This window comes from Cryptomeria japonica, chromosome 4 (assembly GCF_030272615.1).
Source record: "Cryptomeria japonica chromosome 4, Sugi_1.0, whole genome shotgun sequence".
Taxonomy (NCBI): Eukaryota; Viridiplantae; Streptophyta; class Pinopsida; order Cupressales; family Cupressaceae; genus Cryptomeria; species Cryptomeria japonica.
The window spans coordinates 9452243-9524331 of record NC_081408.1 but is presented as its reverse complement, the minus strand read 5'-3'; the positions used below and the strand labels follow the sequence as shown (position 1 = coordinate 9524331).

The following is a 72089-nucleotide window of genomic DNA, read 5'->3' as shown; positions in this document are numbered from 1 at the left end:
ATGGGATCACTTGATGGAGTTATAGAGACCATTAGTTTGAAACAAAAATGACTAAAGTAGTGGTTAATAAATTGACTTTGAATGTACTAATGAGGCTTTAGTTAGTCATGGGAAATTGAAAAACAAAGGTGAAATACTAAAAAGGGAAAAATAAAGAAATGTATATATCTAATTTATATGAGAGATTTAAATCTCTTAAAAATTCTATGCCTAACTATTGGAATTACAATAAGACCAGCAACAGAGGGAAAAAGGAAAAAAGAAAAATGATGGAGATATCTTTTCAATGGCCTTAATGATTCATGTATTGAAAGATGAATGGTTGATAGAATTTGAGGCTTCTTTTGATATGATGTCTCATCAAGGGTGATTTTTAAAATTATGGTGAATATAATGGTAGAAGCTGTATCTCAATAATATTTTTTATTTGAGCATAGTGAGCAATAGAAAATTCTAATTTTGGTTCCATGATGGACAAGTGAAACATGCCAATGGTGTGATAGACATGCATGGTTTGACATAGAACCTATCATTAGTTATCAAATTCAATTATGTATGGATGCAGGTTGTTTTATCTAATGAAATTTGTAATATGGTGCAAAGAGATATAATGTTTTCTAAAGATGTTTGTGTGCACACTCAACTAGAAATTATACTCTAAAGTGTAATGATTATTTTGTTTGTACAGTTTTTAAAGTATGCACCTTGACTATCATAACAAATGAAAAGGATTTATGAAAGGGAGATATAATTTTTGTGAAAGGTCTTTGTGAGCTTACAATATCAACTTGAAAGTGTATTCTCTCAAATAGAAAGCTTATTTTGTTTGTATAGTTTATAAAGTATGGAGCTCCACTATCATAACCAATGACAGGGAAGATTGGTGTCTCTACTTTCAATGGTCATGATTTTTTAAGCACTTAAGTGGGCTCTAATTTTAAAGAGAAAAATATTTATAGAAGAATCCGTTTTTTATGGTACCAACAAATAACTCGTATAAATGAAGATTATCTAAGTATTTTAAAAGAACTTGAAAAAAATTAGTTAAGGGGATAAATGCAATTGTAATATAGAATTTTATTTATGTGAATATTACATATAAAATAAAACTATATTTAGCTTAAATATAGTTATTGTTGATAAAAAAATAGAATACAAACACCGGTCTAGAGAGATAAGGGTGTGATATGTTAACACGGTTCCTGAATATGTAACTAAGGAAAGAGATTATTCTTTGGGATATCATCTAGGGGCTGCATCCCTAATAGGATATATAAGTAAGTAGTTTATAATGAGTAAAAAAGATGATGAGGGGAATAGAAGAATAGTGAATAGAAGATAGAAAGTATAAATGAGATATAAGGAATGTACTCAATAGATTAAGATATTAATATAAGAGATAAAATTATCAAGCCTCATACTATGTATGGTGTTTTATTTTTGTTTTAATGACAAGAATAGATAGTTGGGACATAAAGTGGGAATAGACCACCTTAGCTACTTGCCTACTTTCTCTAATCACACTACCAACCACATTCAACCCCTATCAAATGGCTAGAACATAGGACACTAAGAATTAAAAACAAAAAATTAACTGCTTGTAGGAAAATTGAGAACAAACATATACTTCTAGATTAGGAATTCAATGTTGTCTACCCCTCCGAATGCTTATCTTTTTCAACCCCTATCAAACAAGTATAACATAGAGAAATAAAAATCCAAAATTCAACATCAGCTACCCTTGGGGAAATTGAGAACAAGCATCTACTTCCAATTATAAACTTGACACCATCTATCAGTAAGAATTTTTACCCTTTCCAATAGTTATACCACAGAGAAATAAAGCTCAAATTTCAAATCTAACCACCGATGGAGAGAACAAGAGTTTTCCAACCGATCCCAAATTCTGAATTCAATTCCATCTAACAATGAATTTTCCAAACGATCTATCATAAGATTGACCTATCGATAGATATGATTGAAGATTACTTCTTCAAAGGAATTAATTACCTGAATTTATTTGCCAACAAATGAATTGAGTTTCCAATTTTTAGTAGAGCCCGCCCTCAAGGCATTAATTATTATGGTTAAATACCTTTCTATTTTTGAAATATTTATGTTTAACTCTCTGCAAAGAAGTACCCCTTCCAGTACAGCTTTGAGTTCAGCTATGTTATTTGTGTCATCTTCTAGATGCTTTTCCAACTTAGCTAAAATTGAACCATCATAGGCATGAACTACACAACCATCTATAAAGGTTCCATGATTACCCTGAGAAATAATATCAAAATTCAATTTATCCCAACCTATCTTAGGAGTAGACCAAACATGATTTTCTCTTTTTATTTTACTTATTTGATCCCCATTGCCAACGCAAAGAGGAATCTTCAATCTAAACCATTTCATTCTAATAGAGCGATTCTAATTTGAAAATTAAACTTTCCTTTTCAAATGACCTCCAATTCTAATATTCATCACTTCAACATTAGCAACTTCCACCTTATTGATGAATGACTCCCAAATCATCTTCTTTCCTTGGAAATTTTTTCAATGTCTCTCTTTACATAGTTTCAATAGGATAATGGATGGGAAAATAATTATCAGACATCCATATATACAATTCCTATTTAACTCTGACCAACTTTTAAAAAGGTTAAGGATGTCATTGGGAAGAGAAGTGATTCATCCTGGTTCGGAACACAACCATCTCTAGTATTTTTGGGAAAAGAGACATCCTGAAATGATATGATTGAATTACTCATCATGGTGTTCACATAAAACACACATAGATGGACCTTCAAAGCCTATTCTCCTAAACCATTCAGCAGTTAAAATTCTCCCTTGAAGAGAGGCCCAAGAGAATATTGGTTCTTTTGATAAACATAATCTATTCTAGTATAATTGAATGGGGATAAATTTTAGGAAAACACATTTAGATGGACCTTCAAACGCTATTCTCCTAGACCATTTAGTAGTTAAAATTCTCCCTAGAAGAGTAGCCAAAAAGGATGCCATGATTAAAACAAAAGTCTTGGAATTTCAGATTGACATACTCCTTGTCACTATCTGTGCATATCTTCCTAATAGAAAGACCATAATACTTCTCTACAAATTCTTTATACATCCTAATTAAATTAAAGACATCACTCTTTTACTTTAGAAATTACACCCATGTACGCCTAGAGAATTCATCATTCGATGCAAGCATATATTTGGCCCCCCCAAAAAAAGGAGTGAGAAAGAACATGAAGTCACCATGAACTAGGTCCAATTTACTGTAGCATGGTGGTCTATACTCAAAGTAAAAGAATCCTTGAGATTCTTACCAAGCACACAACCTTGACAAACACCATCAGTGAAAGAAATCAGATCAATATCAAAAGATGTCCCTCTCCATTTTTTGGAGTTGAACTGTTTGAGAATGATTGGAAATGGTTTGCGTAAGTTTACATGTTTTGTAAAAGAACCAATAAATTACACAATTCCCACATGTGATTGAGTTTGTGTAGAGATGGATTTTTCCATGGGCCTTCTAGTTGAAATCTCATTGAAAGTTGGCAAGAGACTCTAGTCGAAATTTGTAGATTATGAAAGGAATTATTTTAAATGTAGGAGGTGTTTTTTTACTTGACTCATCATAAATCATTATGTCAATAGTTAAAATTTTCTATTTAGGTGTCTCACAAGACTCCCATGTGGTGCATTGATGCCAAATCTAACAATTATCTAGTTTACCCTAAGATGGTTTCAAGCTCTTCTAGCTCCCTTTGCCAACTTGTTCACTTGGAACTTCTATTTCTCTCCCCAAATAAACAACATGTGCAAGGTGAAAGGGTTTTTACTTTAGATGCATGTTACACTGTTCTTATATAGATATCCAATCTTTTCTCAAGGAGAAGCAATCACATCCTACCAACATTTTTTGTTACTTGTTTAAAAGAATCACTACTTAATGGGACATTTAGGAAGGGTGATGATCATGTTGATTTAGTTTCTTTAGAGGATATGAGGAGAAATCCCCCTTAAATGACGAGGATCAAAATTAAGTCTTCTCGTCCCAATCCGAGCATACACGGATATAGGTCAAGAGGAAAAGGTCTCCTTCAAGAATACACCAAATTCGACTAATGTCATCTTCCAAAATTGAAAAAAAAGGCCAAAGTTAAATTTTATCCATGAGGAGTTCTTCTTTTGTGCAGAAAAAATTGTTTCTAAAATATTTCTACGATATGTCAGTTATATTTTTGATAGAACACCTTTGTGTTGCCTTTTTGCACCCCTTATGGCTAGGGCATACATTTTATATTTCTTTAGAACTTTATATTATAGAAGCTACCTCTTTGATCTAGATTATGTATGGAAATTTTGTTTAAAAATGTGTCTTTTGTAGTGAATGAAATTTGTGTCAAATTGTTTTGGCCAATCAAAGAGCCATAAAATATTTTTCACAATTTTATAACTTAAGAAATATGAATTTAGACTATAGAAATAATAAGAAATATATAACTATTTTAATTTTTTTCATTGTCTATTCATAATATTCTAAATAAAGTGATAAAATATCGGCTTCGGCCTATTACCCAGCAAAAAAGAAATGTAAATAAAGTGATTCTTTTATATAATATAAAATTTCAACAAATTTTATTTCTGAAAACATAATAAAATTTATTAGCTATTTTATAGGGATTTGGTTCAGACTACGCAAATAAATAATTAAACTATTTCATCAGTCGTTATAAATTTTTTTTTTTTATTACATTAAGATTATGCTTTTAAGAAAAATGTATATTTTTAGTATAATGTTTATATTATATTATAAATAGCATCAAAAGTAAGGGCAATGAATAAAATTGCGTAGAAAACTTTATCCAAGATTAAATTTTTTAGAAGGTAAGAAATTAAATACATATCTCAAGAAAAGAAATAAAAACTAAGCATAGCCAAATATTTTCCTATTTATGCTAACAATAAATGAGCTACTAAGGAATAATTTATATATAAAATCAAATATTAAAAATTATGAAAATTAAATTACACTAGAATACAAACACCGGTCTAGAAGCGATTCATCCTAGTTTGGAACACAACCATCTCTACTATTTTTGGGAAAAGAGACATCCTAAATGGATATGATTGAATTACTCATCATGGTGTTCACAGAAAACACATATAGATGGACCTTCAAAGCCTATTCTGCTAAACCATTCAGTAGTTAAAATTCTCCCTTGAAGAGAAGCCCAAGAGAATGTTGCTTCTTTTGGTAAACATAATCTATTCTAGTATAATTGAATGGGGATCAATTTTAACAAAACACATTTAGAAGGACCTTCAAATGCTATTCTCCTAAACCATTTAGCAAAGTAAATTCTCCCTAGAAGAGTAGCCAAAAAGGATGCCATGATGAAAACAATGTCTTGGAATTTCAGATTGACATACTCCTTTTCACTATTTGTGCATATCTGTCTAATAGAAAGACCATAATAATTCTCTACAAATTCTTTATACATCCTAATTAAATTAAAGATGTCACTCTTTTACTTTAGAAATTACGCCCATGTATGCTAAGAGAATTCATCCTTCGATGTGAGCATACATTAGGGGCCCCCAAAAAATGTAGTGAGAACGAACATGAAGTCACTAAGAACTAGGTCCAATTTACTGTAGCATGGTGGGCTCTACTCAAATTAAAAGAATCCTTGAGATTCTTACCGAGCACACAACCTTGACAAACACCACCAGTGAACGAAATCAGATCAATATCAAAAGATCTCCCTCTCCATTTTTTGGAGTTGAACTGTTTGAGAATGAGTGCAAATGGTTTGGCTAAGTTTACATGTTTATTAAAAGAACCAATAAATTATACAATTACCACATGTGCTCGAGTTTGTGTAGAGATGGATTTGTTCATGGGGCTCCTAGTTGATATCTCATTGAAAGTTGGCAAGAGAGTCTAGTCGAAATATGTAGCTTATGAAAGTAATTATTTTAAATGTAGGAGGTGTTTTTTTACTTGACTCATGATACATCATTATGTAAATAGTTAAAGTTTTTTATTTAGGTGTCTCACAATTCTCCCATGTGGTGCATTGAAGCCAAATCTAACCATTATCTAGTTTACCCTAAGATGGTTTCAAGCTCTTCTAGCTCCCTTTTCCAACTTGTTCACCTGGATCTTCTATTTCTCTCCCCAAATAAACAACATGTGCAAGGTGCAAGGGTTTTTACTTGAGATGCATATTACATTGTTCTTATATAGAGATCCAATCTTTTCTCAAGGATAAGCAATCACATCCTACCAACATTTTTTGTTGCTTGTTTAAAAGAATCACTAGTTAATGGGACATTTAGAAAGGGTGATGATCATGTTGATTTAGTTTGTTTAAAGGATATGAGGAGAAATTCCCACTAAATGAGGTGGATCAAAATTTAGTTTTCTCCTCCCAATCCGAGCATACATGGATATAGGTCAAGAGGAAAAGGTCTCCTTCAGGAATAGACCAAATTCTACTAATGTCATCTTTCAAAAAAGAAAAGAAAAGGCTAAAGTTAAATTTTATCCATGAGGAGTTCTTCTTTTGTGCACAAAAAATTGTTTCTAAATATTTTTTATGATATGTAAGTTATATTTTTTATAGCACATCTTTGTGTTGCCTTGTTGCACCCCTTATGTGTAGGGCATACATTTTATATTTATTTAGATCTTTATATTATAGAAGCTACCTCATTGATCTAGATTATGTATGGAAATTTTGTATAAAAAAGTGACTGTTGCAGTTAATGAAATTTGTGTCAAATTGTTTTGGCCAATCAAATAGCTATAAAATATTTTTCACAATTTTATAACTTGAGAAATGTGAATTTATACTATAGAAATAATAACAAATATATGTATATTTTAATTTTTTTCATTATCTATTCATAATATTATATATAAAGTGATAAAATATCGGCTTCGGCCTATTACCCAGCCAAAAAAAATGTAAATAAAGTGACTCTTTTATATAACATAAAATTTCTACGAATTTTATTTCTGAAAACATAATAAAATTTATTAGCTATTTTATAGGGATTTGATTCACACTACGCAAAGAAATAAGTAAACTATTTCATCTTAAATTTCATCTATTATACTATATTCTATATTATGATTTAGTTGTCAGTTGACTAATAGTTATATGTAAGGGTAACTATTACAAATATTTTTATTAAAAATTATAAACATTGAAGTACACTTTTATTTATTCATAAGAGTAAATATTCTATTGGCTAATGACACCTCATCCATTTCTTTTTGAAATCAAAAAATCCCATGAACATTAAATTTCATCTATTATACTATACTCTATATTATGTTTTAGCTCTCTACAATATATGAACCACAATTAAGATTATATCAAGTGATGCAAAATTGGGGACAAGATGATTCAACTAGTATGTAAGAATTTCGTCAAAATCCAAGTTTAGTATCTTTCTCAATAAATGAAATACCAAATGCTTTGTTTTGCCTCCATGCTCTCATACAAAACCAAGAGAACATAATAAAACTACTTTGCAGATTAAAAAACAAACTCACATTTTATATATTTTATAAAAGAAACCCTACTCTATATCTTGTCAATTATAAGACTTGAGACTAAGCCAGTTCAAACGTCATTAAAGAACTAATTGCCTTCCCCCAAAGTATCATTCTACAAGCCATAGATACGATAACAATGAGAAATACTTAATTTTAATAAACAATAACCACACTAAATAACCTAAATAATTATTAATACTATATTATTAAAATTAGAATTATAATTAATATTTCATAATTAAATATCATTTTCTTCAAATAAAATAGTTATAATTTATAAGACACAAATATAATTAAAATAATATAATTTTCAACTAACAATACTGCAAAATTATAATAAATAATTAGCACAAATATACACTAGCCCTACGTTCTTAAAGATTTTTTTAAAATAAAATAATAAATCCTCTATTACTATATGGTCGGCCAATCCTACCCAACCCAACTGGTGTCCTATGATATCATATAAAGCCCAGTGGAGAATGCTTTAACAAACCAAACCAGGTAACACGCTTACAGGAGCAACAGATTGTTTATTTTACAAAACCCTAGGGTCCAAGGATTCAGTTTTCAATTTTAATCCTTTTTCGGCATTACTTGAACTTTAGCCATGGCGAACAGAGGATTCGAATTCCCCGTATCAGTCGCTGCGGCTGATACACCTACGCCTCTCCCCGGCGTCACTGCGACTTACGCCCCTGGTACCCCCTTCATCGCCACTGCGGGTTACGCGCCTACGCCTTTCTTTGGTGCCACTGCGTCTTACGCGCCTGCACCATCCTTCCCCCGCATTGCGAATTACGCGCCTACGCCTCTCTTCGGCGGCGCTACGGCTTACCCGTCTACGGCTCTCTTCGACGCCCCTGCGGTTTGTCCACCTACGCCATTCTTTGCAATCCCTTCGCAATCTTCTGCTCTGGATGTGGATCTGTCTTTCCGCACTCCGGGCATAGCATTTACTCCACCCACGCCTTCCAACACTCAGGTGGGAAATCCGCCCACTTCCTCAGCAACTCAATCCTCCTCTGTATCGCAACCATCAAATGCGTTTCGAACTGTTGCTTCGTCTTCATCAACCACCAGTGCACCTACAATTACAATTCCTTTATCTGGTGAAGGGACTGCACTAGCACAGACCACTACTTCTGCTGCTGTAACCGTACCAACATCTGGGATGTCATTTTCATCAGGACCAACTTCCACTACCAATTCCGCTGCATATCCCCGTTTTACCTTATCGTCTTCAGAGGCATCTGCAACAAGAACTGCATCTTCAGTAACTGGTAAGTCTCGCTTTCGTAGTTACTGCATTATGGTTTGCCATTTACTGTTTGATAATTAAATTTTCTAGGTTATGGTCAACCTTAAAGGTTTCTTAGTTTTCGGAATGTTGGCAGAGATTATAGGCTGCCTTGAAATGTTCTTTTCTTTTCCTTTCAAATATCTCAGGCAGGATTAGATCACATTTTTTAAGAATTCTAAATGTCACAACTGCTGAATTAACCTGATAGTCATTACACCACAGTCAGACCTGTTAATAATCACATAAATCAAATATGTTTTTGCGCGCGCTGAGTTTTCATAAACATAGATGAGTATGTGTTTAGAAAATAGTTAGAGCTTCTTGTGATTCGAGATACATGGAACTAACATTTTTTGGTTTTTGTGTTTCGCAGCTAACACTCGAGAGTGCGATAGGGCCATGGAAAAAATATATGCTGCTATGGTAGAGATGGATCAACTTTATGAGAGATTAGCAAGGGCAGAGTTTGTGAGAGGTGTGGCCCTAACTGAGAGAGACCAAGCTCAAGCAGAACGGAATAGTCTGCAGATCCAACCTGATCAGGCCCGAGAGAGGGAGAGACAAATGCAGATAGAGCTGCAACAACTATATGCTACGAATTATGCGCTCAAATTAGAGCGAGATCGTGTGCAACAACTATTTGCCGAGAAAAATGCACTCAAAGTAGAGCAACATCCTGTGCAACAACTATGTGCTAAGATAGATGCACTCAAAGTAGAGCAAAATCGTGTGCTAGGAGAGCTCGAGACAATTCATCAGATAGAGATGCAACAACTATGTGCTAAGATAGATGGACTCAAAGAAGAGCAAGATCGTATGCAGCAACTATGTGCTAAGATAGATGGACTCGAAACAGGCCAAGATCGTTTGCGAGGAGAGCTCGAGACACTTCGTCAGATGAGAGTATCAGATATACAAGTACCGTAGAGGATGGATGCATTGACAATGGAGAATGTTAGCTTGAGAGAGGCACAAGGGAGAGCAGAGGAGCATCCAGAGGGATTCGTTTTTTTATAGCCTCCAGCTCCTAGACCACCTTTAAATTTTGATCTCATATTTTGTCATAGTCGTAAGAGAATATGGATAACTGATTATTGCAAGGACATCTTTTATCAATAATTTGATTTCAGTTTGTGTTTATGTGATTATGTGTTTTTGGTATGATGATGATATAGAAATAAAATGATGTGATGTTATGACAATATTTTAGCTTATGTTTGTAATTCTTTAAGAAATAAAGATAAATAATAGATTCAAACTAGTCATGTGTAAATAATTGAATGAAATTTGGATAAGAATGGAACATAATAAAGGAGGAGATCTTGAAAATAAGGAATCCTTATCGAAGGGCACCTTTCGAGGATTGACATTTTCTTCTAGCTCAACATATTCTTTAATGCTCAGTATTGTTTCGGAGCAAAATTTTAGAAAAAGCTCGTCTACCATTTGATATTGAATAACACAATAAGTTTCTTTGTATTGGGATTTTTCTCTTTAAAGGGTTTTCTTTGCACAAATCACTAAGATGTGGTATGGTTTTTGTTTTTATTTTCTTGCAATTATTATTTTTTCACATACCTTTTGTCATAAATTAGTATATTAAGCATATTTTACACTTCTACTTCTTTTAATTTGATATAGAGCTTGATTGATAAGCTCAAATATTAGGTGTCAGGAACAATTTTTTCTTGTTCTAACTTTTATTTGGGTTGCAACTTATAATAAAAACATACAAATAGATAGGTTCATCGAAATAAAGGACACTATTGAAGACTTGTACCATGCTAAACAATTGGTTAACAATTAAGATTGGTGATGGTGTTTTTTTGGCTACAGATTTGGATATGTTCAATATGAATGTGACCACAATACATTGAATTAAAGTAAAAAAAATGGAGTATAAATATGCAATGAGACTACTACTACTTTTTCAGATCATGGGATCACTTGATGGAGTTATAGAGACCATTAGTTTGAAACAAAAATGACTAAAGTAGTGGTTAATAAATTGACTTTGAATGTACTAATGAGGCTTTAGTTAGTCATGGGAAATTGAAAAACAAAGGTGAAATACTAAAAAGGGAAAAATAAAGAAATGTATATATCTAATTTATATGAGAGATTTAAATCTCTTAAAAATTCTATGCCTAACTATTGGAATTACAATAAGACCAGCAACAGAGGGAAAAAGGAAAAAAGAAAAATGATGGAGATATCTTTTCAATGGCCTTAATGATTCATGTATTGAAAGATGAATGGTTGATAGAATTTGAGGCTTCTTTTGATATGATGTCTCATCAAGGGTGATTTTTAAAATTATGGTGAATATAATGGTAGAAGCTGTATCTCAATAATATTTTTTATTTGAGCATAGTGAGCAATAGAAAATTCTAATTTTGGTTCCATGATGGACAAGTGAAACATGCCAATGGTGTGATAGACATGCATGGTTTGACATAGAACCTATCATTAGTTATCAAATTCAATTATGTATGGATGCAGGTTGTTTTATCTAATGAAATTTGTAATATGGTGCAAAGAGATATAATGTTTTCTAAAGATGTTTGTGTGCACACTCAACTAGAAATTATACTCTAAAGTGTAATGATTATTTTGTTTGTACAGTTTTTAAAGTATGCACCTTGACTATCATAACAAATGAAAAGGATTTATGAAAGGGAGATATAATTTTTGTGAAAGGTCTTTGTGAGCTTACAATATCAACTTGAAAGTGTATTCTCTCAAATAGAAAGCTTATTTTGTTTGTATAGTTTATAAAGTATGGAGCTCCACTATCATAACCAATGACAGGGAAGATTGGTGTCTCTACTTTCAATGGTCATGATTTTTTAAGCACTTAAGTGGGCTCTAATTTTAAAGAGAAAAATATTTATAGAAGAATCCGTTTTTTATGGTACCAACAAATAACTCGTATAAATGAAGATTATCTAAGTATTTTAAAAGAACTTGAAAAAAATTAGTTAAGGGGATAAATGCAATTGTAATATAGAATTTTATTTATGTGAATATTACATATAAAATAAAACTATATTTAGCTTAAATATAGTTATTGTTGATAAAAAAATAGAATACAAACACCGGTCTAGAGAGATAAGGGTGTGATATGTTAACACGGTTCCTGAATATGTAACTAAGGAAAGAGATTATTCTTTGGGATATCATCTAGGGGCTGCATCCCTAATAGGATATATAAGTAAGTAGTTTATAATGAGTAAAAAAGATGATGAGGGGAATAGAAGAATAGTGAATAGAAGATAGAAAGTATAAATGAGATATAAGGAATGTACTCAATAGATTAAGATATTAATATAAGAGATAAAATTATCAAGCCTCATACTATGTATGGTGTTTTATTTTTGTTTTAATGACAAGAATAGATAGTTGGGACATAAAGTGGGAATAGACCACCTTAGCTACTTGCCTACTTTCTCTAATCACACTACCAACCACATTCAACCCCTATCAAATGGCTAGAACATAGGACACTAAGAATTAAAAACAAAAAATTAACTGCTTGTAGGAAAATTGAGAACAAACATATACTTCTAGATTAGGAATTCAATGTTGTCTACCCCTCCGAATGCTTATCTTTTTCAACCCCTATCAAACAAGTATAACATAGAGAAATAGAAATCCAAAATTCAACATCAGCTACCCTTGGGGAAATTGAGAACAAGCATCTACTTCCAATTATAAACTTGACACCATCTATCAGTAAGAATTTTTACCCTTTCCAATAGTTATACCACAGAGAAATAAAGCTCAAATTTCAAATCTAACCACCGATGGAGAGAACAAGAGTTTTCCAACCGATCCCAAATTCTGAATTCAATTCCATCTAACAATGAATTTTCCAAACGATCTATCATAAGATTGACCTATCGATAGATATGATTGAAGATTACTTCTTCAAAGGAATTAATTACCTGAATTTATTTGCCAACAAATGAATTGAGTTTCCAATTTTTAGTAGAGCCCGCCCTCAAGGCATTAATTATTATGGTTAAATACCTTTCTATTTTTGAAATATTTATGTTTAACTCTCTGCAAAGAAGTACCCCTTCCAGTACAGCTTTGAGTTCAGCTATGTTATTTGTGTCATCTTCTAGATGCTTTTCCAACTTAGCTAAAATTGAACCATCATAGGCATGAACTACACAACCATCTATAAAGGTTCCATGATTACCCTAAGAAATAATATCAAAATTCAATTTATCCCAACCTATCTTAGGAGTAGACCAAACATGATTTTCTCTTTTTATTTTACTTATTTGATCCCCATTGCCAACGCAAAGAGGAATCTTCAATCTAAACCATTTCATTCTAATAGAGCGATTCTAATTTGAAAATTAAACTTTCCTTTTCAAATGACCTCCAATTCTACTATTCATCACTTCAACATTAGCAACTTCCACCTTATTGATGAATGACTCCCAAATCATCTTCTTTCCTTGGAAATTTTTTCAATGTCTCTCTTTACATAGTTTCAATAGGATAATGGATGGGAAAATAATTATCAGACGTCCATATATACAATTCCTATTTAACTCTGACCAACTTTTAAAAAGGTTAAGGATGTCATTGGGAAGAGAAGTGATTCATCCTGGTTCGGAACACAACCATCTCTACTATTTTTGGGAAAAGAGACATCCTGAAATGATATGATTGAATTACTCATCATGGTGTTCACATAAAACACACATAGATGGACCTTCAAAGCCTATTCTCCTAAACCATTCAGCAGTTAAAATTCTCCCTTGAAGAGAGGCCCAAGAGAATATTGGTTCTTTTGATAAACATAATCTATTCTAGTATAATTGAATGGGGATAAATTTTAGGAAAACACATTTAGATGGACCTTCAAACGCTATTCTCCTAGACCATTTAGTAGTTAAAATTCTCCCTAGAAGAGTAGCCAAAAAGGATGCCATGATTAAAACAAAAGTCTTGGAATTTCAGATTGACATACTCCTTGTCACTATCTGTGCATATCTTCCTAATAGAAAGACCATAATACTTCTCTACAAATTCTTTATACATCCTAATTAAATTAAAGACATCACTCTTTTACTTTAGAAATTACGCCCATGTACGCCTAGAGAATTCATCATTCGATGCAAGCATATATTTGGCCCCCCCAAAAAAAGGAGTGAGAAAGAACATGAATTCACCATGAACTAGGTCCAATTTACTGTAGCATGGTGGTCTATACTCAAAGTAAAAGAATCCTTGAGATTCTTACCAAGCACACAACCTTGACAAACACCATCAGTGAAAGAAATCAGATCAATATCAAAAGATGTCCCTCTCCATTTTTTGGAGTTGAACTGTTTGAGAATGATTGGAAATGGTTTGCGTAAGTTTACATGTTTTGTAAAAGAACCAATAAATTACACAATTCCCACATGTGATTGAGTTTGTGTAGAGATGGATTTTTCCATGGGCCTTCTAGTTGAAATCTCATTGAAAGTTGGCAAGAGACTCTAGTCGAAATTTGTAGATTATGAAAGGAATTATTTTAAATGTAGGAGGTGTTTTTTTACTTGACTCATCATAAATCATTATGTCAATAGTTAAAATTTTCTATTTAGGTGTCTCACAAGACTCCCATGTGGTGCATTGATGCCAAATCTAACAATTATCTAGTTTACCCTAAGATGGTTTCAAGCTCTTCTAGCTCCCTTTGCCAACTTGTTCACTTGGAACTTCTATTTCTCTCCCCAAATAAACAACATGTGCAAGGTGAAAGGGTTTTTACTTTAGATGCATGTTACACTGTTCTTATATAGATATCCAATCTTTTCTCAAGGAGAAGCAATCACATCCTACCAACATTTTTTGTTACTTGTTTAAAAGAATCACTACTTAATGGGACATTTAGGAAGGGTGATGATCATGTTGATTTAGTTTCTTTAGAGGATATGAGGAGAAATCCCCCTTAAATGACGAGGATCAAAATTAAGTCTTCTCGTCCCAATCCGAGCATACACGGATATAGGTCAAGAGGAAAAGGTCTCCTTCAAGAATACACCAAATTCGACTAATTTCATCTTCCAAAATTGAAAAAAAAGGCCAAAGTTAAATTTTATCCATTAAATTTTATCCATGAGGAGTTCTTCTTTTGTGCAGAAAAAATTGTTTCTAAAATATTTCTACGATATGTAAGTTATATTTTTGATAGAACACCTTTGTGTTGCCTTTTTGCACCCCTTATGGCTAGGGCATACATTTTATATTTCTTTAGAACTTTATATTATAGAAGCTACCTCTTTGATCTAGATTATGTATGGAAATTTTGTTTAAAAATGTGTCTTTTGTAGTGAATGAAATTTGTGTCAAATTGTTTTGGCCAATCAAAGAGCCATAAAATATTTTTCACAATTTTATAACTTAAGAAATATGAATTTAGACTATAGAAATAATAAGAAATATATAACTATTTTAATTTTTTTCATTGTCTATTCATAATATTCTAAATAAAGTGATAAAATATCGGCTTCGGCCTATTACCCAGCAAAAAAGAAATGTAAATAAAGTGATTCTTTTATATAATATAAAATTTCAACAAATTTTATTTCTGAAAACATAATAAAATTTATTAGCTATTTTATAGGGATTTGGTTCAGACTACGCAAATAAATAATTAAACTATTTCATCTGTCGTTATAAATTTTTTTTTTTTATTAAATTAAGATTATGCTTTTAAGAAAAATGTATATTTTTAGTATAATGTTTATATTATATTATAAATAGCATCAAAAGTAAGGGCAATGAATAAAATTGCGTAGAAAACTTTATCCAAGATTAAATTTTTTAGAAGGTAAGAAATTAAATACATATCTCAAGAAAAGAAATAAAAACTAAGCATAGCCAAATATTTTCCTATTTATGCTAACAATAAATGAGCTACTAAGGAATAATTTATATATAAAATCAAATATTAAAAATTATGAAAATTAAATTACACTAGAATACAAACACCGGTCTAGAAGCGATTCATCCTAGTTTGGAACACAACCATCTCTACTATTTTTGGGAAAAGAGACATCCTAAATGGATATGATTGAATTACTCATCATGGTGTTCACAGAAAACACATATAGATGGACCTTCAAAGCCTATTCTGCTAAACCATTCAGTAGTTAAAATTCTCCCTTGAAGAGAAGCCCAAGAGAATGTTGCTTCTTTTGGTAAACATAATCTATTCTAGTATAATTGAATGGGGATCAATTTTAACAAAACACATTTAGAAGGACCTTCAAATGCTATTCTCCTAAACCATTTAGCAGAGTAAATTCTCCCTAGAAGAGTAGCCAAAAAGGATGCCATGATGAAAACAATGTCTTGGAATTTCAGATTGACATACTCCTTTTCACTATTTGTGCATATCTGTCTAATAGAAAGACCATAATAATTCTCTACAAATTCTTTATACATCCTAATTAAATTAAAGATGTCACTCTTTTACTTTAGAAATTACGCCCATGTATGCTAAGAGAATTCATCCTTCGATGTGAGCATACATTAGGGGCCCCCAAAAAATGTAGTGAGAACGAACATGAAGTCACTAAGAACTAGGTCCAATTTACTGTAGCATGGTGGGCTCTACTCAAATTAAAAGAATCCTTGAGATTCTTACCGAGCACACAACCTTGACAAACACCACCAGTGAAAGAAATCAGATCAATATCAAAAGATCTCCCTCTCCATTTTTTGGAGTTGAACTGTTTGAGAATGAGTGCAAATGGTTTGGCTAAGTTTACATGTTTTGTAAAAGAACCAATAAATTATACAATTACCACATGTGCTCGAGTTTGTGTAGAGATGGATTTGTTCATGGGGCTCCTAGTTGATATCTCATTGAAAGTTGGCAAGAGAGTCTAGTCGAAATATGTAGCTTATGAAAGTAATTATTTTAAATGTAGGAGGTGTTTTTTTACTTGACTCATGATACATCATTATGTAAATAGTTAAAGTTTTTTATTTAGGTGTCTCACAATTCTCCCATGTGGTGCATTGAAGCCAAATCTAACCATTATCTAGTTTACCCTAAGATGGTTTCAAGCTCTTCTAGCTCCCTTTTCCAACTTGTTCACCTGGATCTTCTATTTCTCTCCCCAAATAAACAACATGTGCAAGGTGCAAGGGTTTTTACTTGAGATGCATATTACATTGTTCTTATATAGAGATCCAATCTTTTCTCAAGGATAAGCAATCACATCCTACCAACATTTTTTGTTGCTTGTTTAAAAGAATCACTAGTTAATGGGACATTTAGAAAGGGTGATGATCATGTTGATTTAGTTTGTTTAAAGGATATGAGGAGAAATTCCCACTAAATGAGGTGGATCAAAATTTAGTTTTCTCCTCCCAATCTGAGCATACATGGATATAGGTCAAGAGGAAAAGGTCTCCTTCAGGAATAGACCAAATTCTACTAATGTCATCTTTCAAAAAAGAAAAGAAAAGGCTAAAGTTAAATTTTATCCATGAGGAGTTCTTCTTTTGTGCACAAAAAATTGTTTCTAAATATTTTTTATGATATGTAAGTTATATTTTTTATAGCACATCTTTGTGTTGCCTTGTTGCACCCCTTATGTGTAGGGCATACATTTTATATTTATTTAGATCTTTATATTATAGAAGCTACCTCATTGATCTAGATTATGTATGGAAATTTTGTATAAAAAAGTGACTGTTGCAGTTAATGAAATTTGTGTCAAATTGTTTTGGCCAATCAAATAGCTATAAAATATTTTTCACAATTTTATAACTTGAGAAATGTGAATTTATACTATAGAAATAATAACAAATATATGTATATTTTAATTTTTTTCATTATCTATTCATAATATTATATATAAAGTGATAAAATATCGGCTTCGGCCTATTACCCAGCCAAAAAAAATGTAAATAAAGTGACTCTTTTATATAACATAAAATTTCTACAAATTTTATTTCTGAAAACATAATAAAATTTATCAGCTATTTTATAGGGATTTGATTCACACTACGCAAAGAAATAAGTAAACTATTTCATCTTAAATTTCATCTATTATACTATATTCTATATTATGATTTAGTTGTCAGTTGACTAATAGTTATATGTAAGGGTAACTATTACAAATATTTTTATTAAAAATTATAAACATTGAAGTACACTTTTATTTATTCATAAGAGTAAATATTCTATTGGCTAATGACACCTCATCCATTTCTTTTTGAAATCAAAAAATCCCATGAACATTAAATTTCATCTATTATACTATACTCTATATTATGTTTTAGCTCTCTACAATATATGAACCACAATTAAGATTATATCAAGTGATGCAAAATTGGGGACAAGATGATTCAACTAGTATGTAAGAATTTCGTCAAAATCCAAGTTTAGTATCTTTCTCAATAAATGAAATACCAAATGCTTTGTTTTGCCTCCATGCTCTCATACAAAACCAAGAGAACATAATAAAACTACTTTGCAGATTAAAAAACAAACTCACATTTTATATATTTTATAAAAGAAACCCTACTCTATATCTTGTCAATTATAAGACTTGAGACTAAGCCAGTTCAAACGTCATTAAAGAACTAATTGCCTTCCCCCAAAGTATCATTCTACAAGCCATAGATACGATAACAATGAGAAATACTTAATTTTAATAAACAATAACCACACTAAATAACCTAAATAATTATTAATACTATATTATTAAAATTAGAATTATAATTAATATTTCATAATTAAATATCATTTTCTTCAAATAAAATAGTTATAATTTATAAGACACAAATATAATTAAAATAATATAATTTTCAACTAACAATACTGCAAAATTATAATAAATAATTAGCACAAATATACACTAGCCCTACGTTCTTAAAGATTTTTTTAAAATAAAATAATAAATCCTCTATTACTATATGGTCGGCCAATCCTACCCAACCCAACTGGTGTCCTATGATATCATATAAAGCCCAGTGGAGAATGCTTTAACAAACCAAACCAGGTAACACGCTTACAGGAGCAACAGATTGTTTATTTTACAAAACCCTAGGGTCCAAGGATTCAGTTTTCAATTTTAATCCTTTTTCGGCATTACTTGAACTTTAGCCATGGCGAACAGAGGATTCGAATTCCCCGTATCAGTCGCTGCGGCTGATACACCTACGCCTCTCCCCGGCGTCACTGCGACTTACGCCCCTGGTACCCCCTTCATCGCCAATGCGGGTTACGCGCCTACGCCTTTCTTTGGTGCCACTGCGTCTTACGCGCCTGCACCATCCTTCCCCCGCATTGCGAATTACGCGCCTACGCCTCTCTTCGGCGGCGCTACGGCTTACCCGTCTACGGCTCTCTTCGACGCCCCTGCGGTTTGTCCACCTACGCCATTCTTTGCAATCCCTTCGCAATCTTCTGCTCTGGATGTGGATCTGTCTTTCCGCACTCCGGGCATAGCATTTACTCCACCCACGCCTTCCAACACTCAGGTGGGAAATCCGCCCACTTCCTCAGCAACTCAATCCTCCTCTGTATCGCAACCATCAAATGCGTTTCGAACTGTTGCTTCGTCTTCATCAACCACCAGTGCACCTACAATTACAATTCCTTTATCTGGTGAAGGGACTGCACTAGCACAGACCACTACTTCTGCTGCTGTAACCGTACCAACATCTGGGATGTCATTTTCATCAGGACCAACTTCCACTACCAATTCCGCTGCATATCCCCGTTTTACCTTATCGTCTTCAGAGGCATCTGCAACAAGAACTGCATCTTCAGTAACTGGTAAGTCTCTCTTTCGTAGTTACTGCATTATGGTTTGCCATTTACTGTTTGATAATTAAATTTTCTAGGTTATGGTCAACCTTAAAGGTTTCTTAGTTTTCGGAATGTTGGCAGAGTTTATAGGCTGCCTTGAAATGTTCTTTTCTTTTCCTTTCAAATATCTCAGGCAGGATTAGATCACATTTTTTAAGAATTCTAAATGTCACAACTGCTGAATTAACCTGATAGTCATTACACCACAGTCAGACCTGTTAATAATCACATAAATCAAATATGTTTTTGCGCGCGCTGAGTTTTCATAAACATAGATGAGTATGTGTTTAGAAAATAGTTAGAGCTTCTTGTGATTCGAGATACATGGAACTAACATTTTTTGGTTTTTGTGTTTCGCAGCTAACACTCGAGAGTGCGATAGGGCCATGGAAAAAATATATGCTGCTATGGTAGAGATGGATCAACTTTATGAGAGATTAGCAAGGGCAGAGTTTGTGAGAGGTGTGGCCCTAACTGAGAGAGACCAAGCTCAAGCAGAACGGAATAGTCTGCAGATCCAACCTGATCAGGCCCGAGAGAGGGAGAGACAAATGCAGATAGAGCTGCAACAACTATATGCTACGAATTATGCGCTCAAATTAGAGCGAGATCGTGTGCAACAACTATTTGCCGAGAAAAATGCACTCAAAGTAGAGCAACATCCTGTGCAACAACTATGTGCTAAGATAGATGCACTCAAAGTAGAGCAAAATCGTGTGCTAGGAGAGCTCGAGACAATTCATCAGATAGAGATGCAACAACTATGTGCTAAGATAGATGGACTCAAAGAAGAGCAAGATCGTATGCAGCAACTATGTGCTAAGATAGATGGACTCGAAACAGGCCAAGATCGTTTGCGAGGAGAGCTCGAGACACTTCGTCAGATGAGAGTATCAGATATACAAGTACCGTAGAGGATGGATGCATTGACAATGGAGAATGTTAGCTTGAGAGAGGCACAAGGGAGAGCAGAGGAGCATCCAGAGGGATTCGTTTTTTTATAGCCTCCAGCTCCTAGACCACCTTTAAATTTTGATCTCATATTTTGTCATAGTCGTAAGAGAATATGGATAACTGATTATTGCAAGGACATCTTTTATCAATAATTTGATTTCAGTTTGTGTTTATGTGATTATGTGTTTTTGGTATGATGATGATATAGAAATAAAATGATGTGATGTTATGACAATATTTTAGCTTATGTTTGTAATTCTTTAAGAAATAAAGATAAATAATAGATTCAAACTAGTCATGTGTAAATAATTGAATGAAATTTGGATAAGAATGGAACATAATAAAGGAGGAGATCTTGAAAATAAGGAATCCTTATCGAAGGGCACCTTTCGAGGATTGACATTTTCTTCTAGCTCAACATATTCTTTAATGCTCAGTATTGTTTCGGAGCAAAATTTTAGAAAAAGCTCGTCTACCATTTGATATTGAATAACACAATAAGTTTCTTTGTATTGGGATTTTTCTCTTTAAAGGGTTTTCTTTGCACAAATCACTAAGATGTGGTATGGTTTTTGTTTTTATTTTCTTGCAATTATTATTTTTTCACATACCTTTTGTCATAAATTAGTATATTGAGCATATTTTACACTTCTACTTCTTTTAATTTGATATAGAGCTTGATTGATAAGCTCAAATATTAGGTGTCAGGAAAATTTTTTTCTTGTTCTAACTTTTATTTGGGTTGCAACTTATAATAAAAACATACAAATAGATAGGTTCATCGAAATAAAGGACACTATTGAAGACTTGTACCATGCTAAACAATTGGTTAACAATTAAGATTGGTGATGGTGTTTTTTTGGCTACAGATTTGGATATGTTCAATATGAATGTGACCACAACACATTGAATTAAAGTAAAAAAAATGGAGTATAAATATGCAATGAGACTACTACTACTTTTTCAGATCATGGGATCACTTGATGGAGTTATAGAGACCATTAGTTTGAAACAAAAATGACTAAAGTAGTGGTTAATAAATTGACTTTGAATGTACTAATGAGGCTTTAGTTAGTCATGGGAAATTGAAAAACAAAGGTGAAATACTAAAAAGGGAAAAATAAAGAAATGTATATATCTAATTTATATGAGAGATTTAAATCTCTTAAAAATTCTATGCCTAACTATTGGAATTACAATAAGACCAGCAACAGAGGGAAAAAGGAAAAAAGAAAAATGATGGAGATATCTTTTCAATGGCCTTAATGATTCATGTATTGAAAGATGAATGGTTGATAGAATTTGAGGCTTCTTTTGATATGATGTCTCATCAAGGGTGATTTTTAAAATTATGGTGAATATAATGGTAGAAGCTGTATCTCAATAATATTTTTTATTTGAGCATAGTGAGCAATAGAAAATTCTAATTTTGGTTCCATGATGGACAAGTGAAACATGCCAATGGTGTGATAGACATGCATGGTTTGACATAGAACCTATCATTAGTTATCAAATTCAATTATGTATGGATGCAGGTTGTTTTATCTAATGAAATTTGTAATATGGTGCAAAGAGATATAATGTTTTCTAAAGATGTTTGTGTGCACACTCAACTAGAAATTATACTCTAAAGTGTAATGATTATTTTGTTTGTACAGTTTTTAAAGTATGCACCTTGACTATCATAACAAATGAAAAGGATTTATGAAAGGGAGATATAATTTTTGTGAAAGGTCTTTGTGAGCTTACAATATCAACTTGAAAGTGTATTCTCTCAAATAGAAAGCTTATTTTGTTTGTATAGTTTATAAAGTATGGAGCTCCACTATCATAACCAATGACAGGGAAGATTGGTGTCTCTACTTTCAATGGTCATGATTTTTTAAGCACTTAAGTGGGCTCTAATTTTAAAGAGAAAAATATTTATAGAAGAATCCGTTTTTTATGGTACCAACAAATAACTCGTATAAATGAAGATTATCTAAGTATTTTAAAAGAACTTGAAAAAAATTAGTTAAGGGGATAAATGCAATTGTAATATAGAATTTTATTTATGTGAATATTACATATAAAATAAAACTATATTTAGCTTAAATATAGTTATTGTTGATAAAAAAATAGAATACAAACACCGGTCTAGAGAGATAAGGGTGTGATATGTTAACACGGTTCCTGAATATGTAACTAAGGAAAGAGATTATTCTTTGGGATATCATCTAGGGGCTGCATCCCTAATAGGATATATAAGTAAGTAGTTTATAATGAGTAAAAAAGATGATGAGGGGAATAGAAGAATAGTGAATAGAAGATAGAAAGTATAAATGAGATATAAGGAATGTACTCAATAGATTAAGATATTAATATAAGAGATAAAATTATCAAGCCTCATACTATGTATGGTGTTTTATTTTTGTTTTAATGACAAGAATAGATAGTTGGGACATAAAGTGGGAATAGACCACCTTAGCTACTTGCCTACTTTCTCTAATCACACTACCAACCACATTCAACCCCTATCAAATGGCTAGAACATAGGACACTAAGAATTAAAAACAAAAAATTAACTGCTTGTAGGAAAATTGAGAACAAACATATACTTCTAGATTAGGAATTCAATGTTGTCTACCCCTCCGAATGCTTATCTTTTTCAACCCCTATCAAACAAGTATAACATAGAGAAATAAAAATCCAAAATTCAACATCAGCTACCCTTGGGGAAATTGAGAACAAGCATCTACTTCCAATTATAAACTTGACACCATCTATCAGTAAGAATTTTTACCCTTTCCAATAGTTATACCACAGAGAAATAAAGCTCAAATTTCAAATCTAACCACCGATGGAGAGAACAAGAGTTTTCCAACCGATCCCAAATTCTGAATTCAATTCCATCTAACAATGAATTTTCCAAACGATCTATCATAAGATTGACCTATCGATAGATATGATTGAAGATTACTTCTTCAAAGGAATTAATTACCTGAATTTATTTGCCAACAAATGAATTGAGTTTCCAATTTTTAGTAGAGCCCGCCCTCAAGGCATTAATTATTATGGTTAAATACCTTTCTATTTTTGAAATATTTATGTTTAACTCTCTGCAAAGAAGTACCCCTTCCAGTACAGCTTTGAGTTCAGCTATGTTATTTGTGTCATCTTCTAGATGCTTTTCCAACTTAGCTAAAATTGAACCATCATAGGCATGAACTACACAACCATCTATAAAGGTTCCATGATTACCCTGAGAAATAATATCAAAATTCAATTTATCCCAACCTATCTTAGGAGTAGACCAAACATGATTTTCTCTTTTTATTTTACTTATTTGATCCCCATTGCCAACGCAAAGAGGAATCTTCAATCTAAACCATTTCATTCTAATAGAGCGATTCTAATTTGAAAATTAAACTTTCCTTTTCAAATGACCTCCAATTCTACTATTCATCACTTCAACATTAGCAACTTCCACCTTATTGATGAATGACTCCCAAATCATCTTCTTTCCTTGGAAATTTTTTCAATGTCTCTCTTTACATAGTTTCAATAGGATAATGGATGGGAAAATAATTATCAGACGTCCATATATACAATTCCTATTTAACTCTGACCAACTTTTAAAAAGGTTAAGGATGTCATTGGGAAAAGAAGTGATTCATCCTGGTTCGGAACACAACCATCTCTACTATTTTTGGGAAAAGAGACATCCTGAAATGATATGATTGAATTACTCATCATGGTGTTCACATAAAACACACATAGATGGACCTTCAAAGCCTATTCTCCTAAACCATTCAGCAGTTAAAATTCTCCCTTGAAGAGAGGCCCAAGAGAATATTGGTTCTTTTGATAAACATAATCTATTCTAGTATAATTGAATGGGGATAAATTTTAGGAAAACACATTTAGATGGACCTTCAAACGCTATTCTCCTAGACCATTTAGTAGTTAAAATTCTCCCTAGAAGAGTAGCCAAAAAGGATGCCATGATTAAAACAAAAGTCTTGGAATTTCAGATTGACATACTCCTTGTCACTATCTGTGCATATCTTCCTAATAGAAAGACCATAATACTTCTCTACAAATTCTTTATACATCCTAATTAAATTAAAGACATCACTCTTTTACTTTAGAAATTACGCCCATGTACGCCTAGAGAATTCATCATTCGATGCAAGCATATATTTGGCCCCCCAAAAAAAAGGAGTGAGAAAGAACATGAAGTCACCATGAACTAGGTCCAATTTACTGTAGCATGGTGGTCTATACTCAAAGTAAAAGAATCCTTGAGATTCTTACCAAGCACACAACCTTGACAAACACCATCAGTGAAAGAAATCAGATCAATATCAAAAGATGTCCCTCTCCATTTTTTGGAGTTGAACTGTTTGAGAATGATTGGAAATGGTTTGCGTAAGTTTACATGTTTTGTAAAAGAACCAATAAATTACACAATTCCCACATGTGATTGAGTTTGTGTAGAGATGGATTTTTCCATGGGCCTTCTAGTTGAAATCTCATTGAAAGTTGGCAAGAGACTCTAGTCGAAATTTGTAGATTATGAAAGGAATTATTTTAAATGTAGGAGGTGTTTTTTTACTTGACTCATCATAAATCATTATGTCAATAGTTAAAATTTTCTATTTAGGTGTCTCACAAGACTCCCATGTGGTGCATTGATGCCAAATCTAACAATTATCTAGTTTACCCTAAGATGGTTTCAAGCTCTTCTAGCTCCCTTTGCCAACTTGTTCACTTGGAACTTCTATTTCTCTCCCCAAATAAACAACATGTGCAAGGTGAAAGGGTTTTTACTTTAGATGCATGTTACACTGTTCTTATATAGATATCCAATCTTTTCTCAAGGAGAAGCAATCACATCCTACCAACATTTTTTGTTACTTGTTTAAAAGAATCACTACTTAATGGGACATTTAGGAAGGGTGATGATCATGTTGATTTAGTTTCTTTAGAGGATATGAGGAGAAATCCCCCTTAAATGACGAGGATCAAAATTAAGTCTTCTCGTCCCAATCCGAGCATACACGGATATAGGTCAAGAGGAAAAGGTCTCCTTCAAGAATACACCAAATTCGACTAATGTCATCTTCCAAAATTGAAAAAAAAGGCCAAAGTTAAATTTTATCCATGAGGAGTTCTTCTTTTGTGCAGAAAAAATTGTTTCTAAAATATTTCTACGATATGTAAGTTATATTTTTGATAGAACACCTTTGTGTTGCCTTTTTGCACCCCTTATGGCTAGGGCATACATTTTATATTTCTTTAGAACTTTATATTATAGAAGCTACCTCTTTGATCTAGATTATGTATGGAAATTTTGTTTAAAAATGTGTCTTTTGTAGTGAATGAAATTTGTGTCAAATTGTTTTGGCCAATCAAAGAGCCATAAAATATTTTTCACAATTTTATAACTTAAGAAATATGAATTTAGACTATAGAAATAATAAGAAATATATAACTATTTTAATTTTTTTCATTGTCTATTCATAATATTCTAAATAAAGTGATAAAATATCGGCTTCGGCCTATTACCCAGCAAAAAAGAAATGTAAATAAAGTGATTCTTTTATATAATATAAAATTTCAACAAATTTTATTTCTGAAAACATAATAAAATTTATTAGCTATTTTATAGGGATTTGGTTCAGACTACGCAAATAAATAATTAAACTATTTCATCAGTCGTTATAATTTTATTTTTTTTATTAAATTAAGATTATGCTTTTAAGAAAAATGTATATTTTTAGTATAATGTTTATATTATATTATAAATAGCATCAAAAGTAAGGGCAATGAATAAAATTGCGTAGAAAACTTTATCCAAGATTAAATTTTTTAGAAGGTAAGAAATTAAATACATATCTCAAGAAAAGAAATAAAAACTAAGCATAGCCAAATATTTTCCTATTTATGCTAACAATAAATGAGCTACTAAGGAATAATTTATATATAAAATCAAATATTAAAAATTATGAAAATTAAATTACACTAGAATACAAACACCGGTCTAGAAGCGATTCATCCTAGTTTGGAACACAACCATCTCTACTATTTTTGGGAAAAGAGACATCCTAAATGGATATGATTGAATTACTCATCATGGTATTCACATAAAACACATATAGATGGACCTTCAAAGCCTATTCTGCTAAACCATTCAGTAGTTAAAATTCTCCCTTGAAGAGAAGCCCAAGAGAATGTTGCTTCTTTTGGTAAACATAATCTATTCTAGTATAATTGAATGGGGATCAATTTTAACAAAACACATTTAGAAGGACCTTCAAATGCTATTCTCCTAAACCATTTAGCAGAGTAAATTCTCCCTAGAAGAGTAGCCAAAAAGGATGCCATGATGAAAACAATGTCTTGGAATTTCAGATTGACATACTCCTTTTCACTATTTGTGCATATCTGTCTAATAGAAAGACCATAATAATTCTCTACAAATTCTTTATACATCCTAATTAAATTAAAGATGTCACTCTTTTACTTTAGAAATTACGCCCATGTACGCTAAGAGAATTCATCCTTCGATGTGAGCATACATTAGGGGCCCCCAAAAAATGTAGTGAGAACGAACATGAAGTCACTAAGAACTAGGTCCAATTTACTGTAGCATGGTGGGCTCTACTCAAATTAAAAGAATCCTTGAGATTCTTACCAAGCACACAACCTTGACAAACACCACCAGTGAAAGAAATCAGATCAATATCAAAAGATCTCCCTCTCAATTTTTTGGAGTTGAACTGTTTGAGAATGAGTGCAAATGGTTTGGCTAAGTTTACATGTTTTGTAAAAGAACCAATAAATTATACAATTACCACATGTGCTCGAGTTTGTGTAGAGATGGATTTGTTCATGGGGCTCCTAGTTGATATCTCATTGAAAGTTGGCAAGAGAGTCTAGTCGAAATATGTAGCTTATGAAAGTAATTATTTTAAATGTAGGAGGTGTTTTTTTACTTGACTCATGATACATCATTATGTAAATAGTTAAAGTTTTTTGTTTAGGTGTCTCACAATTCTCCCATGTGGTGCATTGAAGCCAGATCTAACCATTATCTAGTTTACCCTAAGATGGTTTCAAGCTCTTCTAGCTCCCTTTTCCAACTTGTTCACCTGGATCTTCTATTTCTCTCCCCAAATAAACAACATGTGCAAGGTGCAAGGGTTTTTACTTGAGATTCATATTAGATTGTTCTTATATAAAGATCCAATATTTTCTCAAGGATAAGCAATCACATCCTACCAACATTTTTTGTTGCTTGTTTAAAAGAATCACTAGTTAATGGGACATTTAGAAAGGGTGATGATCATGTTGATTTAGTTTGTTTAAAGGATATGAGGAGAAATTCCCACTAAATGAGGTGGATCAAAATTTAGTTTTCTCCTCCCAATCTGAGCATACATGGATATAGGTCAAGAGGAAAATGTCTCCTTTAGGAATAGACCAAATTCTACTAATGTCATCTTTCAAAAACGAAAAAAAAAGGCTAAAGTTAAATTTTATCCATGAGGAGTTCTTCTTTTGTGCACAAAAAATTGTTTCTAAATATTTTTTATGATATGTAAGTTATATTTTTTATAGCACATCTTTGTGTTGCCTTGTTGCACCCCTTATGTGTAGGGCATACATTTTATATTTATTTAGATCTTTATATTATAGAAGCTACCTCATTGATCTAGATTATGTATGGAAATTTTGTATAAAAAAGTGACTGTTGTAGTTAATGAAATTTGTGTCAAATTGTTTTGGCCAATCAAATAGCTATAAAATATTTTTCACAATTTTATAACTTGAGAAATGTGAATTTAGACTATAGAAATAATAACAAATATATGTATATTTTAATTTTTTTCATTATCTATTCATAATATTATATATAAAGTGATAAAATATCGGCTTCAACCTATTACCCAGCCAAAAAAAATGTAAATAAAGTGACTCTTTTATATAATATAAAATTTCTACAAATTTTATTTCTGAAAACATAATAAAATTTATTTGCTATTTTATAGGGATTTGATTCACACTACGCAAATAAATAAGTAAGCTATTTCATCTTAAATTTCATCTATTATACTATATTCTATATTATGATTTAGTTGTCAGTTGACTAATAGTTATATGTAAGGGTAACTATTACAAATATTTTTATTAAAAATTATAAACATTGAAATACACTTTTATTTAGTCGTAAGAGTAAATATTCTATTGGCTAATGACACCACATCCATTTCCTTTTGAAATCAAAAAATCCCATGAACATTAAATTTCATCTATTATACTATACTCTATATTATGTTTTAGCTCTCTACAATATATGAACCACAATTAAGATTATATCAAGTGATGCAAAATTGGGGACAAGATGATTCAACTAGTATGTAAGAATTTTGTCAAAATCCAAGTTTAGTATCTTTCTCAATAAATGAAATAGCAAATTCTTTGTTTTGCCTCCATTCTCTCATACAAAACCAAGAGAACATAATAGAACTACTTTGCAGATTAAAAAACAAACTCACATTTTATATATTTTATAAAAGAAACCCTACTCTATATCTTGTCAATTATAAGACTTGAGACTAAGCCAGTTCAAACGTCATTAAAGAACTAATTGCCTTCTCCCAAAGTATCATTCTACAAGCCATAGATACGATAACAATGAGAAATACTTAATTTTAATAAACAATAGCCACACTAAATAACCTAAATAATTATTAATACTATATTATTAAAATTAGAATTATAATTAATATTTCATAATTAAATATCATTTTCTTCAAATAAAATAGTTATAATTTATAAGACACAAATATAATTAAAATAATATAATTTTCAACGAACAATACTGCAAAATTATAATAAATAATTAGTACAAATATACACAAGCCCTACGTTCTTAAAGATTTTTTTAAAATAAAATAATAAATCCTCTATTACTATATGGTCGGCCAATCCTACCCAACCCAACTGGTGTCCTATGATATCATATAAAGCCCAGTGGAGAATGCTTTAACAAACCAAACCAGGTAACACGCTTACAGGAGCAACAGATTGTTTATTTTACAAAACCCTAGGGTCCAAGGATTCAGTTTTCAATTTTAATCCTTTTTCGGCATTACTTGAACTTTAGCCATGGCGAACAGAGGATTCGAATTCCCCGTATCAGTCGCTGCGGCTGATACACCTACGCCTCTCCCCGGCGTCACTGCGACTTACGCCCCTGGTACCCCCTTCATCGCCACTGCGGGGTACGCGCCTACGCCTTTCTTTGGTGCCACTGCGTCTTACGCGCCTGCACCATCCTTCCCCCGCATTGCGAATTACGCGCCTACGCCTCTCTTCGGCGGGCTACGGCTTACCCGTCTACGGCTCTCTTCGACGCCCCTACGGTTTGTCCACCTACGCCATTCTTTGCAATCCCTTCGCAATCTTCTGCTCTGGATGTGGATCTGTCTTTCCGCACTCCGGGCATAGCATTTACTCCACCCACGCCTTCCAACACTCAGGTGGGAAATCCGCCCACTTCCTCAGCAACTCAATCCTCCTCTGTATCGCAACCATCAAATGCGTTTCGAACTGTTGCTTCGTCTTCATCAACCACCAGTGCACCTACAATTACAATTCCTTTATCTGGTGAAGGAACTGCACTAGCACAGACCACTACTTCTGCTGCTGTAACCGTACCAACATCTGGGATGTCATTTTCATCAGGACCAACTTCCACTACCAATTCCGCTGCATATCCCCGTTTTACCTTATCGTCTTCAGAGGCATCTGCAACAAGAACTGCATCGTCAGTAACTGGTAAGTCTCTCTTTCGTAGTTACTGCATTATGGTTTGCCATTTACTGTTTGATAATTAAATTTTCTAGGTTATGGTCAACCTTAAAGGTTTCTTAGTTTTCGGAATGTTGGCAGAGATTATAGGCTGCCTTGAAATGTTCTTTTCTTTTCCTTTTAAATATCTCAGGCAGGATTAGATCACATTTTTTAAGAATTCTAAATGTCACAACTGCTGAATTAACCTGATAGTCATTACACCACAGTCAGACCTGTTAATAATCACATACATCAAATATGTTTTTGCGCGCGCTGAGTTTTCATAAACATAGATGAGTATGTGTTTAGAAAATAGTTAGAGCTTCTTGTGATTCGAGATACATGGAACTAACATTTTTTGGTTTTTGTGTTTCGCAGCTAACACTCGAGAGTGCGATAGGGCCATGGAAAAAATATATGCTGTTATGGTAGAGATGGATAGGGCCATGGAAAAAATATATGCTGCTATGGTGCAACAACTATGTGCTAAGATAGATGCACTCAAAGTAGAGCAAAATCGTGTGCTAGGAGAGCTCGAGACAATTCATCAGATAGAGATGCAACAACTATGTGCTAAGATAGATGGACTCAAACAAGAGCAAGATCGTATGCAGCAACTATGTGCTAAGATAGATGGACTCAAAACAGAGCAAGATCGTTTGCGAGGAGAGCTCGAGACACTTCGTCAGATGAGAGTATCAGATATACAAGTACCGTTGAGGATGGATGCATTGACAATGGAGAATGTTAGCTTGAGAGAGGCACAAGGGAGAGCAGAGGAGCATCAAGAGGGATTCGTTTTGTTATAGCCTCCAGCTCCTAGACCACCTTTAAATTTTGATCTCATATTTTGTCACAGTCGTAAGAGAATATGCATTTTGTCCTCATATTTTTTCATAGTCGTGAGAGATGGGGTATAGTATGTGTATATGGATAACTGATTACTGCAAGGACATCTTTTATCAATAATTTGATTTCAGTTTGTGTGTATGTGACGATGTGTTGGTATGATGATGATATAGAAATAAAATGATGTGATGTTATGACAATATTTTAGCTTATGTTTGTAATTCTTTAAGAAATAAAGATAAATGACAGATTCAAATTAGTCATGTGTAAATAATTGAATGAAATTTGGATAAGAAGGGAATATAATAAAGGAGGAGATCTTGAAAATAAGGAATCCTTATCAAAGGGCATCTTTCGAGGATTGACATTTTCTTCCAGCTCAACTTATTCTTTAATCCTCAGTATTGTTTTGGAGCAAAATTTTAGAAAAATCTCTTCTACCATTTGATATTGAATAACACATTAAGTTTCTTTGGATTGGGATTTTTCTCTTTAAAGGGTTTTCTTTGCACAAATCACTAAGATGTGGTATGGTTTTTGTGTTTATTTTCTTGCAATTATTATTTTTTCACATACCTTATGTCATAAATTAGTATATTGAGCATATTTTACACTTCTACTTCTTTTAATTTGATATAAGGCTTGATTGATAAGCTTAAATATTAGGTGTTAGGAACAATTTTTTCTTGTTCTAACTTTTATTTGGCTTGCAACTTTTAATAAAAACATACAAATATATAGGTTCATCAAAATAAAGGACATTCTTGAAGACAAGCTTATTGAAACTTACTAGAAAATGAAGGACATTCTCTTAGACAAGCTTATTGAAACTTACTAGAAAAAAAGGCAAAGGGTTTCATGAGACACTCCTTGATAGATTTTGTTATCTAGACTACACATTGAGTAGTGATCATAAATGTTTTTGAGAAGAAGTTGTGAGACTTCTACCATGCTAAATCATTGGTTAACAATTAAGATTGGTGATGGTGTTCTTTTGGCTACAGATTTGAATATGTTCAATATGAATGTGACCACAATACACTGAATTAAAGTAAAAAACATGGAGTATAAATAAGCAATGAGACTACTACTACTTTTTTAGATCATGGGATCACTTGATGGAGTTATAGAGACCATTAGTTTGAAACAAAAATGACTAAAGTAGTGGTTAATAAATTGACTTTGAATGTACTAATGAGGCTATAGTTAGTCATGGGAAATTGAAAAACAAAGGTGAAATACTAAAAAGGGAAAAATAAAGAAATGTATATATCTAATTTATATGAGAGCTTTTAATCTCTTAAAATGTCTATGCCTAACTATTGGAATTACAATAAGACCAACAACAAAGGGAAAAAGGAGAAGAATAATTCTATAATATGGTAGAATAATTTTATAATATGGTAGAATAAGACCATCTAGAAGAATAATTCTATAATATGGTAGAATAATTTTGACAACTTTTTATATATCTTTTGTGAGATGTTGTAACTTCACTTTTTTGGATGTGCTCTACATGCATATGGGCTGTAATATGGATATGAGCTATAATGTACATATGTAGATGCCAAATTTTCTATATAAAATATCAATGAGTTGTAATGTGCATATCCAAATGCTAAATTTTGTATAAAAAACAACAATGAGTTGTAATGTGCATATCTAGATGCTAAGTTTTGTATTAAAAAACAACGAGTTGTAATTTGCATATTTAGATGCAAAATTTTATAAATATAAACAATAATGAGCTTGATCGTTTATATAAGATGCCAAATTTTATATAGAAAGTGTCCATGGGCCTGATTTGCAAATTTTGAGAGCCTAAATTTGTACCATTTGATTATAAATACATTTGTAATAAACTTGTATCATTTTTCCAAGTGTTTTAGGAAAGTTTTCAGTTATTACTGAATTCCCTGATTTAAAGGGCTAGTAGGAATAGTCCAAATCCAAGATAGGACTTTTGTAGGTAGCGACAACATAACCGCATAGGTTCAAACAGACCTTCCATAGGTGCCACGATCTCCGAGTTACGCTACGTCAAAGTTTGACCATTTTTTTCCGCTTTGAGCGCTTAAGAGAAAACATCGCTACGAGGTGGCTCGTAACGATTGGACATCTTGGGAAGCAAGACAAGGGCACACCTAGCGTAAACATGACCACCTGAACATGCTCATGCTGACGGTTCGTTCCCATGACAAGCAAAACGAAAGATGCACTATTTTGCCACCTCTCCAATAAAATACTTATTTTGTTTGTATAGTTTATAAAGTATGTAGCTCCACTATCATAACCAATGACAGAGAAGATTGGCTACTCTACTTTTAGTGGTCGTAATTTTTTAAGCACTTAAGTGGACTCTTATTTTAAAGAGAAAGATATTTTAAGAAGAATCTTTTTTTTATGGTACCAACAAATAACTCATATAAATGAAGATTATTTAAGTATTTTAAAAGAACTTGAAAAAAATTAGTTAAGGGGATAAATGCAATTGTAATATAGAATTTTATATATGTGAATATTACATATAGAATAAAACTATATTTACTTTCAATATAGTTATTTTTGATAAAAAAATACAATACAAACACCAGTCTAGAGAGATAAGGGTGTGATCTGTTAACACAGTTCCTGAATATGTAACTAAGGAAAGAGATTATTCTTAGGGATATCATCTAGGGGCTGCATACCTAATAGGATATATAAGTAGGCCATTGCCAATGAGGTTAAAAACATGATGAGGGGAATAGAAGAATAGTGAATAGAAGATAGAAACTATAAATGAGATATAAGGAATGTACTCAATAGATTAAGATATTAATATAATAGATATAATTATCAAGCCTCATATTATGTATGATGTTTTATTTTTGTTTTAATGACAAGAATATATAGTTGGGACATAAAGTGGGAATAGACCACCTTAGCTACTTGCTTGCTTTCTCTAATCACACTAGAAACCACATTCAACCCCTATCAAATGGCTAGAACTTAGGACACTAAGAATTAAAAATAAAAAATTAACTGCTCCTAGGAAAATTGAGAACAAACATGTACTTCTAGATTAGGAATTCAATGTTGTCTACTCCTATGAATGCTTATCGTTTTCAACCCCTATCAAACAACTATAACATAGAGAAAAAAGAATCTAAAATTCAACATCAACTACCCTTGGGGAAATTGAGAACAAGCATCTACTTCCAATTATAAACTTGACACCATCTATCCCTAAGAATTTTTACCCTTTCCAATAGTTATACCATAGAGAAATAAAGCTTAAATTTCAAATCTAACCACCAATGTGCAGAACAAGAGTTTTCCAACCGATCCCATATTTCTGAATACAATTCCATCTAACAATCAATTTTCCAAACGATCTGTCATAAGATTGGCCTCTCTATAGATATGATTGACGATTACTTCTTCAAAGGAATTAATTACCTCAGTTTAGGTGTCTCACAAGACTCCCATGTGGTGCATTGATGCCAAATCTAACAATTATCTAATTTACCCTAAGATAGTTTCAAGCTCTTCTAGCTCCCTTTGCCAACTTGTTCACTTGGAACTTCTATTTCTCTCCCCAAATAAACAACATGTGCAAGGTACAAGGGTTTTTACTTGAGATGCATATTAAATTGTTCTTATATAGATATCCAATCTTTTCTCAAGGAGAAGCAATCACATCCTACCAACATTTATTGTTGCTTGTTTAAAAGAATCACTACTTAATGGGACATTTAGGAAGGGTGATGATCATGTTGATTTAGTTTGTTTAGAGGATATGAGGAGAAATCCCCCCTAAATGAGGTGGATCAAAATTTAGTTGTCTCCTCCCAATCTAAGCATACATGGATATAGGTCAAGAGGAAAAGGTCTCCTTCAAGAATACACCAAATTTTACTAATGTCATCTTCCAAAAAGGAAAAAAAATGGCTAAAGTTAAATTTTATGCATGAGGGGTTGTTCTTTTGTGCACAAAAAATTGTTTCTAAAATATTTTTATGATATGTAAGTTATATTTTTGATAGCCCACCTTTGTGTTGCCTTGTTGCACCCCTTATGGCTAGGGCATACATTTTATATTTATTTAGATCTTTATATTATGGAAGCTACTCCATTGATCTAGTTTATGTATGGAAATTTTGTCTAAAAAAGTGTCTGTTGTAGTGAATGAAATTTGTGTCAATTTGTTTTGGCGAATCAAATAGCCATAAAATATTTTTCACAATTTAATAACTTAAGAAATATGAATTTAGACTATAGAAATAATAACAAATATATATCTATTTTAATTGTTTTCATTATCTAGTCATAATATTATAAATAAAGTGATAAAATATCGGCTTCGGTTTATTACCTAGCAAAAAAAAAATTTAAATAAAGTGAATCTTTTATATAATATAAAATTTCAACAAATTTTATTTCTGAAAACATACTAAAATTTATTAGCTATTTTATAGGGATTTGATTCACACTATGCAAATAAATAATTAAACTATTTCATCAATAATTATAATTTTTTTTTTTTATTAAATTAAGATTATGCTTTTAAGAAAAATGTATATTTTTAGTATAATGTTTATATTATATTATAAATAGCATCGAAAGTAAGGGCAATGAATAAAATTGGGTAGAAAACTTTATCTAAGATTTAATTTTCTAGAAGGTAAGAAATTAAATACATATCTCAAGAAAAGAAATAAAAACTAAGCATACCCAAATATTGTCCTATTGATGCTCACAATAAATGAGCTACTAACGAATAATTTATATATAAAATCAAATATTAAAATTTATGAAAATTAAATTACACTAGAATACAAACACCGATCTAGAAGTGATTCATCCTAGTTCGGAACACAACCATCTCTACTGTTTTTGGGAAAAGAGATATGATTGAAGATTACTTCTTCAAAGGAATTAATTACCTTAATTTATTTCCCAACAAATGAATTGAGTATCCAATTTGTAGTAGAGCTTGCCCTCAAGGCATTAATTATTATGGTGAAATACCTTTCTATTTTTGAAATATTTATGTTTAACTCTCTGCAAAGAAGTACCCCTTCCAGTAGAGCTTTGAGTTCAACTATGTTATTTGTGTCGTCTTCTAGATGATTTTCCAACTTAGCTAAAATTGAACCATCATAGGCATGAAGTAAACAACCATCTCTAAAGGTTCCATGATTACCTTGAGAAGAAATATCAAAATTCAATTTATCCCAACCTATCTTAGGAGTGGACCAAACATGATTTTCTCTTTCTATTTTACTTATTTGATCCCCATTGCCAACGCAAAGAGGAATCTTCAATCTAAACCATTTCATTCTAATAGAGCGATTCTAATTTGAAAATTAAACTTTCCTTTTCAAAAGACCTCCAATTCTACTAGTCATCACTTCAACATTAGCAACTTCCATCGTATTGATGAATGACTCCCAAATCATCTTCTTTCCTTGGAAATTTATTTAGTTACTCTCTTTACATAGTTTCCATAGGATAATGGAGGGAAAAATAATCATCAGACCTCCATATATACAATTCCTATTTAACTCTGACCAACTTTTAAAATCGTTAAGGATGTCAATAGGAAGAAAAGTGATTCATCCTAGTTTGGAACACAACCGTCTCTACTATTTTTGTGAAAAGAGACATCCTAAAACGATATGATTGAATTACTCATCATGGTGTTCACATAAAACACATATAGATGGACCTTAAAAGCCTATTCTCCTAAACCATTGAGCAGTTAAAATTCTCCCTTGAAGAGAAGCCCAAGAGAATGTTGGTTCTTTTGATAAACATAATCTATTCTAGTATAATTGAATGGGGATAAATTTTAGGAAAACAAATTTAGATGGACCTTCAAACGCTATTCTCCTAGACCATTTAGTCGTTAAAACTCTCCCTAGAATAGTAGCCAAAAAGGATGCCATGATTAAAACAAAAGTTTTGGAATTTTGGATTCACATACTCCTTGTCACTATCTGTGCATATTTGCCTAATAGAAAGACCATAATACTTCTATAAAAATGCTTTATACATCCTAATTAAACTAAAGACATCACTCTTTTACTTTAGAAATTATGCCCATGTATGCCTAAAGAATTCATCATTCGATGCAAGCATATATTTGGCCCCCCCAAAAAAAGGAGTGAGAAAGAACATGAAGTCACTATGAACTAGGTCCAATTTACTGTAGCATGGTGGTCTCTACTCAGAGTAAAAGAATCCTTGAGATTCTTACCAAGCACACAACCTTGACAAACACCATCAGTGAAAGAAATCAGATCAATATCAAAAGATCTCCCTATACTTTTTTTGGAGTTGAACTGTTTGAGAATGATTGGAAATGGTTTGCGTAAGTGTACATGTTTTGTAAAAGAACCAATAAATTATGCAATTACCACATGTGATTGAGTTTGTGTAGGGATAGATTTTTACATGGGCCTCCTAGTTGATATCTCATTGAGAGTTGGCAAGAGAGTCTAGTCGAAATATGTAGATTATGAAAGGAATTCTTTTAAATGTAGGAGGTGTTTTTTTACTTGACGCATCATACATCATTATGTCAATAGTTAAAATTTTTTATTTAGGTGTCTCACAAGACTCCCATGTGGTGCATTGATGCCAAATCTAACCATTATCTAGTTTACCCTAAGATGGTTTCAAGCTCTTCTAGCTCCCTTTGCCAACTTGTTCACTTGGAACTTCTATTTCTCTCCCCAAATAAACAACATGTGCAAGGTGCAAGGGTTTTTACTTGAGATGCATATTACATTGTTCTTATATAGATATCCAGTCTTTTCTCAAGGAGAAGCAATCACATCCTAGCAACAATTTTTGTTGCTTGTTTAAAAGAATCACTACTTAATGGGACATTGAGGAAGGGTGATGATCATGCTGATTTAGTTTCTTTAGAGGATATGAGGAGAATTCCCCCCTAAATGACATGGATCAAAATTTAGTTTTCTCATCCCAATCTGAGCATACATGGATATAGGTCAAGAGGAAAAGGTCTCCTTCAAGAATACACCAAATTCTAGTATTGTCATCTTCCAAAATGGAAAAAAAAAGGCAAAAGTTAAATTTTATCCATGAGGAGTTCTTCTTTTGTGCACAAGAAAAATTTTCTAAAATATTTTTACAATATGTAAGTTATATTTTTGATATCACACCTTTGTGTTGCCTTGTTGCACCCCTTATTGCTAGGGCATATATTTTATATTTATTTAGATAATTATATTATAGAAGCTACCCGATTGATCTAGATTATGTATGGAAATTTTGTCTAAAAAAGTGTCTTTTGTAGTGAATGAAATTTGTGTCAAATTGTTTTGGCCAATCAAATAGCCATAAAATATTTTTAACAAATTTATAACTTAAGAAATATGAATTTAGACTATAGAAATAATAACAAATATATATCTATTTTAATTTTTGTCATTATCTATTCATAATATTATAAATAAAGTGATAAAATATCGGCTTCGGCCTATTACCCAGCAAAAAAAAAATGTAAATAAAGTGATTCTTTTATATAATATAAAATTTCAACAAATTTTATTTCTGAAAACATAATAACATTTATTAGCTATTTTATAGGGATTTGATTCACACTACACAAATAAATGTTTAAAGTATTTCATCAATAATTATAAAAAAAAATATTTATTAAATTAAGATTATGCTTTTAAGAAAAATGTATATTTTTAGTATAATGTTTATATTTTATTATAAATAGCATCGAAAGTAAGGGCAATGAATAAAATTGGGTAGAAAACTTCATCTAAGATTAAATTTTCTAGAAGGTAAGAAATTAAATACATATCTCAAGAAAAGAAATAAAAACTAAGCATACCCAAATATTGTCCTATTTATGCTCACAATAAATGAGCTACTAACAAATAATTTATATATAAAATCAAATATTAAAAATTATGAAAATTAAATTACACTAGAATACAAACACTGGTCTAGAAGTGATTCGTCCTAGTTCGGAACACAACCATCTCTACTATTTTTGGGAAAAGAGACATCCTAAATGGATATGATAGAATTAATCATCATGGTGTTCACATAAAACACATATAGATGGACCTTCAAAGCCTATTCTCCTAAACCATTGAGTAGTTAAAATTCTCCCTTGAAGAGAAGCCCAAGAGAATGTTGCTTCTTTTGGTAAACATAATCTATTCTAGTACAATTGAATGGGGATCAATTTTAACAAAACACATTTAGATGGACCTTCAAACTCTATTCTCCTAAACCATTTAGCAGTTAAAATTCTCCCTAGAAGAGTAGCCAAAAAGGATGGCATGATGAAAACAAAGTCTTGGAATTTCAGATTGACATACTCCTTGTCACTATCTATGCATATTTGTCTAATAGAAATACCATAATACTTCTCTACAAATTATTTATACATCCTAATTAAATTAAAGACGTCACTCTTTTACTTTAGAAATTACGCCCATGTACGCTAAGAGAATTCATCCTTCAATGAACATGAGGTCACTACGAACTAGGTCCAATTTATTGTAGCATGGTGGTCTCTACTCAAATTAAATGTTGGCAAGAGACTCTAGTCGAAATATATACCTTATGAAAGTAATTATTTTAAATGTAGGAGGTGGTTTTTTTCTTGACTCATGATACATCATTATGTAAATAGTTAAACTTTTGTATTTAGGTGTCTCACAAGACTCCCATGTGGTGCATTGAAGCCAAATCTAACCATTATCTAGTTTACCCTAAGATGGATTCAAGCTCTTCTAGCTCCCTTTTCCAACTTGTTCACTTGGAACTTCTATTTCTCTCCCCAAATAAACAACATGTGCAAGGTGCAAGGGTTTTTACTTGAGATGCATATTACATTGTTCTTATATAGAGATTAAATCTTTTCTCAAGGAGAAGAAATCACATCCTACCAAAAATTTTTGTTGCTTGCTTAAAAGAATCACTACTTAATGGGACATTGAGGAAGGGTGATGATCATGTTGACTTAGGTTGTTTAAAGGATATGAGGAGAAATTCCCCCTAAATGAGGTTTATCAAAATTTAGTTGTCTCCTCCCAATCTAAGCATACATGGATATAGGTCAAGAGGAAAAGTTCTCCTTCAAGAATACACCAAATTCTACTAATTTCATCTTCCAAAAAAGAAAAAAAAAAGGCTAAAGTTAAACTTTATCCATGAGGAGTTCTTCTTTTGTGCACATAAAATTGTTTCTAAAATATTTTGTATGATATGTAAGTTATATTTTTGATAGCACACCTTTGTGTTGCCTTGTTGCACCCTTATGGCTAGGGCAAACATTTTATATTTATTTAGATCTTTATATTATAGAAGCTACCCCATTGATCTAGATTATGTATGGAAATTTTGTCTAAAAAAGTGACTGTTGTAGTTAATGAAATTTGTCTGAAATTGTTTTGGCCAATCAAATGGCTATAAAATATTTTTCACAACTTTATATCTTAAGAAATGTGAATTTAGACTATAGAAATAATAACAAATATATGTCTATTTTAATTTTTTTTATTATCTATGCATAATATTATATATAAAGTGATAAAATATCGGCTTCGGCCTATTACCCAACCAAAAAAAATGTAAATAAAGTGACTCTTTTATATAATATAAAATTTCTACAAATTTTATTTCTGAAAACATAATAAAATTTATTAGCTATTTTATAGGGATTTGATTCACACTACGCAAATAAGTAATTAAACTATTTCATCTTAAATTTCATCTATTATACTATATTCTATATTATGATTTAGTTGTCCGTTGACTAATAGTTATATGTAAGGGTAACTATTACAAACATTTTTATTAAAATTATAAAAATTGAAGTACACTTTTATTTATTCATAAGAGTAAATATTCTATTGGCTAATGAAACCTCAACCATTTCTTTTTAAAACCCCAAAATCCCATGAACATTAAATATCATCTATTATACTATATTCTATATTGTGTTTTAGCTCTCTACAATATATGAACCACAATTAAGTTTATATCAAGTGATGCAAAATTGGGGACAAGATGATTCAACTAGTATGTAAGATTTTCGTCAAAATCCAAGTTTAGTATCTTTCTCAATAAATGAAATACCAAATGCTTTGTTTTGCCTCCATGCTCTCATACAAAACCAAGAGAACATAATAAAACTACTTTGCAGATTAAAAAACAAACTCACATTTTATATATTTTATAAGAGAAACCCTACTCTATATGTTGTCAATTATAAGACTTGAGACTAAGCCAGTTCAAACGTCATTAAAGAACTAATTGCCTTCCCCCAAAGTATCATTCTAGAAGCCATAGATATGATAACAATGAGAAATACTTAAATTTAATAAACAATAGCCACACTAAATAACCTAAATAATTAATCCTCAGTATTGTTTGGGAGCAAAATTTTAGAAAAATCTCTTCTACCATTTGATATTGAATAACACATTAAGTTTCTTTGGATTGGGATCTTTCTCTTTAAAGGGTTTTCTTTGCACAAATCACTAAGATGTGGTATGGTTTTTGTGTTAATTTTCTTGCAATTATTATTTTTTCATATACCTTTTGTCATAAATTAGTATATTGAGCATATTTTACACTTCTACTTCTTTTAATTTGATATAGAGCTTGATTGATAAGCTAAAATATTAGGTGTTAGGAACAAGTTTTTCTTGTTCTAACTTTTATTTGGGTTGCAACTTATAATAAAAACATACAAATAGATAGGTTCATCAAAATAAAGGACATTCTTATTTATGTGAATATTACATATAGAAGAAAACTATATTTAGTTTAAATATAGTTATTGTTGATAAAAAAATAGAATACAAACACCGGTCTAGAGAGATAAGGGTGTGATCTGTTAACACAGTTTCTGAATATGTAACTAAGGAAAGAGATTATTCTTAGGGATATCATCTAGGGGCTGCATCCCTAATAGGATATATAAGTAGGCAGTTGCCAATGAGGTTAAAAAGATGATGAGGGGAATAGAAGAATAGTGAATAGAAGATAGAAAGTATAAATGAGATATAAGGAATGTACTCAATAGATTAAGATATCAATATAAGAGATAATTATCAAGCCTCATATTATGTATGGTGTTTTATTTTTGTTTTAATGACAAGAATAGATAGTTGGTCCATAAAGTGGGAATAGGCCACCTTAGCTACTTGCCTACTTTCTCTAATCAGAGTACCAACCACATTCAACCCCTATCAAATGGCTAGAACTTAGGAACACTAAGAATTAAAAAAAAATTAACTGCTCGTAGGAAAATTGAGAACAAACATATACTTCTAGATTAGGAATTCAATGTTGTCTACTCCTATGAATGCTTGTCTTTTTCAATCCCTATCAAACAACTATAACATAGAGAAATAAGAATCTAAAATTCAACATCAACTACCCTTGGGGAAATTGAGAACAAGCATCTCCTTCCAATTTTAAACTTGACACAATCTATCCCTAAGAATTTTTACCATTTCCAATAGTTATACCACAGAGAAATAAAGCTCAAATTTCAAATATAACCACCCATGGAGAGAACAAGAGTTTTCCAACCGGTCCCCAATTTCTGAATTCAATTCCATCTAACAATGATTTTTCCAAACGATCTATCATAAGATTGGCCTCTCTATAGATATGATTGACGATTACTTCTTAAAAGGACTTAATTACCTCAATTTAGGTCTCTCACAAGACTCCCATGTGGTGCATTGATGCTAAATCTAACCATTATCTAATTTACCCTAAGATGGTTTCAAGCTCTTCTAGCTCCCTTTGCCGACTTGGTCACTTGGAACTTCTATTTCTCTCCCCAAATAAACAACATGTGCAAAGTACAAGGGTTTTTACTTGAGATGCATATTAGATTGTTCTTATATAGATATCCAGTCTTTTCTCAAGGAGAAGCAATCACATTCTACCAACATTTATTGTTGCTTGTTTAAAAGAATCACTACTTAATGGGACATTTAGGAAGGGTGATGATCATGTTGATTTAGTTTGTTTAGAGGATATGAGGATAAATCCCCCCTAAATGAGGTGGATCAAAATTTAGTTGTATAAATGAAGATTATTTAAGTATTTTAAAAGAACTTGAAAAAAATTAGTTAAGGGGATAAATGCAATTGTAATATAGAATTTTATTTATGTGAATATTACATATAAAATAAAACTATATTTAGCTTAAATATAGTTATTGTTGATAAAAAAATTGAATACAAACACCGGTCTAGAGAGATAAGGGTATGATATGTTAACACGGTTCTTGAATATGTAACTAAGGAAAGAGATTATTCTTAGGGATATAAGGAATGTACTCAATAGATTAAGATATTAATATAAGAGATAAAATTATCAAGCCTTATACTATGTATGGTGTTTTATTTTTGTTTTAATGACAAGAATAGATAGTTGGGACATAAAGTGGGAATAGACCACCTTAGCTACTTGCCTACTTTCTCTAATCACACTACCAACCACATTCAACCCCTATCAAATGGCTAGAACATAGGACACTAAGAATTAAAAACAAAAAATTAACTGCTTGTAGGAAAATTGAGAACAAACATATACTTCTAGATTAGGAATTCAATGTTGTCTACCCCTCCAAATTCTTATCTTTTTCAACCCCTATCAAACAACTATAACATAGAGAAATAAAAATCCAAAATTCAACATCAGCTACCCTTGGGGAAATTGAGAACAAGCATCTACTTCCAATTATAAACTTGACACTATCTATCCATAAGAATTTTTACCCTTTCCAATAGTTATACCACAGAGAAATAAAGCTCAAATTTCAGATCTAACCACCCATGGAGAGAACAAGAGTTTTTCAACCGATCCAAAATTCTAAATTCAATTCCATCTAACAATGAATTTTCCAAACGATCTATCATAAGATTGACCTCTCTATAGATATGATTGCAGATTACTTCTTCAAAAGAATTAATTACCTCAATTTATTTCCCAACAAATGAATTGAGTATCCAATTTGTAGTAGAGCCCGCCCTCAAGGCATTAATTATTATGGTTAAATACCTTTCTATTTTTGAAATATTTATGTTTAACTCTTTGCAAAGAAGTACCCCTTCCAGTAGAGCTTTGAGTTCAGCTATGTTATTTGTGTCATCTTCTAGATGCTTTTCCAACTTAGCTAAAATTGAACCATCATAGGCATGAACTACACAACCATCTCTAAAGGTTCCATGATTACCTTGAGAAGAAATATCAAAATTCAATTTATCCCAACCTATATTAGGAGTGGACCAAACATGATTTTCTCTTTTTATTTTACTTATTTGATCCCCATTGCCAATGCAAAGAGGAATCTTCAATCTAAACCATTTCATTCTAATAGAGCGATTCTAATTTGAAAATTAAACTTTCCTTTTCAAGTGACCTCCAATTCTACTATTCATCACTTCAACATTAGCAACTTCCACTTTATTGATGAATGACTCCCAAATCATCTTCTTTCCTTGGAAATTTTTTCAATTTCTCTCTTTACATAGTTTCCATAGGATAATGGAGGGGAAAATAATCATCAGACGTCCATATATACAATTCCTATTTAACTCTGACCAACTTTTAAAAAGGTTAAGGATGTCATTAGGAAGAGAAGTGATTCATCCTAGTCCGGAACACAACCATCTCTACTATTTTTGGGAAAAGAGACATCCTGAAATGATATGATTGAATTACTCATCTTGGCGTTCACATAAAACACATATAGATGGACCTTCAAAGCCTATTCTCCTAAACCATTGAGCAGTTAAAATTCTCCCTTGAAGAGAAGCCCAAGAGAATGTTGGTTATTTTGATAAACATAATCTATTCTAGTATAATTGAATGGGAATAAATTTTAGGAAAACACATTTAGATGGACCTTCAAACGCTATTCTCCTAGACCATTTAGTAGTAAAAATTCTCTCTAGAAGAGTAGCCAAAAAGGATGCCATGATTAAAACAAAAGTCTTGGAATTTCAGATTGACATACTCCTTGTCACTATTTGTGCATATCTTCCTAATAGAAAGACCATAATACTTCTCTACAAATGCTTTATACATCCTAATTAAATTAAAGACATCACTCTTTTACTTTAGAAGTTATGCCCATGTACGCCTAGAGAATTCATCATTCGATGCAAGCATATATTTGGCCCCCCCAAAAAAAGGAGTGAGAAAGAACATGATGTCACCATGAACTAGGTCCAATTTACTGTAGCATGGTGGTCTATACTCAAAGTAAAAGAATCATTGAGATTCTTACCAAGCACACAACTTTGACAAACACCATCAGTGTAAGAAATCAAATCAATATCAAAAGATGTCCCTCTCCATTTTTTGGAGTTGAATTGTTTGAGAATGATTGGAAATGGTTTGCGTAAGTTTACATGTTTTGTAAAAGAACCAATAAATTACGCAATTCCCACATGTGATTGAGTTTGTGTAGAGATGGATTTTTCCATGGGCCTTCTAGTTGAAATCTCATTGAAAGTTGGCAAGAGACTCTAGTAGAAATATGTAGATTATGAAAGGAATTATTTTAAATGTAGGAGGTGTTTTTTTACTTGACTCATCATACATCATTATGTCAATAGTTAAAATTTTCTATTTAGGTGTCTCACAAGACTCCCATGTGGTGCATTGATGCCAAATCTAACCATTATCTAGTTTACCCTAAGATGGTTTAAAGCTCTTCTAGCTCCCTTTGCGAACTTGTTCACTTGGAAATTCTATTTCTCTCCCCAAATAAACAACATGTGCAAGGTACAAGGGTTTTTACTTGAGATGCATATTACATTGTTCTTATATAGACATCCAATCTTTTCTCAAGGAGAAGCAATCACATCCTACCAACAATTTTTTTTGCTTGATTAAAGGAATCACTACTTAGTGGGACATTTAGGAAGGGTGATGATCATGTTGATTTAGTTTCTTTAGAGGATATGAGGAGAAATCCCCCCTAAATGACATGGATCAAAATTTACTCTTCTCATCCCAATCTGAGCATACATGGATATAGGTCAAGAGGAAAAGGTCTCCTTCAAGAATACACCAAATTCTACTAATGTCATCTTCCAAAATGGAAAAAAAAGGCTAAAGTTAAATTTTATACATGAGGAGTTCTTCTTTTGTGCACAAAAAATTGTTTCTAAAATATTTATACGATATGTAAGTTATATATTTGATAGCACACCTTTGTGTTGCCTTTTTGCACCCCTTATGGCTAGGGCATACATTTTATATTTCTTTAGATCTTTATATTATAGAAGCTACCTCTTTGATCTAGATTATGTATGGAAATTTTGTTTCAAAAGTGTCTTTTGTAGTGAATGAAATTTGTGTCAAATTGTTTTGGCCAATCAAATAGCCATAAAATATTTTTCACTATTTTATAACTTAAGAAATACGAATTTAGACTATAGAAATAATAACAAATATATATCTATTTTAATTTTTTTCATTATCTATTCATAATATTATAAATAAAGTGATAAAATATCGGCTTCGGCCTATTACCCCACAAAAAAAAAATGTAAATAAAGTGATTCTTTTATATAATATAAATTTTCAACAAATTTTATTTCTGAAAACATAATAAAATTTATTAGCTATTTTATAGGGATTTGGTGCACACTACGCAAATAAATAATTAAACTATTTCATCAATTGTCATAATTTTTTTTTTTTATTAAATTAAGATTATGCTTTTAAGAAAAATGTATATTTTTAGTATAATGTTTATATTATATTATAAATAGCATCGAAATTAAGGGCAATGAGGAGCATCCAGAGGGATTCGTTTAGTTATAGCCTCCAGCTCCTAGACCACCTTTAAATTTTGATCTCATATTTTGTCATAGTCGTAAGAGAATATGGATAACTAATTATTGCAAGGACATCTTTTATCAATAATTTGATTTCAGTTTGTGTTTATGTGATGATGTGTTTTTGGTATGATGATGATATAGAAATAAAATGATGTGATGTTATGACAATATTTTAGCTTATGTTTGTAATTCTTTAAGAAATAAAGATAAATAATAGATTCAAACTAGTCATGTGTAAATAATTGAATGAAATTTGGATAAGAATGGAACATAATAAAGGAGGAGATCTTGAAAATAAGGAATCCTTATCGAAGGGCACCTTTCGAGGATTGACATTTTCTTCTAGCTCAACTTATTCTTTAATGCTTAGTATTGTTTCGGAGCAAAATTTTAGAAAAATCTCTTCTACCATTTGATATTGAATAACACATTAAGTTTCTTTGTATTGGGATTTTTCTCTTTAAAGGGTTTTCTTTGCACAAATCACTAAGATGTGGTATGGTTTTTGTGTTTATTTTCTTGCAATTATTCTTTTTTCACATACCTTATGTCATAAATTAGTATATTGAGCTTATTTTACACTTCTACTTCTTTTAATTTGATATAGAGCTTGATTGATAAGCTCAAATATTAGGTGTTAGGCACAATTTTTTCTTGTTCTAACTTTTATTTGGGTTGCAACTTATAATAAAAACATACAAATAGATAGGTTCATCGAAATAAAGGACATTATTGAAGACTTGTACCATGCTAAACAATTGGTTAACAATTAAGATTGGTGATGGTGTTTTTTTGGCTATAGATTTGAAAATGTTCAATATGAATGTGACCACAATACATTGAATTAAAATAAAAAAAATGGAGTATAAATATGCAATGAGACTACTACTACTTTTTCAGATCAAGGGATCACTTGATGGAGTTATAGAGACCATTAGTTTGAAACAAAAATGACTAAAGTAGTGGTTAATAAATTGACTTTGAATGTACTAATGAGGCTTTAGTTAGTCATGGGAAATTGAAAAACAAAGGTGAAATACTAAAAAGGGAAAAATAAAGAAATGTATATATCTAATTTATATGAGAGATTTAAATCTCTTCAAAAGTCTGTGCCTAACTATTGGAATTACAATAAGACCAGCAACAAAGGGAAAAAGGAAAAAAGAAAAATGATGGAGATATCTTCTCAATGGCCTTAATGATTCATGTATTGAAAGATGAATGGTTGATAGAATTTGAGGCTTCTTTTGATATGATGTCTCATCAAGGGTGATTTTTAAAATTATGGTGAATATAATGGTAGAAGTTATATCTTGACAATATTTTTTATTTGAGCATAGTTAGCAATAGAAAATTCTAATTTTGGTTCCATGATGGACAAGTGAAACATGCCAATGGTGTGATAGACATTCATGGTTTGACATAGAACCTATCATTAGTTATCAAATTCAATTATGTAGGGATGTAGGTTGTTTTATCTAATGAAATTTTTAATATGGTGCAAACAGATATAATGTTTTCTAAAGATGTTTGTGTGCACACTCAACTAGAAATTATACTCTCAAGTGTAATGATTATTTTGTTTGTATAGTTTATAAAGTATGCACCTTGACTATCATAACAAATGAAAAGGATTTATGTCTCTAATTATAATGGTAATAATTTAAAAGTACCTAAGTGGGCTCTTGTTTTAAAGAGGAAGTCACCTTTAGAAGAAAAAAAATGTTATAGAGGAAGTCATCTTTAGAAGAAGAAAAATGTTATAGTACCAACAAATAACTCATATAAATGAAGATGATTTTTATATTTTAAAAGAATTTGAAAAAAAACTAGTTAAAAGGATAAATGATTTATGAAAAGGATTTATGTCTCTAATTATAATGGTAATCATTTATAAGTACCTTTAGAAGAAAAAAAATTCCATTGTATTTTTTTGGATTCGATTGTGTGTATTTTTTTCCCATCAATATTTTGAACCACACTTTATGATTCATCATCATGATGAAAAGAATTCCAAAGACATGAAAGATGATGAATCACGGAGTGTGATTCGAAACGTTGATGAAAAAAAATACACACAATCGAATCCAGAAAGATACATTAGAATACAAAATGGATTATGGAAATCTCATAGCTTTAATCGATACCCTTCATGGGAGGGATTATCTATGAAATCTAAGAAAAAAAATGTTATAGTGGGAGTCACCTTTAGAAGAAGAAAAATGTTATAGTACCAACAAATAATTCACAGAAATGAAGATGATTTTTAATATTTTAAAAGAATTTGTAAAAAACTAGTTAAAAAGATAAATGATTATATTCTTGAATTTGAATTATGTAAAAATTGTATATATAGAATACAAATATATTAAGTTATTAAATTTATTGTTGATAATAAAATGGGATATAAACATTTGTCTAGAGAGAGAAGGTTGTAATCTACTAACAGAGTCCCAAAATATATATATTAGAAAATATATTAGTCTTTAGGGATATCATCTAAGGGTTGTGTCCCTAATAGGAGATATAAGTAGATAGTTACCAAGGAGTAAGATAGATGATGATTTGAATAGAATAATAGTGAATAGAAGATAGAAAGTATAAAGGAGGTATAATGAATGTACTTAATACATTAAAATATTAATATAATAGAAATGATCGTCAAGCATCATACCATGTACGATGCTTTTTTTTCTATTTGAGTGACTAGACTAAATCTAGAATACCTCTGTTATTACTTCAATAGGATGGAGTTTGTAGTTTTCAGACTAAAAATAGTATATATCGAACTCCAATCTATGTCCTTTAGATTTCTTACTAACATTATTTTCATTGTCGATAAATGGCTATTTTATTGGTGTTTTTGTCAGAACAATTTTTTTTGGAGTTCTATCCATTATTGGAATAAAAAGAGAACATGAAAAGATGAACAACTAAAAAGAATATCTTTTTTTTTAAGTCTACCTTGTGAGAGGAGGTTTGGAACTAAGGGGATGGGTAATGGAAAGGGAGAGAAATCTAAATAAACCATGAAAATATTTATCTAATTAAACTTATCTTTATGTAGAAAATTATCAGAGAAATATCTAATCTTAGGAAAAATCTTTTAGAAATATAATAGTGGTTAGAATGTCTTTTTTATTTCTATCAAAATCTAATTTTTAAAGAATGGGTTTCCAAGACTTAGTAACTTGTATTGTCGCTTTTGGTTTGATTCCATAATTCCAAAGATAAATATGGTTCTTAATTTTAATATGGTAACTCATTGATATTTAGTATTTATTAAAGTTGAAATAGTGGTTATCTCTACAAATTTGGATGACCAAAGGATGAGGATATAAAAAGGTCCCATGGAAGACTAAAATTTAATCTATTATTCGCTGAAAAGTGAAAATCATATCATATTGATAAGAGGATGGAGATTAACATAATAATAATATTCTTTGTGATATATGTAGAGTAGTAGAATGAAAGATACTTGTGAGCTCTTAAGAATATGAAAGGAATAATTTTGATGGTACAACTAGCAAAATAATGTTTAGTGCATATTTGAGAAATGTTCAACATTGGTGGTGTGTAGAAAGATATTTTGATATAAAAGAAAAAGTATACGAAGTTTCTAAAAATAGTTAATTGAAAAATATTTGAGATGTGAATTGTGCAATTATGACAAAGTTATATCACAAAAGGTGAAAATAATAGAAATAGAGAATTGGTAGAAATAAAGAAAGCTAGATATGTGGATTTTTTTCTCACTTCATACACTAGCAATATTGTTTATTTTTTACCAATTGTAATGTCCCCTTTTAGAATTTACCTAAATTTAGTTGTGAAATATTAATTCTAAATTAAAATGAGAATTTCATTATCTTCAATCATGTAAACTTATAATTAAATTATCAATAGTAAGGTCACTTTTGAAATATTTTTGGTTTAGGGCCAACACATTAATCACTAGAAACTCATACTAGGACATTAAATATTAATAATTCAATGTGGTATTTAAATTAATATATTCATCATTAATATCTAACTCAATACAACATATACAAAATTACTAATTTTCTTAAAGTGTAAATTCTTATAGTTAATTGTACTAAGAATTCATTAGAAATCTATGCAAACCATAATATCAAGGATAGTTGTACTTATATTGTGAGACCATGTGTGGATTTCTCATCCATTCATCTTAGGGTGCCATACTTGAGAAGACCCTCAGACACATGTGCATGATTTAATTATAGATCCTCTATACCCCTTGGCCCATAAACATGGCAATATTTTGGGTTCACTCTATTCCTCAATCTACCTTGGAGATTAGCCATCCTCTTTTATCAAACTTATGAGCACTAGTAAACCTCCCAACTCATGAGCATGGCAAGACCACCAAAAATCCGATGGGCATGCTTGGATATTAGGTCTTGGACATCCCCTGGTGCATGAACATGGAAGATCTCTTATCCATCCATATTAGAGTGGCATGATTGATATATTGTGAACTTGGAGATATGGTAATCCTTCTTATTTATAAGATATTACTATAAAGTCAAAATAGATTTCTTAAAGGAAATATGCTATAATAAATGTGTATAAATTAAGATAATATTATATCTATTATAATTCTCAATAATATTATTAAATATAAATTAAGAAAAATAATAGAATTATATATGCATATAGTTCTTTGGTTGGACATATAGAGAGAGGGGGAAAGGGAGAGAGATAAAGAGATTAACAAATAAGGAGATCTATGGATAGACAAATAGAGGTGGAAAGAGGGTGAGGAAAAGAGGAGGATATAGAGGGAGAGATACATATGTGTGTGTGTGTGTGTGTGTGAGAGAGAGAGAGAGAGAGAGAGAGAGAGAGAGAGAGAGAGAGAGAGAGAGAGAGAGAGAGAGAGAGAGAGAGAGAGAGAGAGAGAGAGAGAGAGAGAGAGAGGAGTGTATAAGATCTAGATGGAGAAACAAAGATAGAGATAGAGATTGAGATTGATATAGAGATAGAGATAGAGATAGAGATAGAGATAGAGATAGAGATAGAGATAGAGATAGAGATAGAGATAGAGATAGAGATAGAGATAGAAAGGGAGAGGGAGAAATAGGGAGTATGTGTTTGTGTGAGTGAGAGAGATATAGAGATAGAGATAGGGAAGGAGAAATATGGAATGTGTGTGAGTGAAAGAGATATAAATATATATATAGAGGGACAAAAAAATATAAATAAATATAGTGAGGGAGAGAGGAAGAAATAGGATATAGAAGTAGAGATATAGAAAAAAAGGGAGCAAGAGGGGGAGAGGGAGATATACAAAGATAGATGTAGTGGTAATGATAGAGGGGGCAAAGAGAGAGATACAGAGATATAGATATCCTAGAGAGAGATATAGAAGGAGATAATAATCAAATAAAATGTTACTCTTAGTATAACTCTTTAATAACACAACTATCTATAAATTATTGGTATGAAATGACTAATCAATAGTTAGTTTATCTCTCTTTCTCTCTTGTTATGAATGTTTAATTTAGGTTTTAAATTGGAATTTATTTTATTATATAAATTAAAATAAATTTCAAATATTTAATTATTCTACAATAAAAAAAATAATAAGACAAAAATAGAAGTTAGATTAATTCTAATAACTGTTAATTATTATCTGTAATTCCATAAGAAGACATAAATAATTAAAATTAAATTTTAACTTAATAAATAATTAATTTTAAAAAAAGTAGAAATATTAAAATAAATTAAGAAATGGAATATTTAAAAAAAAAGGTAACATTAAAAATATTCTCATCAAAGAAAATAGCAATAAAAGAAATATTTTCATTCTAAATATGATTATTCTCCAATAACTATCATTTTGGTAAGATACCATCCCTAGACTTGTCGAAGGAAGAAGATAATAATATTCTCTCATCTATTTCGTCAAGCAAAGAAATCAAAAGAGTTGTCTTCTCTTTTGAAGACAATAAGGCTCCGGGGCCACACGGGTTTCCTATGTTCTTTTTTCAATGGTTTTGGGAGATAGTGGCTAATGAAGTCGTGGATGTTGTTAAATAGTTATTTGGGTCAAGATGTCTTCCTAAGGAGCTAAATGATACATTCTTGGTTCTCATCTGTGAGATTTTGCGAAGATCAAGAGCTCAATGAAAATTACAAAATAGAGAGACAAAATATAAGATGAGAATAAACTGTATTCTCATCAGTAGATAAAAATGGTTATTCAATACAATGAATATGAGCCTTCTTATATAGGTAAGGCTATATGGATATGTTAGCACACAAAAATGACATGTGGCTCAATAAGAAATAAGGGTAGGTAGGAAAAAGGTGTGGTAGGTATGAGAAACAATAAAATATTTCACTTCAAGCGGATCACCTACCAAACGTGGAATTATCACTCCACAATAAGTGGATATGATAGAGTAGTAACAAGATCACACCATAAAAGGTGGAAATTCTCCTACACACACTATCCCAATGTGGCACAAACAACCAAGTTTCTCATACCCAAACTACTATGAAATGCAGTATCCTAAGTAAACTTAAGTAAGGTTTAATAATATCCAACATGAATAATTAATTAAACCAACACCCATCCTTAAGTGCAACTTAGGGGAATGCACTTAAGTCTATAATGCAAATAAGTAATACAAGATGGGTCTCGGTTACAAGGCCATGTTAGGTACCCATGTACAAATGAAAATGGATGCAAACCAATGTAATGAAATCTCTCATAAAGTGGGGAAAGAGAGGAAAAACTAATGAGAAAAAAAACTCCCCCAAAAGAGAGATAAAAACTATACAAGAGAAATCTCATAGAAGTATGTGAGGAACAAAACCCCATGTGAGGAAAAATTCCGCCCATATGAGAGAAGAAGAAGAGACACTAGGTATCCCACCCTCAATGTAGAATCAACATCAATGATAGAAGCTCAAAGATGTATGAAGAAACTACTCCATGAATGTCGAAAAAAATTCCTCCCCTTAGGAAGAATCAAAACCAAAGGGGTATCCATGAAGTCTCCCCAGTCGTGAAGGTAAAATGTAGGAAAAAAACTAACAATGAAAGGAATATTTGAAAACTTCTCAAGTGTCCCCATGTCGATGCTAAAAGATACCCCCTCTAAAGGTGGTGAACTACTCCACTCTTCTGAAAAAGGAACTCCAAGATCTAGTGGAGATTAATGTAGAACAAGTCCCAAAGACTCACATGTCTCTTCAAAGCATAAAGAGACCTCTTCCAACTATTGTACATAAGAATCCACAATCATGTCAACCTCTAAAGAATGATCATGTAGAGAATGCATAAGAGGGTCAGAGTGTGCCCTCACAACAATAGAAGAAGGATCATATTCATCAAAGAGAAGATGAATATCATCAATGATGTCTCCCAAATCTGAAATGTAGGATTCCATAAACAAACCTGCAATGTCTATCAAGTACTCATCCCATGAAATAGAAGCCAAAAGAAAAGATATATCATACTGCACTAGATCACAAGAAGGAAAAACTATCACACTAACTACATCATTAGGTTCCATAAGAGGAGATGAAACACAAGGTTCAAGAACAGGGTCATATGTGAGAATCCCCAAGTTCAAGTACCCAAAGTTCTCCTCAAAATCTGAATCATCACAAGAAGTATGATCATTATATGTAGAATCACCGTATGTGAAATCATCCTTGAATCAATAAAATCCGAAAGGAGTATAACTGAGGTGCATGATCAACAACCCCAGTCGCAACGATAGCTCTAGTCTCTAATGAAAACAGACTCTGGTGTGAATTTCACAATTCTCTTTGTTTCACCATGTGTGATTTGATAGATGGAAAGAAGATTGTTTATCAAGTGGGGTACACACAATAATTCATGAAAGGAGTTATCCCCAATGGCATTAGTTACTTTCCCAATCACATCCATGTATGTATGATTGCCCATGAAAAATATGCGGCATGGTGCAAGGCTCAAATGTAGAAAACATAGATTGTGAAGATGCCATATGTTGAGAATCTCCTGAATCTAGTAGCCATCTCCTTGAATCATGACTTGGAGTATCACAAAGATATTTTCCTTTTCTTGTCCCAAAAAAGTGAGTCTTCCCACTTGTAGAAGCCATGAATGCTTCCCCTTTTCCTTTTGATTATGAGGAAGTGGAAGTTGATGAATCCTCTTTCTTCTAGACATTAGGAAAATAAATGTTGTGCTTTTTGAGGATATGTGTGAGCTCATCAATCTTCTTAGAATGGCAACGATGCTCCTCATGACCAACCTTTTTACAATATGAACAAGTAGATCTCTCTCTTTTTGGTGAATTGTCCTTCTTGGAGGAGGATGAATCTCCTTATTGTGGAGAAGGTGATGCTTTGTACTTAGGCTTTGATTGCTATTTTTTCTTGTTTGACTTGTCATTTCCTTGATTTCCTTTGTTTCCTTGATTTGCCACTAATTCTTGATACTTAGAAGCCTTAAGAATGCCAATTTTTATCAACTTAGTTTGTTCCATCATCAACATTTTGGCGAAAGCATCAAATGTAGGCATTGTGTGGCTTGAACCGATTGTCATCTTATGGGTTTGGAAACTAGAAACAAATGCTACATATTATTGTGGAAGGTTGCCCATGAAATTGAAGATCAATTTAGTATGCTTCCTATTAATGCCACAATCCTTGAGTTGTGCCCTCAACTCTTTTTCCTTAGTGACATAATCTTGTATAGTATCAAACTTCTTGGGATCTACCATGGTGAGATCACTATCAATCTAATATCCCCTAATCTCATCAAATTGAGTATACAAGTCTTAAAACTTTTGAAAAGAATCCTTGATTAAGGTACATTTCTCAATATGAAAAATGAGATCCTTTGATACATAATTTCTTAAGGTACCAATTGCCATCATATTTTTGGTGAGCCAATCCAAGTAGCATAATTATGAGGAGTTAAGAGAGGAAAAATAGGAGAACCCATAGTAGAAAAATAGAAAGATCGTAAGAGCATAAAAGAACAAGAGACACCCCCCAAATTCACTCAATCAAAGTACCCCCCCCCCCCCCCAAATGATGATTTTGGCACTTTATATGTATTACGTGTACAATAGGCCACTTGCAAACAATGACAAGGTGGACTTCTGATTTTGTTTGCAACTGCCCCAATAGGTTGAGAACTACAATACTAAAGACCAAAAAGATAGATCTATGCAATACAAGTGACAAATTGGCCAAAAAGGACAATATGTTGAAAGTAGAATTTCTACTCAAAATTACTACAAATTGATAGCAGATTATGAAAGAAGATAAATAATTATGCACTTTAAACAAAAAAAACCTAAAAAGGAGTTTGTATGAGCCCAAACTGAGTCTTGGAAGTTGAAAAAACAAGGATTGGACAGGTACAGTCACCAAAAATTGAGATTTCTAAAAAATATGCTCATCAAAATCAAAAAATAATGCCACCATAAGACATTATAAGAAACATTAGCCCATTTCAAAAAAAATTGCACCAAAAAAGGAGCAAAAATGAGCAAGATATGGTCATTTGAAGTTGAACTGCAAAATCGAAAAGCCAAATGAGAGGGGCCTACCAAATTTTCAAAAAATGACATCAGAAAATTGCATGATTAAATTTGACATTCATATGGCCATTACCAAAACTTTGCCTCTTTGCTTGCATGGCATCTGTACAGTACTGATTGATGATGTGGCAAAAGCAAATTCAGTGAAAATGTTGGTGTGTATGTATGGTCTGATGATGTGGCAAGTTGATGAGACGACTAACTATGCATATAGTCAATGATGTGGCAACTAACTATGTAGGGTGTTTTACTCATTAATACATTACTGTGGAGGGAAGATTTACCAGTGTGTACGACTACCATTTCATCCTCCTCAAGCACTTTCGACACAAGGTTAGAATTTCTTTTCCCTACTACTAGTTGTTCTCTCTAAAACAGTGTCTTCAGGAACACTGTAATAGCCCTGAGAATTACTTTGTCTTGCATGTTGGTCTCATTCAGATTATTCATGAGCACTTCACTAACATGTCGGCTCCATCTAATCCCATTTTGCCCATATCAGAAGGGCATGATACTAAAACTAGTTTGTCTGAGGGCAATACTGATTGGGATTCCGATTGGGAAGAGAAAATTATTACTCCCCTCTCTAACAAGGTGCCTAAGAAAACCCCTTTGAGTAAGCATTCGAGTAAAAAAGATCTCTTTGTTAAAACCTTTTCTAAAGCTAAAAAAAAGGTGAAGGACCGTCCTAAGAATAAGTTGGTTTCTTACTCTAATGACTCATCTGAAGACTCCTATGATACGTTTAATCCCTCTAAAGGATACCACTCTTCTCACCTTGTCACTGATAGAGAGAATGGGCCAAGATTCTCCAAAGAACTCAATCCTGAAGACTATTACTTTAAACGGGACCAGGAATTTCCAGATTATATTCTAGCAATCCAGAAATGATTTTGTGGATTTCTTTAGGGTTTTTTAATGAGATTTTCATGAAATAAAATACATTAACTTAAAGAACAAGGAAGTTGTTGGCACTATTAGCATTAAGTTGTCACTGATGTCAACTAGTTTGGCAAGATCATCGGTAAGTAAGAAGTGATGACCGGTGTAAGAAGAGAAAGACAAAAGGAAGGCTACTGATAAACATGACGTGTCATACACTGGTAAAGAAGGAAAATCGGTAAGGCACAAACTGGGATGAAGATTGTTTGATATGAAAGCACAACAACTGGTGAGTAGAATAGAGAGGATGTTTGATAGTCATACCAGTAAGGTGAACTAAACCGGTAGTCTACCTTGGTCAGAAAATAATGTTAAACCGACATAAGAATCAAAGAAGAGGTGGATGTCGACAAGCATGATAGCTGGATGCCAACTGGAGGTATTACACAGGTCGGTGGAGAGTGCAACAATGTAACAAATCTACAAGTAGGTCAACTTTAATGAGGAACCTTCAAACCATGGAGGATGCCAGAGGATTGTAGCTCAAGGTAGGCAAGCTGGCAAGGTGGTTGAAATGATCCTACAAAAATATTTGATGTTTGTACCCATTTGGTGAAGGAATCAACAAAGCCATTAATGGCAAATGACAAAGAAAAGAGGAAAAGCATAGTGTAGACCTCCAGATTTAGAAAATGCACACTAGAATGTGAAGCTTTGCGGGTGATTGATCGATGTCATGAATATATTATCAATGGAAAAGAAGATCAAATCAAATAAGATTCAGGCTGATTTGGGGAAGGTAAAACCTAACATGATAGTGATTGATTGCATTCTTGGCGGGAATCCATGATGATAAATATATGAGCTCAAAACATATAAGATTGATTCTTTAGGAGAAGAATAATAGTGAAAAGAGCTTGATTCCAGAGAAGGATCATCTCCCTTAGAATTTATTCTAAGAAATTTGCAGAGTGACTAAACAAGCAAACCGGTGAGAGGGTTTAACCGATAGTGATAGAGTACCAGTATAATTGTAGCAGGTCTAACAATTGAGCTAACTTGTGAGGTGTGATAGATCAAGAAGACATCCCAGTGTGACACAATTGGTTGCGAGGCTAAGAAAGAGAGAGAGAGAGAAGAGAGGCCAAGAATCAGAGAGAGTGATATCAAAACATGTATTTTGAGATCTAGTAAAGAAGAGAAGACTCTGAAACGACAGTAGCCTATTTGATCAAGAGTCGCAGGAACTCATTTGCAACGAGAAGTTATAACTGTATCAAAATTGTAATTCAATATACATCATCAATTTGGATCTTGGTGCGGGAGTTGGTGCTCCTTGGGTTGGTGCCCTAAATCTTTGTAATTCAGTGTTTCACTTGTGAGGCTGGATTGGAGAAGTAGTCTCCAACAACATTTCTCATCGAGGTTTTTCCCATATTGGATTTTTCCTCATACATCTGGTGTTGTAGGTTGCATTTGTGTGATTGTCCCTTTTGGTATTCTCATTTGTCTTGCTGGTTTGGTTGGTTAGTGCTTAGGATAACAATTGGTATTCTGAGGTTTCTTTAAAAAGAAAAAGAATTTAGGAACCACAGATTCAGCCCCCTTTTAGTGGTACATTGTGTTCAATAGTAGTGTTTAGTAAACTAGATGAATTGATAGAAAATTGGCAACCTCAGAATACTGAAGGGATAGTGTGGACTGAAGAAGAGAAGTTGTTGATGGTAGAATGTCTCCAAATAACTGTGGAACTAATGGATAAAATGAAAAAGGAAACTGAGACAAAGACCATGTAGGTCAAAGGGAAAATTGGTAAAATCAAGGAAGCAATGAATGCCATTATAAACAACTATGTGACCACTATGAGTACATTGGTGGATAAGTTGGCTAAATACCACCAGGGTTACCTGATCGTGGACCTAGACGTTGATAGAGAAAAAGGTCAGAAAGAGGATTCTTGTCCCTCTAATAGAACCAAAGCTAACCTTAAGAGAAAGGCAGAGTCTTCCATTTAGGAGTTCCAGGACCTGAAGAAGGCAGCTCAAGAGATGAACATCATTGAAATTGATATTACAAAGACTTTAAAGTCATTAGGTTAATGTATGTCTAGTTTTAGCTTTTTGCTGTCTTTTTGTTTAGTCTGCTATCCTTATTGTTGGTGTGACAACCTTTCTATTTTACGGGACTTTGGATGTAATTTATAATTTAGCCTATAAGTCTATGGTTTTGAGTCTCTATAAAATTCGCTTTTTCCTTAATCAAATTTTTTTTGATAAGACAAATAATTAAAAATTAAATTAATTTTAATAATTTTTAATTTCATAAACGGACATAAATAACTAGAATAAATTTTACACTTAATGAAATCATTAGAAAATTAATCTTTAAAATTAATTTTTTTTAATATTTAATTTTTCTTTATAGAAACTTAATAATATATTTATTTTCCTACCTTTCCTTTTTCCTTTTTAGAAACTTACAACCCAAGATAAAATATCTTAATAAAATAAATAATATTGAAAAATATTCTTATTAGATGTTTTCCTTTATGAACATTCTTTTTCTAATTAATAATATTTAAATATGTATTTTTCTCCTCAAATTTGAATCGTTGATTTCACAAAGTGAGTGGAAAACTTCATATACGGTATGCCTTCGGCATAAAAATATGTAGCTTCACTGTCATAACCAATAACAAAGGGGAGTGTTGCCTCAAATATCAATAGTTGCCATTTCTAAGTACATAAGTGAGCTCTTGTTTTAAAGAATAAGTTATCTATAGAATAAAAAAATCTATTACATTATTAAATAATTCATCTAGATGAAGATGATTTAAGTATCATTAAAAAAAAAGAAAAAGGTAGTTGACCAAGATTGTACTCCTAAATTTGAATTATGCAAACATTTTATGTATAGAATAAAATTATATTCGATTTTATGACAATTGTCACCAATTTTCTAAGGTGTTAGACTTGATTAATTTAAAAGTATTTGAATATATCAATTTCCTTTGATTTTTATGCTTTTTGTTTTATGTTTTTTTATACATATTTCTTCTTGAAAGACATGAATGCATTTTCATAGAAGTAATATACTCTATATTCAATTTAAGACTCTTGAAAAAAGTATATTCATGCAAATATTGAATTTTCTAGAACTAACAATTTCATTGAATCTTGTTCCATAGATTTTGATATATTATATAAATTTATAGGATTGAGAGACACAAGACAAGTTCAAATACTCCATGGTAGAGTGGAGTTACAAAGAAAATGAAGATTAGCTAATGGATAGAGATATAAGTAAATGCTTAGGTAGGCTAGCTTGAAACATAAGTTCTACATATAAGTGGTCATCGAGATCATAATTTTGGTGCATGATTTATATGGTTAATCACATGAATCTTTAATTAGTTAGTTAGATTATATCATTATTATTTGTATTATATTTCTTTATACTCTATTATAAACAATTTGATCATGTTTTAGAGTCCTTAATTTTTTATTAAATATGTCATCCTAGATGCCAAATATGAATGCTTTACTACATAATACAATGGAAAGAAAGGCATTTTATTGAAGGATTGTCTAAAAATAAAATAAAACATAAGTTGAAGTAAAGGAGATGTGACTACAAATATGTCTTTATCTACAAGACATAATCATGGCAAGAATATGGGAGAACATATATTAATGAGATTGGATCTATACTACTTGGTTTGAAATGAATTTCAAAGTTAGGGAACTTGTTAGATATTATTTTCTTATGTACATAAAAAACTTGTTGAATTGAAAATCATAACAATGCAGCTACATAAAAAATCCAAATGAAGTAAAACCGTAGAGTTGAAAATAGTAGAGTATGCACTTTTCTCCTCTATAACTACTTATACTCATCTATATGTCAATAATGACTAAATATAAGTTGGGATTTACAAAAATAAAGTGGACAAGGAAGAGATTTATGACTTCTCTATAAACGAATTTATTTAGAGATGCCCGATGAGGAATGTATGATAATTCATATAAATCATATATCAATAAATAATTTCAAACTCTGATTGAAATGAGTGAGTTATTTTCTTTCACAGTGAAAATCAAGCATTAATTGAAATATGCAAGATATTTTGGTTATTAACGTCACCTACCATATGTTTATTTTCCTTCACATTCAATGAGACCAAATCTCAAATCAAAATAAGTTTTTTGTTTTAGCCACCAAACCCTAACAATCTATCTATTTTTCCTTTTGCTTTGAGTGAGAATGGATCTAGACAATGTGTTTATTTACCTTTACATTTGAGAAGAACGTAGCCCGAGTTATAATGAGTGGATTGTTCGGGCCAATCGTGGCTAAGAATGTGTCATTGAGCTTAATTAAATTTTTATTAATATATATATATATAATCTTATTCGAAAATGGGTACATTACATTTAAGCGTGATTGACCATAGTTAAAGTCCAAATTTGATTTCCTCATAGACAAGTGAAAGCGGCCAAATTTTATTCTCTTTAAAGTTGAAGATGCAATAAAATATTTTCCAGCCGATAGGCTATTCCCTGTGGGGGAGCTCCCCCACCGGAAATGTGTCTCACGCCTGTAAATTGTTTCTGTCGGAAACTCTTACTCGGCAGAAAATCATTCTGACACCGGGAAATTACTTTGCACCATTCACCATTTTTCTTTAAGGCACGATGGAAAATCGTTTCACAACACATAAATTGATTAGCAGGGTAGGGCCACTCACAGTCGTCATCACAATATGCCCGCACAAAACAGGCGCTGCCTCTGCTGTACCCAACATGCCCGTTGCCAATGCTATTATTAACACTACACTAAACAATTTCTTTGACATTTTCTTTTACGTTGTGAAGAAAAACTGTTGTGAGGAAGCCAATTTATGGAGTGCAATCAAAAGGCCTTCGCCGTCTGTTTGGACCAATCATTGCTCAATTTCTAACCCATTTTGCATGAAATTATTGATCGGGCCAAAGATTCATTTCTTATTTTGGAGATTTGATCGAGATATTACTAATTTAAGATAGTGGGCAGGACGTAGATTTATAAGAATAAATGTCTTAGTAAATAGATTGCCATGGATATTTAAGTGCATATTCCATTTGTGAATTAAAGAAAGGAAACGTTGAACTGATTATATCATTGTAAAGTGTAGTGAGATAGTGAACTTATATTCATGATAAAAATATGTAAATGGAAAAAGAAATTGATCTCAAAATGAAAAAAAAGAGAATATCGAAAGTAAAAACATAATGTGATTTTGAAGGGTGAGTGAAAGATAAGAAATGGAAATAAGAACCAAATCATAGTTAGATGATAAATTAAAAAAGTGCAAGTATAAAAGTAGACATTAGTTATAAAAATATGATACAATTAGAAATATAATATGTAAATCCATCTATCCATATCTATCTTATTCTCCATGTTTTATTCATAATATATCTATCTTATTCTCCATGTTTTATTCTTAATATATCTATCTTATTCTCTATGTTTTATTCATGATATATTTATTGAGAAGCATAACTATATAGATTAATCTTCTCACATTCAAGATGATTTTTTCTTCCATTATGAGTTCATGTACCTTATTTATAAATCTCATCCATTTGTCTAGGTATCATAATGATATACATCTTTTTTAATAGAGAATCACATTTGGTTCCTCTTACTTTTTTTTTTAGATATATATTTTGAGTTCTTTTACAATACCTCATCTTACATCTCATTTTTCATAATATTTAGTTATAGAAGAATAAAAGAATTCATTGATGAGATATTTTCACCATACTCTCCACCTATTATAGATAATGTAGGAAATATTGAAATAAGTGGCTCTCATTTTCTAAATGATCCTTGTAGTGAGATTGATTATCTAAGAAAATGTAGTGATAATTTGAAGAACAAATCTACATTAAAAACTCTAAGAAAAATTATATTATATTAGCACATGGTATTTTGACTTATGCACCACAAAATATTTTTTTTGCACCTTATTTTAAAAAGAAATATATTATAGGGATTCATGAACACATGTTCAATAGTTCAAGGTTGTCATAGATCTCTATGCATATAGACATATCATATCCTTATGTGCAAATATCCCTATATATTTGATCATCTACGTAAGTATCATATCCTTGCATGCACTTATATTCATGTAGCATTATACACTCTGATTTGGCTCTTATTTAATCCAAGATGGGTTCATGATCATGAGGATGTCTTGGCAAGTGCAAATTTGTTTTACCCTAAAATAATATCTAAATATTCTTCAATTGGTCAAATGTCCCTATTTACCTTTCCCTAACCAATGTTGAATAAACATACATTTTAATGATTTGATTGAATACACACATTTTCATTACTTAATAGACTATGCTATTATTTAAACATATTTATTGTATTCATTATAATCATCTTATCATCTCAAAGCATCAAAAGATCAATCAATAGTGAAACATGTGGATTTGATGAACTAAAAAAAAAAAAAAAATTCATCCTAAGCATTTGTCTATTGTCTTGTCTCTTGCATACACTCTCAATGGTTTGATCTCAATAAATGACCATTGCAATTTGGTTGTATAACGAGATAACAAAGGTGTTTTTAAATTTCATGAGTTCTTAAATGACAAAAGGATATTTGTAAAGAGGCATGGAAGAAGTGATATAAAATTTGTCTTCATATAAAACGAAGCGTGTGGAATAAATAATATTGCATTGTCATGATAGTATGCCAACCCATAAAGTATATTTTGGTAGAGTACAAAATTAGTTTAAAAAAAAAAGACAATTATCAACGTAATAGATTACATGCTATAAGGCCAAACATCAACATATCCAAAATATTTGTCTATTATCTTCATTCTTTCATCATAAATCAAAGCCACTTTATCCTCCTTTTATCAATAATTTTTTTATTAAAATAAACTCAAATTTCCTTATTAACTACAAAAATGTTAAATAAAGACATACAAACTGATAGTTAATTGCTGCTTAGTTGCTGCAACATTCAATTTTAAGATTTGTGTTGTATATTCTTCAAATCTCCTTCGACTTGTGCCTTTTGATATTTGAGTTTGTGATTTGTTTATATGCATGAAGCATACACATTTATTAGTCAATGTGATGATTTGTTTAAATTTTCAAATTATTTGTGTCCTAGTTGGTAAAGTGTTGAAATTACTAAGTGGAGGAACCTAGGTACAAGGAATGACTAACAAACATTGGAAAGTTCATAAATAAATTTATTTTATTCTATAGATTGTATATGTTTAAGATTTAATTTTTAATTTTGAACAAAATGAATTATACTGAATGATCAAAATAATTAAAATAATTTAATAATAAATTAAAATATAAAAATACATAATATTAATTGTAAGAATTACATAATGTTTAATTGTAAGAAAAATACTTAAATTTATTTAGGTTTTATATTTATTTAGGTCGTGGGTATGCTCCCCATGGTCTTGAGTTCAAGTCCCCGGCTGTGTTAACTCTGTGTGTGTTGCTACCTTGTGACCGGGTTGTACACATGGGGGATTAGTCTCGCTTCAGCGAGGACACCTCCAGATTCCACAATAGTGAATATAAAAAAGGAGAGTATATGGCTACAAAGTAATGCAATAACAATTACAAAATTGTATTTAGAGAGAAGTGTATAACAATAAATTTAAATAGATTATCAATAAAATTTATACATCTAACATATATTATAATTTAAAAATATATTTTGTTATTTAATATGATTTTAATTGAATATATTAGAATGCTTGAAAAAAAAAATTATACACATTTCATTTAAAGATAAATATGATTCGTAATTAAAAAATAATAATTTATTCTCGGATCATAATATCTTAAATTTGATAGAAACTAAAAATAATAATTTATAATTATCTTTCATAAAAGGTAGTATATTTTTTATTTTTAAAGATCTAGAATCCGGCATTGGCTATGCACTATTATAGTTAGCATGCAATTTATTTTCGTGTTTTTCAAAATAGTATTAAAAACATATGATTGTTCAAAATCAGTTGTTAAAAAACACATCACATTCAAAAGATCATTTGTGAAAAACTGTATATTTTTAATCTTCATTTTGACAAATATGAAAAAAAAACAAAAAAACGTGGCATGCTAAATATAATGTTGCATAGCCATTAGCCTAGAAATCAGCCATATAAGAAATCAAAGGTACAACATAATAAGAAAATTATCATGTTATGTACATCCGAATTACTATGTTTGAATGTAAACTATTTTCCACATTTCTAAACATCTTAGAGTTTTAATAAATATCAATTACTATTCAACATTTTGTACAAACTTTTTAATTTGATTTCAATTATTTTGATTACCTGATAAAACTTTACTATAGATTAAATTTAAATATTTTTTAATTGATACCATCATTCCTAAACAGAACATTACTAAGACAATATATACTTAGATTAATTTACATTTTTATTGCAATCATAAATAATATTAATTCTAAAATTGTTACTATAATAAAATCAACTACATTTATCATCATATATTACTATCGGCTACCCATTGCACCTCAGCTAGGTGCAAGTGCTAGTTATTAAGGATTTTCACTTATGCACATCAAAACACTTTCTTTTTTGTTCCGTTATAGTGTCAAGGTGTATATCCATGAAGTCTTAGTTTAATGTTTGCTAAGAGTGTTTGTATCTAGTTGTTTTTATGTATATATCTCTCAAGATAACCATTTTGAAAATTTTCCTAGGGTATGATTCCATGTCTCATTCATATATTTTGGTACTTTGGGTGCAAAATTTACAAGACCTTAGAAGTAGGTTCTCTTACATCATAAAGTAGTTTTGAATAAAAATAATGGAGTCAATCTATTTTGACATTAGATATTGATTTTGGTTTTAAGAAAAAGGTTGTGATAACATGTGTTTTTGAAATTTTCAAAATAAGAAAATGGAATTCATTTGGCTTATTCGATTAAATATTTAATGGTTTCTAGAAGTTGGGTCTTCCATATCATAAAACATCTTCGATTGATTGAATGTCTAGTTGAAATCTTTTGATTGGTTTTAGCTCATGGCTTACTTTTATGTATTTATTTTCATATTTATAGGGTGGTCGAGATAGAGGTTTCCACATGAAATTTGAAATTACTCTCTCTTTGTTGGTGCTATTATTATAAAGCTTGAATATTTGCAGATGTATTGAAACCATTCAATTATTGAATAGCACATTGAGTTGCTTAGGAGTGGAATTTTTCTCTTTAAAGGAGTTTCTCTGCACAAATCACTAAGAAATTGTATATGCCTTTTGTGTTTATTGCCTTGCAACTATGATTTTTGAATATACCTCATTGCATACATTATTATAGTTTTCCACTTCTACTTATTTTCATTTGATATAGAGCTTGATAAACTCAAATCTTAGGCGTTGGGAACAATTTTTTCTTGTTTTAACTTTGATTCGGGTGGAAACTTGTAATAAAAACATATAAATAGAGAAGTGCATCGAAATGAACTTTGAGTAATGGTTCTAGAATGGAGGACATTCTTGTAGACAATCTAATTGAAATTTACTACACAAAAAGGCAAACGGCCTCATGCAACATTACTTGGTAGATCTTATTTTCCTTATGACACATTTATAAACCACTACACAAGTTCTATAGAATAACTTGGGAGACTTTAACTAGGATAAATCATTGGTTAACAATTGAGAATGGGTGATGTTGAGATTTTTATTTAACATTATAATATGTGCAATGTGATTTGACACCATTACACTCTATTGAATTTAAAAATAACACCTAATCAATGCATGAAACTATTGCCACTTTTTTAAATCATGGATTCACTTTATGGAGGTATTGAGAGCACAACTTTGAAATAAAATTGATTATAGTAGTGATTATTTTACTCAAAAAGTATCTATGCATTAAAATTATTTTGAATTTAATAAGAAGGCTTTAGTTATTAGTAGAAGATTGAAAAAAAGGTAAAATACTCAAAAGGAAAAAAAAAAGTATATATCTAATCTATATGAGCTTTATTAAAATCTATTGGAAAGTCTAAGGCTAACTATTGGAATTAAAATAATCTACTAGTGAAATGGGGAAAAGGGGAAAAAGAAAAATGATGTAGATATATTTTTCATGGCCTTAGCAACTCATGTATTGAAAGATGAATAGTTGATAGAATTTGAGGCTTATTTTGATATGATGTCTCATCAAAGGTAGTTTTAAATGTATGATGAATATGATGGTGGAAGGAGTATTAAAACAATAATTTTTATTTGAACATACTTAGCAATAGTAAAGTTCAAATTTGATTCCATGAAGAACGAGTGAAATAGGTTAATGGTGTGATGTGGATACATGGTTTCACATAAAAACTATCTTTAGTTACAAAACTGAATTATGTGGGGATGTAGGTTGTTTTCTCTACTGGAATATATAAGATGGTGCAAGGAGATATAATATTTGTGAAAGGTGTTTGTTAGCACATAATATCAACTAGAAAGTGCATGCTCTCAAATACAATGATTATTTTATTTGTATAGTTTATAAAGTATGTAGCTCCACTATCATAAACAATGACAAAGAAGATTGGTGTCTCTACTTTCAATGGTCATTATTTTTTAAGTACTTAAGTGGACTCTTATTTTAAAGAGGAAGATACTTTTGGAAGATAAAAAATAGTATGGTAACAACAAATAACTCATATAAATGAAGATTATTTAACTATTTTAAAAGAACTTAATTTAATAAAAATAGTTAAGGGGATAAATGATTGTATTGTATAATTATATTTATGTGAATATTATATATATAATAAAACTATATTTAGTTTAAATATAGTTATTGTTGATCGAAAAATAGAATACAAACACCAGTCTAGAGAGATAAGGGTGTTATCTAGTAACATAGTTTCTAAATATGTAACTAAGGAAATTGATTAGTCTTAGAAATATCATCTAGAGATTACATCCCTAATAGGATATAAAGTAGGTTGTTGCCAATGAGTAAAAAATATGATGAGGGGAATAGAAGAATAATGAATAGAAGATAGAAAGTATAAAGGAGATATAATGAATGTACTCACTTTATTAAGATGTTAATATAAATAATATAATTATCAAGGCTCATACTATGTATGGTGTTTTATTTTTGTTTTAATGACAAGACTAGATCAAGCATAACTCTATTGTTAACTCAATAGGACCGATTATGGTGTTATTACATTACAATTAGCAAAACTATTTTTGGAACAAAACTCTAGTTTGTCTCCTTCATTATTTATTACTAACATTGGTTTCATTTTTATTGTCATACCATTTTTTTGTTCAAATTTTAACTATATTACTCAATCAAAAAGAGAAGAAAAGATGAATAATTGACAAAAAAATGTCTTTTGGATGCCTACCCTTTGAGAGTGGGTAAGAAGCTAAGAGGATAGGGAATGGAAAGGGGCTTGAGAAGACTAGAGAAACTATGACAACATGTGGTTGTTGAAGAAACCAAATAAATCATTGTCATTTGATACAATGTAGGAGCTATACAAGACCAAATCTTAAACACTCATGGAAAAGGGCAATAATAATAATTCAAGAGAGATCAAGGATAAAACTAGAACAAGAAGAATAGACAAAATAGATAGCCCTAACAAAGAAGAAAGGAGACTAAGATAAAAAATGGAGAGAAGAAACATAAGTTTGTGGAAAGGAGAAGACTAACAAAAAGTTCAGCTTTTTTATTTTGTGAAGGATTTGAGGCCTATTTTACGTTTTTTCTTCATCATTTTATTTCACCATAGATGTTTTGGGAAACACCTTAATTATACCCTCATTGAGGTGTTCTGTGAGTGAATGGCATGGTAACAAAACAAGTTGTCATGACATGATTCAATTTCTCGTTTCAAATCTCAAGCTTTGGTTTCTCAAACTTCTACATTTATAGGGAAACAAAATAAAAATAAAAAGAATAGAGGTTCATAATCTACTCAACCAACTATAGAGTCTCATGCATATGATTCAAATTCTTCCTCCTCTTCTGAATGGTCTTTATCAAGGAAGGACAAGCCTAAGTTTTATTTACACTTAGACAAGACATGATGAGCATCAATGCTATGTAAAGTAGATTGAGGAACTAAAAAATATTCTTTAAAATAATTTCATATTAAGTCACCTTCATCTAGTGCATCCTTGTCTACCGCTTCAAGACCTACACATTCCAAGTCATCTTATATGGCATGTGGTGAAGAAAATATAAAAGGACATGCTCTCTTTGCATCAACACATCTTCAATTCTCCAAGTGGCTTCTTAATTTAAGAGCCATCATGTGACATCATACAAGGGTATGTTCTCTTCTTTTAAGCATTTTACATTTTCACATATTTTGATGGGTAAGAACACTTACATTACTATTACTAGGAATGAATCTATTAAGATTGATTTTGGCACATTCAATAATGTTCTTTATGCTCCTTTATCATGTTCCAATCTCCTTTCCATTTACTAAATTACTCACTATGGGAGAGGTAAGACAATTGAGTTCAATTCTCATCAAAGATCTTCATAGTAGAGAGCTTATTGTAGTTTCCTATGTTGATCATGGATCTCTATTACATGAGTTCTCTCTTTTTTATCCCATTGAGCATGTAGTTACGTTGGCTTGTCCTAACTCTCATACATATAGAGTGGATCGGTTATCGAAGGAGAAGTTTGGTCACTTGAACCTATATGTACTTTAGTTATCCACAAATACTGTTGATCCTCCTCCTCCACCTCTTGTTTTTTCAAGATTAATTTAGTTCAGCAAGTTGATTATTCCCTTCCAATTTATACTTTGTGAGATGAGTAGTTTCCAAATATTGTAGGGTTGTTTAATACAAAACACACTCCTAAAATTGGGGACATGATTGAGGATATTTCATTCATCTTCGATGAAATTTTGAGCATTCTTGTCATCCCATCATTAGTAACTTCAAAATTTAATTCGTTCAGCATCTTTATAGTTCTTGTCATCCCTAAGTTAATATTAAGAGGATATGTTGGATTAAGTAGGAAAATATATCTTATTATTTAATTATTTAGGTCCTTTAATTACTTTATTCACTTAAGATAAGCTTAGGTTCTTTTTTTATTTTATTTGATAAGGATAATTATAGCTTAATTTGTCTCATTCATTATTATTGTGACACTTGCACTAGCCAATTTAATATTGCTATAAGTTTTTTCATCTTGGCTTTAATTCATCTTTTTTTAAGGATTTATTCATTTATTGTAACATATTATTTTGTGCAATTAATTCAATTGAACATATTATTATTTTTTGATAGGTTTTTTTCTTGTAGATGATTCTTTTCTTATGTGGTTGTATCATCAACTTCTAAAACATGAGTAAAACATTTTAGGTCACTAAAACCTAATCCTGTTAATTTGCCTCCATAAATTCAATAAAAAAAATATACGAAAATGAGTAAACCTTTTAGGTCATTAAAATTCAACCATTTTTGTATTTTCCCAATTGATTCAATACAAATTTTACATTAAAATGAGTAAATTTTTATATCACTAAAACCTTCCCATATTTGTATTTTCCTCCATGGATTCTATAAATATTTTACATTAAAATGTGTAAATCTTTTACGTCACCAAAGCCTAACCATATTTGTTTTTGCCTCTATGGATTCAATAAAAACTTTACATTAAAATATGTAAACCTTTTAGGTAACTTAAACATAACCATATTTGTGTTTGTCTCCATGGATTTGATAAAAAGTTTACATTAAAATGAGTAAATTTTGTAGCTGACTAAAACCTAACCTTGTTTGTATTTCCTTTATGCCTTCAAAATATAGAACCTTGATCAATTAAAAAAATGTGTTTATAAAGAATGGAGCTTGAAGATGTTTATTTACCTTTATATTTGATAAGAATGTAGCTCTAGTTGAAATGAGTAGGATTTTGGCCAATAAAATCTAACCAATGTGTCAATTACCTTCATGTAATGAGTAATTATTTATGTTCTAAAATGAGAAAACATTTTAGGTCACCAAAATATAACCATGTTTGTAAATTGGCCTTTACACCAAGCAATAATAGAAACCAAATTAAATAAGTGCGCTGTAAAAACCTAACTATGTATCCTTTTTTCTTTACATGTAGTAAGAATAGATCTCCAATTAAATCAATGTTTAGATTACAAAAGCCTAACTATTGGTCTATTTGCCTTTACATTTGAAATGACTAGAACTATAATTAAAAGAATGCATTGTCTAGAATAAAAAATCTTAACTATGTTCACATTCAACAAGAATAGAGCTTCAATTAAGTGAACTCATTGTTAGACCATAAAAATCTATATATGTATCTAATTACCTT

At 31.2% G+C, this 72089-nt stretch overlaps 2 protein-coding genes across 2 annotated transcripts; both read left to right on the top strand.

The window, feature by feature from the left end:
- The first annotated feature begins 8186 nt into the window (after positions 1-8186).
- Positions 8187-9806, top strand: LOC131050030 (uncharacterized). Its single transcript, XM_057984159.2, has 2 exons — positions 8187-8859; positions 9253-9806. Exons 1-2 carry the CDS (start codon positions 8187-8189, stop codon positions 9804-9806), a joined length of 1227 nt encoding a protein of 408 aa, XP_057840142.2.
- Positions 9807-19016: 9210 nt separating this feature from the next.
- On the top strand, positions 19017-31328 carry LOC131053149 (cell wall protein DAN4-like). Its single transcript, XM_059218741.1, has 5 exons — positions 19017-19689; positions 20083-20627; positions 29831-30089; positions 30175-30504; positions 30898-31328. The coding sequence occupies exons 1-5, from the start codon at positions 19017-19019 to the stop codon at positions 31326-31328; spliced, it is 2238 nt and encodes a 745-aa protein (XP_059074724.1).
- The last annotated feature ends 40761 nt before the right edge of the window (positions 31329-72089 follow it).

Coding starts and splice junctions, on each gene's coding strand:
- LOC131050030 (XM_057984159.2), top strand. CDS start 8,187: ATGGCGAACAGAGGATTCGAATTCCCCGTATCAGTCGCTGCGGCTGAT. Junction 8,860..9,252: donor AACTGCATCTTCAGTAACTG/GTAAGTCTCGCT, acceptor TGTGTTTCGCAG/CTAACACTCGAGAGTGCGAT.
- LOC131053149 (XM_059218741.1), top strand. CDS start 19,017: ATGGCGAACAGAGGATTCGAATTCCCCGTATCAGTCGCTGCGGCTGAT. Junction 19,690..20,082: donor AACTGCATCTTCAGTAACTG/GTAAGTCTCTCT, acceptor TGTGTTTCGCAG/CTAACACTCGAGAGTGCGAT. Junction 30,505..30,897: donor AACTGCATCGTCAGTAACTG/GTAAGTCTCTCT, acceptor TGTGTTTCGCAG/CTAACACTCGAGAGTGCGAT.